The sequence below is a fragment of the Lontra canadensis genome, unplaced genomic scaffold (genome assembly GCF_010015895.1).
Source record: "Lontra canadensis isolate GAN:19392208 unplaced genomic scaffold, GSC_riverotter_1.0 scaffold78, whole genome shotgun sequence".
Classification (NCBI taxonomy): domain Eukaryota; kingdom Metazoa; phylum Chordata; class Mammalia; order Carnivora; family Mustelidae; genus Lontra; species Lontra canadensis.
Window position 1 is genome coordinate 5,863,065 of NW_022631072.1, and position 72,089 is coordinate 5,935,153.

The 72,089-nt window shown below is 42.5% G+C and overlaps 1 long non-coding RNA gene across 1 annotated transcript; it reads left to right on the forward strand.

The window, feature by feature from the left end:
• Positions 1-32,732: 32,732 nt before the first annotated feature.
• On the forward strand, positions 32,733-46,589 carry LOC116881897. Its single transcript, XR_004385517.1, has 3 exons — positions 32,733-32,829; positions 43,317-43,375; positions 46,502-46,589. It is a non-coding gene; the product is annotated as an uncharacterized LOC116881897 (long non-coding RNA).
• Positions 46,590-72,089: the final 25,500 nt, after the last annotated feature.

Below are 72,089 nucleotides of genomic sequence, written 5' to 3' on the forward strand. Positions count from 1 at the left end.
ATCCCAGAAGAGAACACAGGCAGTCACTTCATTGAATTAAGCTATAGCAAGTTCTTTCTAAATATGCCTCTTGAGGCAAGGGAAACAAAAGCAAAAATAAACTATTGGGACTACATCAAAATAAATAGTTCCTGCACAGAGAAGGAAACAATTAACAAAACTAAAGGGCAGCCTATGGAATGGGAGAAGATATTTACAAATGACCTATCTGATAAAAGGTTAGTATCCAAAATCTATAAAGAACTTATAAAATTCAACACCCCCAAAATAAATAATCCAATAAAAAATGCTCAGAAGACATGAGCAGACATTTTCCCAAAGAAGACATTCCAAGATGGGCAACAGGCACATGAAAAGATGTTCAATATCACTCATCATCATTTGAAAATGCAAATCAAAACTACAGCAAGATACAACCTCACACATGCCAGGATCAAAACCAACAACACAGGAAACAAAAGGTATTGATAAGGATGTGGAGAGAGGGGGATCCTCTTACCCTGTTGGTTGGGAAGCAAACTGGTTCAGTCACTCTGGACAACAGCATGGAGGTTCCTCAAAAAGTTAAAAATAGAACTACCCTAAGATCCAGCAATTGCCTACTCGGTATTTACCCAGAGAGTATAAAAATACTAATTCAAAGGGATACATGTACCTCAATCTTTATAGGAGAATTATACGCAAGAGCCAAATTATGGAAACAGCTCAAGTGTCCATGAATGGATGCTTCTGGGAATGATTAAGGTACAGGAATGAGGGTGTTGAATGGATGAATGGGAGTATAGCAATATGGCCCCCTGGAGTATAAGAGGCAGAGGGAGGGGGCAGCTGGGAGTATGGACTCAGGATTGGTTGGTTTGCATGTCAAAGGCATGCTTCCAGGCAAATTATTTACTATCTCTAGGAATTAGATAATCCTGAAGGGGCAGTGTCTCCCTGGTCAGTAAAGCCCTAGATGCAGTGCATGAATACAGAAAATAAAAGAATATCGTTAAATATAGCTAATACACCAGTGTGAGCCTCGGTGGGATGATGTGTGAATTGAGGCCTTTGTGTGCACATCAGGTGGGTTGGAGGTGACGGTGTCCCAGGTCGAAGAAGAAAAAGGTGCAAAGTTCTAAGAGTTGTGGTGTCCCAGTTTGATTCAAGAACAGTAGGGGTATGTGAGAAGGGAGCAGTGATCTGAAATAAAGCTTTATCCCAACTTGGCCTCTGGCCTGAGCCAGAGTGACCAGGAAGGCGGCTTCTGTATGAACTTCCATGGGGTATAGAGAACCCAAGGTGTAAGCTGCTTACACCCAAGGTGTAAGGTGAAGAGAAAACTTCACGCCACACCATCTTGGTGCCCTTGGCTCTGCTACCCACACTCTGGCCCTGAGTTTGGCACTGACATTGCAATGATGACCGACAAGGACACTGAGACCCTTACTGAGCAAAAACAGCTGGGCTGGTGGCCTTAATGGGCATCAAGGGATAGAACGGATGCTTTTCTTCCCCAGCAGTGACCAGAGGTGTTGTCCCAGCAAAGGGCGGTGGGGGGGAATGGCTGACACCACATGGTGGCTGTGAGAACCAGTTTTCAGAGCTCGTGAGAGACATCAAGGAACACCCAGAATTATTTTCAAGGAATTTGAGGGAGGCTAGAATTCTCCCAGAGCAGGTGGTGGCAGGGCCACAGCAGCTCTGTTCCCGAGATGTTCACATTGTCCTGCTCTAACTTCCAAGCTGGAGCAGCCTGGAAAACGTAAGCACCCTGCTGGGCCTGAGACTAGAGTCCGTGGATGTATTCCTGAAGACTTCTGTATTCTGCCCAGGAATTTATCCTGGGGGGTTATCATTTTGATGATAATCTTTAAGAAGAAAAAAAAAAATCAAATCTCTACTTAATCGTCTGTACCACCACTGTCTTAGTCTGCCTAGGCTATCCCACCCAAAAACCATAGACTAGGTGTCCCAAACAATAGGATTTACTTCTCACAGTTCTGGAGTGTGGGAAGTCCAAGGTCAAGGTGTTAGCCAATTCACTTACTGGTGAGGGCTCTCCTACTGGCTTGGAGACGGCCACTTCTCCCTATGTCTTCATTTGGAAAAAAGAACAAGCAAGCAAGCTCTGGCCTGTCCGCTTCTTTGTAAGGACACTAATACCATCATGGAGGCCTCATTCCCATGACCTCATCTAAACCTAATTAGCCCCCAGAGTCCTTACCTGTAAATACCACCGCACTGGAGGTTAGCGGTTAAAGTTATATGAGTCTGGGGGAGGACACAAACCTTTAGTCCATAACCACCACATCATAATGAAATACTAGTACATTCGGCACTCACATTGGGGATTTTGTTTTCTGTTTGTATTTGCATCACACAGAGGACAATGGGTTGTTTGAATGAAGGTTTTACAGTGGGGAAAAGTGGGGGGGGGCGGTTGCAGGAGCACTTGCCCACGGGGATAGAGGCTTGTTGAAACACAGCTGAGCCAAGAGCGGTGCATGCATTCACGTAGGGAGCTAGGGAGCAAGCAGATCTACCACCAGCGGGCCTCTTTGTTCACACCAGCTTGCAGTCAGGGAGGAGGAAAAGCACAATGGAAAATGTTCTGTTTCTGATTCACACCATAGTTGTATTACATTCCCAGGAAATACAGGTTTCAAAAATGCCACAAATGTAGCCTCATCTTTGAGCATATAAGGCAGTTTTATATGGCTATCAAGTAGTAGATCATCAAAATTGGCCTTTGAGGATTCCAAAGCAGCAGAATTTTTTGATTATTATTATTAAATTTGATTCTACTTATCCTGAACTAGAAAATAAAGCTTTGGAATTTTGCTTTTTCTTTTTTTGTAAAAATAGTTTACTTACCCTAATAAGTACTCTCTCTGCATTAGCTTGCTACAGACTAAATGTGGGATAGGAACCAAGGCCCCTTCTTTCTACTCTTAAGCCATTTCGGTCAGTTTCACCCAAACAACATCTTCAGTTACATTAACTTTCTATTGTTAATAAAATTGTGCTTGTGTAACATCATATTAATTTCGAGATTTGTTTTGGTCTTATGGTTGACTAAGAACTATAAGGTTAAGGACTTTTCACCTAGTTTTATATTTTTATATCTTTAAGTAATATTTAACACTGAGAATCCACAAGATTTTACTTCTTTATAAATGGGTTTCTTAAGTTCGCAAACACTTGGTTAGCCAAATGAACCATCGCATCTTCTACTATATATCAAGCTGGTTTCTCTGCTGTTGTTCAGAGGACAAACTGTTTCAATATAACCTGTATTTAATCTCAGACTTCTTTCAGATGTGATTAAATGTCTTATAATATCCAAACTCCCAAAGCCCAAGGCTCTTTCTCTCTCAAATGGGTTATCCTTTCTTTTCCCCAGTACCTCTCCTGCTGTAAGTTCTGGAACTCCAGGCAGCTCGGATGACATGCCCGTGCATTGTCCCCAAGCCTTCCCCACACAGCCACGTGTTTTCCAGAGTACTGGCAGCCAAATCTGGCTCCTATTGTGAGTGTTTTTCAAATGCCCTAAGCACAGTGAAGACCAGGCCCCAGAGTTTAACTGAGAGGCCAGGGATAGTCCAAGAATAACAGATTCATGTTATGAATACTGCAAAGAGTTGCATGGAGGGCTCACAGGCCAGTCCCCAACCTCTGACCTCCCACTTTCCCAAACCCTGCCTTGTCCCCAGCAGCTCAGGCCCCACCAGATATCTCCAGGCCTTTCCCCTGGCCTCTTGCTCCCTTCTTAGCCCTGAATGGCTGATTGTGAAAACACCCATTTCCTTTGGAGGAAACTCTTCCCCCTGCCCAGAGAGTGAGTGCTGCCTTCCAAATTCTGGGTTACTGAGTCTCTAACAACATTGTGTGGGCTAGTCCAACCATGCAGTGCTTGTCCATATTAAGAAACCAGAAAAATTTCTCTAATTCTGTAAGGATACGGTCGTCCTAAAAATACATTCCATTTCTATTACAAAACAGAATTTAATAGGATGGACTGTAGCATCTACATCCGGGTTTATGCTAACTTCACTTTTCTCCAAGAAAAATATGAGCGTGTGTTTTATATCTGTGCAACCAGAGAGCCCTTTCTGGTTATTTCCCTCCAAATATAGAGAGTTTGCTCCAAAGTGGATTGACATCATATCTAAAATAGCTAAAATAATGACAATAATAATAATAATAAAGTCTTAGCTCTACAGGGTATTACATGCAATAGGAATCATTTTTAAAATATTATGCAAAAATAGAATCCGCTTTCAAAATCGATTTGTGTTTTATGAAAGGCAGGAGAATGTAACAGTGGAACTTGAGAACTCCTGAGTCAGATGACCTGGGATTTGGGGTCCTGGCAGCCCTACATTCCAGCAAGGCTAATGACCTAAACTTGGTGTAACCTCTCTTCATCTGTAAAACAGGGATGACAGTATCTCCCATAGCAACTTGTTATGAGGATTTAAATGTACAAGATCTTAAAATATTGCACAGCATATAATAAATACTCAGCAATTGTGAACTATGATGATAATAGTGTTGGCTGTGGTGATGGTGGTGATGATGGGGTGATGATGATGTTGGTTGCGGTGATGGTGGTAGTGATGGTGGTGGTGGTGTTGATGATGGTGGTGATGGTGGTGAAGGTGATGATGTTAATGATGATGATGGTGGTGATGATGGTGGTCATGGTGGTGGTCATGGTGATGGTCAGCATTTGGGTACCCTACAAGAGTTTAAAATCTGAAGGGGTCCTAATTTGTGCTCCTCCCCATCATCATTGACAATGAACATTGAGAAGTAGACACACTCTCCTCCTTTCTCACTGTCCTCCTTCTACTCACTGCCCTCCATCCCATGTAGAACACTACAAGGGACTCAGAAGAAGCTGTTGTTGAGCCCGTTGACATTTCCTGACCCTCATCTTTCCCTGCTGCTACTGTCATGGGTTACCAGGAGCTTGGGTGGACATGATTCTTTGTGTAAGATTAGCGGGATGGCATATTAGGCTCAGGGTGAGAGAGGCATTATAGGGCCCCTGGAAGAGCAACCTTAAATAATTCTATAGTATATCACTATATTAATTTATAATTATGAAAACTAAGTGCTATGGTCAAAAATGCTATGGAGTCTTGAAGCAAAAAATGTTATCTGAAAAACCCTTGCAAATGGACCCTTCATGTAAAAGAAAGAAGAATTAAATATAACTGGTAGGTTTATGACTGTAGAGCAAATGGACATATTTTGAATCTGATGGCTGAAAATTATTATTATTATTGATCCAAATTTTGTGTATTGGCTGTTTTTTGTTTTTGTTTTTGTTTTTTTGAGATTTCTATTTATTTATTTTAGAGAGAGAGAGAGAAAGCATGAGGGGAGTAGAGAGGTAGAGGGGAAGCGAGAGGTAGACTGCTGAGCAGGGAGCTCAATACAGGGCTCAATCCCAGGACCCTGAGGTCATGACCTGAGCTAAAGGCAGATGCTTAGCTGACTGAACTCCCCAGACATCCCTAAGCTGGCTAATTTTTAAACAAATTATTTAGTATAAACCTATTAGACATTATATCTACCATATTTACTGTTTTCTTTATCTGTGAGAGGAGTATCTTGAATTTGTTGATATTACTCTCAAAGCACTTTTTGAGGTCATTGTTGTCAGACAAGAGTGGACATAATTAACTTCTCAGCCACCATCTGCATATGAAGCATCATGAAATAGAACACGTCATTTCCTTCCAGCCCCCTGCAGAGTCCCAGAAGCTGCCCTGATGCTCACAGGCCCCCCTCCCTCTTCTCCCAGGCCACTCATGGGGTGGAGGCATTGCTCTACCCTGGCCAGTCTTTGGTGTTTTCCCCAGGCTCCGCAGATCCCAATTCATGGCATGGATAACCTCACTCATATACTTTATTTTAAAAAAGGCAGATGTGGGATTGGCCTCACCACCGGCTTTCTTTTTCCTCTCCCTGACCCATCTTCTGGGTGGTGGCAACCCTAACTGGAATAAAGCTTTGTGTAATTCTGAAGCTATATTCACAATAAATAAATAAATAAATAATCAGAATCCTGCAGAAATAATCCAAGAAAAACTGGAAGCTGCTCACAGATATTCTTTTCTCTCTCTATTTTCTGGAACCAGGGGCTGATTGTTTTGAGATGTATCCTGTAGTTGGAGCTACTTGATGAAGGAACCAGTTCTGACTTTAGGAAGCTGCCTTCGAGCTCAATTAGGCATCATGAGACACAGTTTGAAACTCCCATTTTTACATAACATAATATAGAAAAATGGTCTGTTTTTTTTTTTTTTAAACTAACCCATGAAAGGTTATTAAATCTATTCAGCTCAGGGTTTTCTTTTTTTTCTCTCTCTCATTTCAAACCAAAGGTGTGTTTAATTCCTGTAGAAAAAAACTAAGACAATGACAACTATGTTCATATGACTGGCCTTTTACATGTAACAAGATGTCTTCCTGCAGCTTTTCCTCGTTTGGTCCCACGCCCATTCTTTGAGGTTGCTCCCATCCTCATTTAATACTGAGGAAACTGACCTTCAGAAGTGAAGTACACTGGCCAACATCATGGGCTTTTAAGCAGTGGATCTGGGCTGGAGCTCCCCTTCTGACCGTGAAGCATTACGCTTAATCTGTGAAGTCGTATTTGCAGTAATGACAGCCTGGCTTCACATACAAAGTCATCAAGTCTCAGAAAGCTAAACAAAGAGGTGGGAAGCCACCTTCTGAAGTGGATGGAAATAGGCTCAGACCTCTGAAAAGAAGGAATTGTTTACAAACGTAGATTGGAAATGCTCCCTTCACTGACTGTGTTTCCTCTCCTGGTCCTGATGGTATGCATTGGGAAATGGCTGACTCAGCCTCATTCCTTTACTTCACTTTTCTTATCTACAGGTGACAATCTCAGGGAGCAAAAGGAGCTTTAGGCCACAGGCTGGGCTGGGCTTTTTGCCAGGCAAACAATAATAACAAATAACTTACACCCTGGCTCTGCTATTATTTGCAGTGCGATCTTGGGCAACTCAGTTTGCTTTGCCAGTCCTCAGTTTCCTCACCTGTAAAATGGGCACATGAATTCCTGCTCTATTGAATTTTAGTGACTACTGAATTAGATTTTATTCTTTTAAAGATTTTATTTATTTTATTTGACAGATAGAGATCACAAGTAGGCAGAGAGGCAGGCAGAGAGAGAAAGAGAGAGGAGTAAGCAGGCTCCCTGCCTAGCAGAGAGCCCGATGCGGGGCTCAATCCCAGGATCCTAGGATCATGACCTGAGCCGAAGGCAGAGGCTTTAACCCCCTGAGCCACCCAGGCGCCCCTTGAATGAGATTTTAATGGTAATTAATATGATATACACAGATGCTTTATCAATGCAAATGCCTCTGCCTGCACTTCGCAGGTCTGCCTCTTGAATTTCTCTGTTTGCCTCAGATTTGATAATAAAATCAGGATGATTTGAGCTGCAAAAGCTGAAAATGTAGTTGTCACCTTCTAGGATGAGGAGGCCCGTTGTGTTTTAACTACCTGAGCTGAGGGACATGCACCCTTTCCTTCCCCTGACCGGCTGCCTCACCAGCAGTGCCTGTCCATGCACAGTGCCATCTCCTCCTTTTCTGGGGTGCACAGAGCTGGCCATTAGCAGGCCTTCAGATATGGGGATTTTGTACCTGAACAGGGTTGCCCTCAGTATTAATTCATGTCCCAGGACCCTCTCAAGAGGGCTCTGTAACATGGCATGGTTTTACTTTATCATCTGGCTAATCACACTAGGGCAAACATGAGGAATATGCATGTTGTAGTCTAATAATCAAGCTAGGAGTGCCCCATTTCCCACGCATTCTCACTTACAGGTTCAGAGGCCCCTTTATGCAGCACACAGGAACAATGTCACCGTGAGGCTTGGGGAAATGCTAAAGAAGGAAGTAGAGTCAGGGAGGTTTCCGTCTTTAAACTCTAAGTACTGCTTCTCAGAGGCAGGAAAGAATGGTCCTGCTAAAACACAAGGATGGCCACAGTTCTTTCAATAGCTTCCTTACTACCTACCCCAGTGTTTCAAGGGTGTTGCAGTGCTTGGTACTGTCAAAGCTGTGCCAGTTTTCATTCAAAAATTCATTGAGTTGGTGGTGGTGATGATGGTGGTTATGATTGTGATGATGATGACCATGGTGGTGGTGGGAAGACAGTGATGGTGATGGTGGTGGTGATCAGCATTTGGGTACCCTGCAAAAATTAAATGTACAGAAGGGGTCCCAATTTGTGCTCCTCACCAACATCATTGATAATGAACACTGAAGAGTGGGCACTGTCTCCTTCTCCTCACTGCCCTCCATGCCGAATATAGCCATGCCACGTAGAACTCTACAAGGGACTCCGAAGAAGCTGTTGTTCTTTCAACAAGTAATTACTGAGCACCTTTTACCTACTAGGCACTGTGCTGTGTTGCATATAGAGTGCCCAAGACCTGAAGAAAAGCACTTCAAGGTCTTTAGATCCAACTAGTGTCTATATTTGAATACCTTTATTAATACATTTTTCAGTCTCCAAAACTTAATGGAGAACCATTACAAACCTCTGATGAAGACCCTTCTCTTATGCTGAAGACAGGGCAGCTCTCTCTTCTCCTGGCTGCTCTGAATGAGAAGGTCTTTATTGTATTGTGCCCACATATGTCTCTGCTCTTAGTTCCACCCCTCTGGGGCCATAGAGAATATGTTTAATCCCTCTCCATATGCAACCGACTCAAAACTGTGAAGTCAGCTATCGCATCTCCTAAAGCTTTGAGAAACGTTTCTCAAATCCTTCTGCAGCATTACACGTGACTCAATCCCCTCTCCATCCTTGTCATCATCTCCTGATCCCTGAGGATGGTGGACAAAGAGAAAAGAATGGGTGCCTGCTCTGAAAAGCAGGCCTGAAGACAATGTTCTGAAATTTCCATCAACCACATGAAGGGGAATGGGCGCAGGGAGAGTCTGAACATATCTAACATGTATCCGATGCAGAACTTGGAGCCAGTAAGTTAGCCGGATGTTAACTGCAAGGAGATGGAATAAAAATAGGACCATGTACACAGATCTTCAGGAAAATTTCCCAACCATGAGACTGGACTGTGCCAAACCCCAAACATTTGGAAAATAGCTTGAGATGTTCAGCACATCCCTGACTTGAGCATTTGGGGATGGTTTGTGCTGCCTTAATTGTCCCTGTTTTCACTAGAATAAGTTGACAAGACACTCACTTGCTGAACTGCCTCCAGAGAAAGAGTGGTTTCTGATTCAACACAATGAGAGCCTCTCCCTTCCCTTTTTTTTTTTTTTTTTTTTTTTTTTTTTTTTTTTTTGGTCACTTCCTTCTCTTTCTCTTCATTGTTGGCCAACGTTTTTCCTCAGGGACTATGATTCCCTTCACTGAAGACTCTTTTCTGTATCAGGTATGATGGGCGTATTGAAAAGGCTGATTTATATTCAGCTTGAAGTTTCTCTTTAACCACTGAGCCACCCAGGCGCCCCTGAAGTTTCTCTTTAAGAGAAAAAAATGACCATCCCTCCTCTTAAGTAGCTGGCACGTGTGCTGCAAATGTATTAAATGCTTCCAGATTAGATTCCAGCAGAATGCAGTCTATCTTTGTGCAGAGCTAATGGGCTACAGCTTCTAGACAGGCCTCTTGCTTTCTGCCAGGGAGTTCTCTTCTCAGTTCAGGTGGAGGGGCCCTACAGTGCACAGAAAATAAAAGCTTCAGTGTCCCAGACACATTCTGGGAACAGCTGGCTCACACACCTGGGTCACCTAGACTGCCCCGGAGTCTCTGATGAGGAGACTGTCCCATAGCTAAATCTGGTATTGTTTACCTTCCAAGAATCACAACGCAGTTTGTAAGATAAAAGAGCCAACATTCAATTTGGCTAAGTCATCTTCTCAGGACATTTGGTGTGAGCATACCGATGGCAGAAAACCAAGCCTTATGGCCATGCTTCTGTGTAACACAGTCACTTGAAAAGAGAAAGGTTCTAGGACTGAGGGATGCTCTTTGGAAGTGGCTGGAAGGTTGGTTTTTCCTTTTCACAAATGAGAGATTCAGAAATAGGACAGCCCCATGTTTGCCAGCACTTGTATGCATTTTGCTCACTCATTAAGAATGGAGAGCCAAGTAAATTAAAAAACATTGTCCTTCAGCCTATTGAGATTTACAGGCTAACTCAAACAGAGGATGGCCTGTCAGATGCTGTTGGTCGTCTACCCAATAGCCATTCTCGCTGTCATCCTCATCAGAGAACCCTGATTTTGTTAGGGGCTCAACCAACTCCACGGTAAAGCTACATTTCCCAGCATTCCTTGCAATGAGAGCTGGCCTTGGGACAGAATTCTGGCCAGGGAGGTCTAAGCAGAAGTCTATGGGGATTTCAAGTTTTCTTTTTTCAGATAAGGATCACCGCTTTCATCCATGTTCTTCCGTTTTTATCTTCATGTTTTAAACATGAATATGGGACTGGAAGTATTGCAACCATCTTGGGACCATAAGAATGCAAGCCAGGCAATAGATGGAAAAGCAGGAAGATGGAAGGAGCCTGAGATGTGACGGCATCCTGGATCTGCAGCTCAAGACCGGACAGCATCCTTCTCTCCCCGCCAACGTGCACACACACACATACTTCCTCATCTCAGGACATGGAACCACCATCCTCCCAAAATCTTTAGGAGTCATCCTTGACACTTCCTGTTCCTAACAGCACCTCCACTCTTCTAGATCCAATTTATGATCATGTCTGTCAATAGTACCAATGCAGCACATCTTAAATTCACCTGCTTTTCATTGATGCTGCCACGTCTGTAGTGAACTCATTACCACCTGGAATATTACAAGAGTCTCTTACTGGGTCTCCATAAGTGCTCTGCTTCTTGTAATCCAGCTCGACACAGCAGAAGTGCTTTCTTAAAGGAGATCAGGTCACCTCATTCGTTACACTCCCACTTAAAGCCCTTCATGGCTCCCCATTGTGTCGAGCATGAAATCAGAACTACTCACACTAACCTCGGAGGCCCCACGTGGGCCGGACCACCCCTCTCCACCTTCACTTCTCACAATTCTTCCTACTTCCTTTAGTTGCTCAAAATCACCTGTTCCCCATCTCAGATGCTCTTATCTTCAACCCAGCTCTATCTCTTTCTTCAGGTCTTAGCTTACGTACCAGGAAGATTTTCCTGTCTACCACATCTAGAGAAAATTCCCCTGTTGTTGCTCTCCATCCCAGTTTAGCACTTCCACAGTTTATAGTGATTGAATAGGTTGGCATATTTGGATTTATTTAAGACTCATAAGCTCTACTAGGACAGGACCCATGTCTTTCTTGTTATCTTTTGTCCCCACCTACATTAGTCTACTGCCTGGAACATAGTTAGAGCTCAGTAAGTATTTGTGGAAGAAATGAGTGAAGGATTTCATTTTATATACTTTTTAGAATTTGTAATACTGAACACTGTATTTTAAGAGAGGAAACCTAATATAGCGATTAAGCCATGGATTCCAGAGTCATGAAGGGTACTTACCAATGGAATGATCTTGGGCGAAGAACTTCATCTTGGTTATTTCACCTGTAAAAAGGGGATAAAAATTTACCTATCTTATTGGGTTGCTGTGAGGAATAATTGAGTTAATTCATATGAAGTCCATAGAACATCCTCTTCTCTTCCTCATTTTCTTCTTCCAGGGAGACAGAGATTATCTTTTATTTTGTGCTGTATTTATATGTTTGCTTCTCCAGTTCCAGCACAATGTACGGTACAGAGTGGACTTACTACAGCATTTATTGAAAGAAGGAAAGGAAGCCCTAATGAACAAATTAACAAACAGGAGTTCAATTCCAGCCCTAAGTTGATACTTAATTGATTTACAATGACATAAGTCTAAAAATATTCAATAACACAGCCCTCCAGTAATATGCAGGTAATTTGTTCTCTAACAACAGAAGATGTACTGTAGCTAAGGGAACTGCAAGGTCACCTGAATGTCTTCTGGGACTCTTGGCTGGCCTTGCAGAAAGAATTGTGAACCCTTGGTTAGCAATCCACCATTTCTGTTCAGCACCAAGCTGCCACATTCCTCTTATGAAAGGAGCAGGTGGAGTTGTTTTATTCATGTTAAAAACAAAATGACTAGAAATGGCATACAGCAATACAAGCACTCCTAAAATGAAATCAGTGACATATATACACCATCTGCAAGCCATTTGACAATCCAGAACCCAGGAAGAATCTAGTTGCAGGAAGGAAAAGAAACAGTAAGATACAGCAAGCAGCACAAGGAAATAACCTTCGGAAATGTTACAGTTTACAGAGGGCAGAAAACCCAACAGGGACAGAACACAGTTATAGGGATTTTCTCAGGAGCTGGCAAATTTACTACATCTCCTAGTAATTGCTTTTTGTCTGAAGTGCAACCCTGTGGATTCATTCAGGATACAGACCGTGCCTTAGTGCTCTCTACCTGTCCTCTTAAACTATGCCCATGGGTCCCCTGAGGACCTTGACATGCAGTAGAATGGCTGGCATTATAGGTGCTCAAGAAGTATCTGTGGAGAAAATGGCTGAGTGATTAATTCCTCAGACAATATAGAGCCTTCACCTTGCTCCACTTCTGTTTACCGGTATCAGCAGGACAACTTGCCAATTTGAGAGACAGTGCTCTAGGCCAATTATATATCTTCTTTGGAGAAATACCAATTCAAATCCTTTGTCTATTTTTATATTGGGTCATGTGTCTTTGCATTATTGAATTGTAAATGTTCTTTATATATTCTAGACATAAGTCCTTTGTCCGATATGTGGGACATTTACACTTGCGGTGTAAATGCATTCTCCCATCCCATGGGTTGTCTTTTCCATTTTCTGAGTGGTATCCTTTGGAGCACCCTGAGATCAAGACCTGAGCTGAGATTAAGAGTCAAATGTTTAACTGACTGAGCCACCCAGGTGCCCCTACAGTCAGTTGATTTTAAGTTGACAAGATAGGACTTTTGATAATGTGAGTGGGGCTCATCAAGTCAATTGAAGACCTTAAGAGGTCTTCAAAAAAAAAAAGCAAAACTCTGGAGAGTTTACTGGAGAATAAAGAATTCTGCCTCAAGACTATAACCCAGAAATTTTGCCTGTGTTTTCAGCCTTCTGGCCTGCGCTAGATTTCAGACTGGCTAGCTCCCATGTTGCTTGAGACAATTCCTCGAAAATAAATCTCTTAATTCACATATGCATGTATCTATTGGTTCTGTTTTTCTGAAGACACCTGACAGATACACTTGTCGAAATCCAACTGACCAAAAATGTGGATGTGTTTCTGGGATCTCTGTTCTAGTCCATTGATCTATAGGTCGACACTACACCAACACTGCACTGTCTTGGTCACTGTAGCTGTGTAAAAGGATTTTGAAAGCAGGAAGCATGATTCCACCAACTTTATTCTTCTTTTGTCAAGATTGTTTTGTTTATTCTGGGTCCTCTACATTTCTCTACATGTATTAGGATCAGTTTGTCAATTTCTGCAGAGAGAAAAAAAGGCAGGTGAGATTTTGATAGCGATTGAGACCCTTTGTAGACCAATTTGGAATTATTTCCATTTTAATAATATTAAGTCTTCCAATTCATAACATGAAATATCTCACCATTCATTTAGGCCTTCTTTAATTTCTTTTAGCACCGTTTTGTAGTTTTCAATGTACAAGTCTTGCACTACTTTTATTAAGTGCATGCCTCAGTATTTTATTCTTTTTACACTATTTTAAATGGAATTGTTTGTTTAATTTAATTTGTGGATTATTCATTGCTAGTGTAGAGAAAAATGCAATTGACTTTTGTTACTTATTTTATATCCTAAAGTTTTGCTAAACTCATTTATTACCTCTACTAGGTTTTTCTGTCTGTATGGATTCCTTAGGACTGCCCAAACACAAGATCATGTCATCTGTGAATAGAGAGAATTTTACTTCATCTTTTCTAATTTGGATGTCATTTATTTATTTAGTTAGTTAGTTATTGCCTAATTGCCCTGGCTAGAACTTCCAACACAAGATTGAACATTAGTGGCAAGAGTAGACATGCGTTCTTGTCTTGTGTTTGATCTTAGGGAAAAGCTTTTGGTCTTTCACCATTACTGTGATGTTAGCTGTGGGTTTGTTTGTTTGTTTGTTTTGTAGATTCCCTTGATTAGTCTGAGGAATTTCCATTCTATTCCTAATTTGTTCAGTCTTTTTTTTTTAATTATGAAAGGATATTAGATTTTGTCAAATACATTTTCTGCATCTGTTGAGATAAACATGTGGTTTTTGTCCTTTATTATACTGATACTGCACATAACATAAATTAATTTTTGTATGCTGACTCACCTTCATATTCCTGGGATAAATTCCACTTGGTCATGGTATATAATCCTTTTTACATACTGCTGCACACACATACGTGCACACACATACTCAACCTAAAAACCACTACATTATAAAGCATTCAATGAGGAAGCAAACTAAAATAAATAGAACCACCAACCAAACCAAAAAGAAAGCAAAAATAAAATTCCTCCAGACAACTTTGTAGGTTGAAGATACTTTTGTAACTTTAAGGGATTTTTATCTCTGGAACATCATCTGGTATAATGCCTTGGAACTGACCAAAACCCAGAAGAGTTTATTTGCGTGAATCAAACCTCATTAGAAAAGCAGAATTCAAGATGTTCCATAGGACATTTCTGGATTCCTGCCACATTTCCCAAATACCACATACTTCCTTGTTATCTGCACTTCCATTTGCTGCTTCCAGAGCTCCATGGAGTGGGGACGAAAGGTGACCGTGCAGGCTTGGAAGGCAAGGCAGACCCTTGAGATTACATTCGCAAATGCAGCATGTCAGGGACGGCACCGGGCCAACAAGTAGAGACAGGAATGACCCAGGCATCGTGTGTGTCTGCTTAATTAGCCGGTGAGCGTGGGCTTGCAGCTAACAGGTTCAGGGACCCTCCAATCGCTCAGGCACTCAGCCCTGAGCTGTGTTACCGCAGCATGGGACAAGGTGGTCATTTTCATTTTGGATCATTTTCACATTGTCTCAGATGTGCATTTGCATTCTTCAAGCTATTTTGTAAGGGGTCCCATTTATTTAGAAAGGGATAGCTAAATGTGCAGGGAAAACGGGGTTATTATGAAATCTCCCTCAAGGGCAAAGGGCATCAGGGTGCATGTAAAATTCATAGAATCTGTGTCCTCTAAACCTGTGTCAGAGGAGATAGCTTCACAGCACTCTTGCCTCTTCTCCTTCTCCCCTTAATGTTATTATAGGTCCCACTGCCAGGAAGAGAGTCTTCCTTACCTCTGACCAGCCTTTCCTCTCATTCTAGCGTCACTGGAGATGGAGAACAGCTGCTCTATTTTATGGTCTCACAGTTAATTTAATTTATATCTGCTGTAAACATGATTTCTTAAACCTTAATAGAACATTTCAGTTTGGCATGTAGAAAGAGCCCTCTGCCTTGCCCCAGTCATTCCCAATAGATGTGTTTTACTGCATTAATTTATGTTTTTGTCCCTGTTGTTGTTGCTTGTTGTTTTTTTCCCCAAAAGTGTGATTTTATTTTTATGACCATATTCTTCCTAGGAATTTTCTGGGCATGTGACAGTCCAAAATCTTACCAGTTTAATGATTCATCCCACTGACAGGTAGATGATGTCAATAAGACAAAGAAATGAGAGTTGAAGGAACATTGCATGGTATCAAAGATGAACGAAGTCCCAAGTGTTGTTATTCTAGCTCCTCAAAGATGCTGTGAGTTGAGATTGTGGCCAAAGGGTGTGTACCTCGCTTCATTTGTGTATCTAGCATCACTGCTGAGATTTTACACAAGTGAGAAATATCTGAGGTAAAACTTGGAATGAAATGAAGCGTCCTTTCTCTTTTGACATCTTTCTCTCTCAGCCAAAGGATGGAAAAGTCTTTTGCAAGGACTGCCTGATACCTTCCACCCATGGGTGGCTGACTTGTAGCCCAGATGGCAAGCCTGAGGATTTAGAAATAGGCATATGATTGCTCCAGAGAAAGCTGCATAAAGTTTAAGCCATGGGGCTAGAGTTTGTCCAGCCCTTTAGACGTATGGCTTTGCATGTGGATGAGACAATGAAACAGCAGAGTCAGCATCTGACTGAAGTCGTGGTGGTTCCTCACCAAGTCTTCTTTAGGTTCTCGTCAAAGTAAGTCAATAGGAAGAGGCAACTATTTGTGAGAAAAGGTAGAATGCATCATTTGGCTCAATTGTGAAGAAAGTAGGTGGTCTGTGTGACCAGTTTAGCAACTAGTGGACAAGGTTGCATTTGATCAGCTGGAAATGAGAAAGACAAGAGAGCATCCATACAGATAGAAGGTACCCTACAAACATTGATCACTGAACGTATTCAAAAATCTTTATTGAACATCATCTAAATGCGAAATTCTATATACTAGGCACTGTGGACACAGTGGTGAAAAAAGGCAGAACCTCTGTCCTCCTGAAGCTTATATCCTATTAGAGAAGTTAGACTAAAAATTACATTTGTAATATTTGTAATATTCTCTCTGGTAGTGCTATCTGTCATTCTTCAGAAAAATCAAGCATGGTAAGGAGCTAGAGACAGAGTGTGGGTGAAGGTACCTGATAGGAAATCATCTCCAAGGAAGTGATTTGTGTAGAATTCTAAAGGATAAGAAAGAGCTGGCAATACACAGATTTGGGAAAAAACATTCCCTGAAATACCCTGAGCAGAAAGAATTGGGCATGTTTGTTAAATAACAAGAAGACCTTCCATATTTCGAGTGTCCTTAAGCTAGTTGTTTGCTTTCTCTGAGCCTTGTTTTTTCTTATGGACATAAAACCCAGATGTCATAAAATCCTGGGGCCTCTCTTTTAAGACAGAGGAAAAACTGGCCTGATGCAACCTCCTACCTCTACCACCACAACCACCACAATCCTGTGGCTAAAAAAACTCCAAACCCTCCTGCTCAAAGAGTTTCCCTTTCCTGAGGGGTTCTGTCTTCATACACCTTCTGCATCCCAGCCCCTCATTCAGTATGTGTAGTTTTGACTCTTGAGGCATTGACCAAGGAGGCCTTTCTGGAAGAGCTATAGAAAAACCATGTGGTCCTAGCAATTGTGCGCATAGCAAAGGGATGGAAGATTTGCAGATGGGGAGAGACCCAAGAGGAGCAGAGCCAACTTGTACAGGGGTGGCATTCTAACACCTCAAAGGAAACAATCCTGCGAGTGTACTGGCTCTTTCTCAGGGCTGGCCTCTAACTTCCCGACTCTCTCCCCTCTCCTTTCATTTCTTTCCCCTCTTCCTTCCAGTAATAAAGCAACAATTTTTCCTTTCTAGCCTCTGCCCACCGATCCTCTTCTGACATCATAAGAGCTCAGCCACCCCAAGAATATCTTTCAAAGTATTTTCTTGAACAAACACAGTGACATCTCTGCATATAATTCTGGAGCCAGTTTTAGGGGAAAAAAATCTTCTTCACATCCTTATGTTTAAATTACATGTTATCATATTAACTTTGTGGGGTTATTGGAAAGATTACCTGGGATTAATCCAAGCACCAGCTTTGGCCGCATTCCTAGCATAAAGTAAATGCAGATAAGCAGAGACCGTAATCAGTGGGAGTGATTGTTGTTATCCATTCACCACTTGTTTGAGGTCAGGCAGCTCTGGGGCTCACATTACAGAAGGTAGGAAGATGAAGGACTGGGGAAGCTCTTGCTACAAATATGACAAAGAAAATCACCATCAAAAGAGGGAAAGAGACTATTGAGCTGTACCAGGAAGAAATAAATAAATAAATAAATAAATAACCAAAAATCTCTAGAGATTTGGAGGTACAGAAAAGCAAAGCAAAAAGAAAGGAGAGGGGCGCCTGGGTGGCTCAGTGGTTAAAGCCTCTGTCTTTGGCTCAGGTCCTGGGATCGAGCCCCACATCGGGCTCTCTGCTCAGCAGGGAGCCTGCCTCCTCCTCTCTCTCTTTCTCTCTGCCTGCCTCTCTGCCTACTTGTGATCTGTCAAATAAACAAATAAAAATCTTAAAAAAAAAAAAAAAAAAGAAAGGAGAATAAGGGTGATGGGAGGAAAGTTGTGCCCTGAAAATTTAGATAAACTTGGTGAGGATTCAGATTTCAGACCTAAGCCTGGTAGGTGAATGGCACTTACAGCCTCTGCTGGACTAGGTCATGTAAATTTATTGAATGCGATTGGAAAAGTACAAAATGAATTTTGGTTAAAGATGGTGGTGTACGATGTTAACCCCCTTCCCTTCCCCCCAAGTCTCATAAAGAACAGAAAATGGAGATATATTTCAGTTGCCAATAAAATGAGGATATGACTACATTCTTGAACCACAAACGATGTAGCAAACCTGCCAAAGACTATGAAATCTGGACCAAAAATGAGGAAGAACACTGAGAACCAACAACATATCCTCAGACCTTAGGCAAGATGGACATCTCCCCCAAGGCAAGTGAGGTTCCCCTGAAATGTTATGCAAGGACTCTCTAAGTGACGTAAGCTTCAAGGACACAGAGGGCCACTGCGGGAGAAGACTCTCCCCTTGGAGACCCTGTTCGACACCACAGCACATGGAGGATGAGAATGAAGGAGACACCAAGACAACACAGGTTTTTATCTGCAGACAACCAGAAGTGAGGTGAGATGAAGAAATTGGAGGAAGACAGCATTTTTCAAATTACTGACCCTTTAAATTAAGCTGAAAATTGAGTGATGATGTATATTCGCAGGTTAAGAAAAAGAATAGATTTGGTGAGAGGCTACAGGAAGTGATATACTGTTCGAGCTTTCCAGCACTGGTTCCCTTCCCTTAGGGACTACCTTCCAGCAAATAGATGAGATGAACAATGATCAGAAAGAATCTCCCACACGAAGCTGCTCTGACAGGAGAGAGAAAATAAAGAAAAGAATGTAAGACAGGGGGCTCCTGGCTGGCTCAGTCTGTGGGGCAGTTGATTCTTGATCTCAGGGTCATAAGTTTGAGCCCAATGTATTGGGTGTAACACATATTTGGGGGAAAAAAAAAAAGAAGAAGATAAAGAAAAATGAACAAGAGAAATTTTCCAAGGAAACAAAAAGAGTTCAGACAAAGAGTTTTCTATATTCGCAAGGAAATTATAGGAGATAAATGTAAAATAAAACTAATACAAAGAAGAAAGTTGAACTATAAGCAACCAAAATTAGAATGCACTAACCTTAAAACAGAAAGGTCTTTCTTTCACTCATTCAACAAGTAATTACTGAATACCCCGTGCATGCCAGGAGGGTTGTCAAATGCTGGGGTTTTAGCAGGATTTAAGATGGGAAGTGTCTCTACCTTCATGGAGCTTATAATCTAGGATGACAGTGGAGGGGGGGTAGAGAAAATAAAATACGTAGAATAAATATATGTAGTCCTATTAAAAGAGTAGAAGAGGGGTGCCTGGGTGGATCAGTCAGTTAAGTGTCTAACTCTTTTTTTGTTTGTTTGTTTGTTTGTTTTGAGATTTATTTATTTATTTGTCAGAGAGAGAGAGCACAAGCCGGAGAAGCTGCAGGCAGAGGGAGAAGCAAGCTCTTGATCTCAGAGTCCTGAGTTCAAGCCCACATTTGGGGTGGAACCTACTTAAAATAAATTTTAAATTAAAAAAAAAAAGGACTATATGACAGAAGATGAAAAGGTAAGGGCTTTTTGTTTGTTTGTTTGTTTCTTTTTTGAGAAGTTAAGGTCTTTAGTCAGGGTGACCAGGAAGGTCTAACCATGTGACATTTTATCTGAAACCTGGATTAATAACATGACTTATTCAGGTCTGCAAATATCTGGAAAGATATTCTGGGTGTATATAATAATAATAAAAAAAGACAATAAGGAACAGGACAGACATGAACAGACAGTTAAGAGTATCCAAAAATACATAATTGGTGTTTGCAAAGAAGAAATGAACAAATAAAATAGAAAATATGTTCAAAAAATATAATAGGAAAAACAATCCCCAAATAAATGTTTAAATCTGCCAAAGGCTTAAATCTGAAAGAATAACGCTGTCATGAATCCTTGATACCTGAATGATCAACATCAGTATGTTAAGAGTAATATAGATAAACAACCCCAAATCTGGGGTGGTCCTGGGACTTGCTTTGACCAATAGCATATTATATCAGTTCTGAGCTGTTCTAAGAGGCCTTGTGTATTTCCAGTCTCTCTCTTGAAACTCTGCTACCATTATGGGAACAGGCTTGGGCTATTGTGCTGGAGGCTGAGAGATCACACAACAAGGCCACGCCCTTGGCCCCTGACAAGAGATGGCCACATCTCACCACACACGATGAAGAGATCCCAGAGCAACCAGGCTCCAGACCTATGTCCTGACCATAGACACTTGGGAAATTCACCCAAGATAAGCCAACCCAGAGCAGCAGAAGTGCCCCCAAAGACCCAGACTTGTAGACCTGTGTGCTATGGTGAATGGTGTCTTTTTTCAGCCATAAAGCTTTAGAGTGGTTCATTAGGCAACAAAGTTTAATTAATAAATATCTAAATGTTTTTCATAATCTTTTTCTTACCTATGTTGAGATAATTTAGGACATGTCTTTTATAATGAAATGTTTACCTAAAATTCAGCACGTCTAATTATATCTTAGTTTCTTCTTCTTCTGTTAAATTTAAGTGGAATTATATTTAATGCTTTTTATTAAAAATAGCTTTAGTGATTGTTATTAATACTTTTATTAAAAATGATTCCATTCCATCAAAATTCGGTCCATTTACCTATCTATCCTTTTAACCATATCTGCACAGAAAGAGAGGCCAAGAATGATGCTTACCAAATGTTCATAGTTGTTCTTTCTGGTCATGTGCTTCCATTGTAAAATTTTCTACAATTTTTACATTGTTCTTGGTAATTTTCTGTATTGCTTGAGTTTGTTGTTATGCATGAATATCAACTTTATTAAAAAACCAGTTGGCCCATTCTTTTAAAAAAAGAGCTTGACAGATAATAAGGAAGTGCTCACAAAAGGACAAGGACATGTTGAAAGGCTGTAAGGGCAATGTGGGGTCCTGGACTGGCTCCTAGACCAGAAAATGGACATTAGTGGGAACACTGCTGAAATACGAGTAAGGTTTATAGAGCAGTTATTTGTGTTGTGTCAATGTTAATCCTTTGGTGGGTTCATTGTGCTGTGGTTGTGTAAGACCCTACAATAGAGAAAATTGGGTGAAGGGTCAAGGGAACTTTCTGTACTATTTCTGCACTGAAGTCTAAAAGTATTTCGAAATGTAACCAGAAAGGAGCACGAAGATGTATTAAATCATATCAAGAGAAAGTTAGATTTCAATCTTAGTTTTGAAATGTAAAACTTTTCCTCTGTGAAATAAATGGGGGAACAGCTAAAAATGACTAATAACGAAAGCATCTAGTAAATAAAACTCACTACTAGGTATAGGGCTCTTTCTAATTCATAGTTTTAGATCTCCAGGATATTTGGAGAAAAAAAAATCTGTTAATTAAATGTTTATTATTTGCAACCTATTCTCTCTGTGGTTATTAATATATTGATAATGTTTTGTTTGTCTGGGATCAGATCCATTCTACATTCTGTACAAGCAGACATTGTATGTTTATTATACTTCTACAGTAATTATTCATACACTTCCAGCTTAATTTTAAAGATGACATTTGCTTTAATCAGAGGAATAAGAAAGGAAATGGAACACTAGGTTACATCACTGAGGTAGCGAAACAGGTCAAATACAGAACAGATATCAGAAGGGAGGCTGCCTGCTATTTTGACACATCAAGGGAACACCATTTGGTCCAGGTTGAAACACCACTTCCTTTAGAGGAGGAGCAATATATAATACACACACTCACATATACATATGTGTTATATATACATACACATAGATGTATGTTTGTATATGTATAGATAGTATATATTTATACTATACTTTATATCCATTTTGATGTCATGACAAAATGATATCCATATCACACACCATGTGTCACAACACTCTTTAAAAATGTATCACTAAGCAACTCCGATAGGCTCTAATTGTTTCTATTTTTAAAAAGAGCTGAATAATTCCATACCAGGCTCATTGCAGAGGAATTCCCAGGCGGATTCCGAAGCAAATAGGAAACAACAGAAACCTTAGAAACTTGCAACGGACAAATTAAACCGTATTTTGGAAAGAGGACTGACTCTGCAATAACTCACACCAAGAAGATTATATGCGTTTACAGAAGTTGTGTGTTCGGCCTCTCTAATTCTACTGTCAAAACAGATGTCAAGAATGTTAATTAGTGGAAGGAAGGGGAGGCAGTCTGTCAACAGAGTGCTCTCTGTGACTTGAGTCCCGTGGCAGCTCCTCCGAGGTGTTCTTTGAACGCAGGAGACAGTATGCGATAAAGTATGTGGTAAAGAAGATATGAAAATTTGCTGTTCAAAAGCCGTTGATCAAACAAAGGTGCTCTTATTGTAAATGACCAAAAGCTGGTTCCAGGATGTTCACTCACCTGTGTGTGGGTATTCACTCTCTGAATTTTATTTCAGCTCTTGGAGCTGTGTTCGTTCCTTATTCGGTTAGTGCATGCCCTCCGTCAGAAGGTCTCTCCAAAGTAGATTACAGAATTCAGAGATATCTCCAAAGTCCACTGATAATTTTCCAATTCTGGATATTCTATTTAGCCCTCGGCCTATTAGCCCAGGTATAAAACAGGGATGGAAGAGATTCCCACATTAAATCCAACAGGTTTCCTTTTCTCGACGCTCCTGTGTTTTACCCTCTTGAAGTATCATGGCGCATGCAAATGGCTGTGGATTGGTGTGACAATTCATTTTTTGTTAAACTTCTTTTTGCCCTAGAATCTATTCAAAGGCATTTCTTTTGTGCAACATCCCTCTGAAGTCAACAGAGTGGGACGTGGCAGGCGAGCGTTAGTAACAGACCCTGCATCTGTCTTGTGTCCATCAATGTCATGGCTAGCTTGGAAGCTGGCAAAGCATTTTGCAGCATCACAAGTTGCTTCTCGATCCATTTCAAATTAAGGCCAGTTCCAATGAAAAATTACGCAGACTGAACAGGTTTTTTTGAATATTAATTTTGTAGGCACATTGTCGGAATTATAAGTGAGCTTTGCCTAAGGAGGAAAATGAAACACACTGAAAGGCTTTATTTTTTGGAAAAATGTCCACAAATGACTGCATATGTTACTATGAATTTTTGTTAACCCTCTAATGGATTCAAAATAATTAAGAGGAGACAAAAACTACCCACCCCCACCACCAGTGCAATTATTCATGTATTCATTAAGCAAATAGTCATGCCTTGAGTCCAGAGTCTGGGATACAACCTCTAGCCAGTTCCCTCTCTGCTCCTTTCTGCCTTCTCCAGACTTTCTCCCACCACCTAAAGACTCACATTGGATACCAAATGGTTTCAATAGCTCGCCTGGGTTAGCAGTTATGCTGGCCAAACTCTCTAATGTATTTTAGGCATCTGCTGATAAAGATGTATTGGGTGTTGTTTGTTTTTTGTTTTTTGCTCTTTATGTGGGAATGTCCAGGCCCAGGGGGCCCCATTGCAGCCAGCAGGGTCGCCATCCACTCTGCAGCTCGTGGTGGAGTCTTCAGGAGCATGAGGACTCGAGACAGGGAAGAGACCCAGTGGTCTCCTTTACCTTCTAATCTGAAGCCAAATGTCTTATTTTCAAGCCCGAGATTTTTAAACACTCTCATGGACGTTGTGTAGCCAGCAGCTGGGTGCAAAGCTCAGGACTTGCCCTAAGGGACAATTCTCTTGCCTCTGAGACTACTGTGCCACCTGTGTATTCAGATGTCACCCCTGCCCTCTGGCGAGCCAGGCCAACTGCCAGACCAGCTGCAGAACCCATTATTTTTATGCAGTGCTTGACACGGACATAAGACATGGTACCTCTGATGACAGGCAGGATGTCCATATAATTTAGCATCTGAACTAGACACCTTGGAAAGAAGGCACTGTTAATAATCTCACAGATATGAATGGAGTCTGTCCCAGGCAAGTGGGGATACATGGCTATGCTAGCCGGAGGAGACCTATTCACGATGCTTGCATTTTCTCTTTAGTAGGTTTGCACTGAGGACATTTATAGCTTCCCCAAGGCCCCACCTCCAGAGTTATACTGCCTAGAAATAATTCTGAGAATGTATTTTGGGGCAAAACAGACTTGTTTTGAAATTGGTTTTGAAGTAGATGTCCTCATATATGTGTAGCAGTAACTCAAGAAGTCCCACTTCACCTTCCCAGTGTGGTTGGAGGACATTCTAGAATTAGAAACAAAACCAAAAAATGAAAGACCTGATTTGAGGGCTTAATTTTGCCCTTCAGAAAACAAACACACAGATTGGTCAGTGGGTTCTGTAAAAATGTTCCCCATCTATCTTCCACCTTGTGCTCATTTGGTCTGAATCTGATTGACTCTCATTTCACTTTTTGAGAAAAGTTATTGTATCTACAGCCTAAAAACTTTGAGACACTGTGTCATTATCAAGGAAGTCGCTTACATGGGGAGGGCACAAGATCCCTGACATACCGTGGTGCGTGGTCCAGTGGACATCATTTTATGAAAGCATAAAAGCTTTCGTCTCTCTCTATTTGAAATATGTTTGGGGTACCACCGCCTACAAAAACGCAGCGGTTCAACAAGGAGAGAGACAGAGGCCCGGGAGCTGGCCAGGAAGAGGGCCAGGTCTGGGGCTGTGGAGTGGGGAGGAGTGTAAATAAAGTAAAGGCCTGAGCGTAGCTGCAAGAAATATTTGGCATTCCTGGCTTCCCACAAAGGGTAGGTCAAGGAGAGGGAACAAGCAGTTGGGATAGAGTGTACACCACAACTATTCTTTCTCAGACCAAATCCAGTCCACTGAATCACAGAAGCGTCCCTGGTGGGAAGACCCTGAGTTTACTCCACAGTGTGGCAAATGTTCTGGGTAATTACACGCGATGCCTGTCTATCTGCAGTGCAGGGTCAACGTCTGTGGCCGAGACAGCTGCCGGCTTGGAGGCTGTGGGTTAAACCCACTTTGGCGAACAACCATGGACGTGTTCAAGGGATGAAGCTGGAAGTTCCCTTTTGCAGGCCCTGGTCAGCACAGACTCCACTTTCTGTGCCTACAGGCAGGATGTGTCAGACCCCTGCTGTCAGCTTCTTGGATGGGGATTTTGGAAGACAAGCCACACTCGCTGTTTCCTTGGTAGTGAATTAAAGAGGTACCTGTCTTTTCTCTGAAACTTGAGGGAAGAAAAAAAACCCCATCATCAATAACAACATAACCACACGGACATCAAGACAAAAAAAGCCGTTGAGTTGAAAAGAGTTTTGGTCATCAACAGGCTTTCTTTCTGTCCCCCTCTCTGGTCAGAGGGCTTTGGTCCTGCATCAGATCTATAGAATGCTGGATTGAGACGACTTCCCTAGGTCCCCCTGCAGCAGGAATTTCCAGCTACTGGAAATACCCAAGGCCAGACTAAGCTCATCAGTTTTTCTTAGTTTGAGTCTCAGGTTATAGATTGCATAGCAGATGCTTAATGTCCTCCAGTGCTTCTGAGACAAATATCACAGGACAGGATAGGGATGGAAGCATGCTTGGGAAATGGGACACCGTGACCAAGGGTCAGCAGGTGGACAGACTGCATGGAACTCTTCTCCTGGGAGTCATAGAAACGAAGTTGCCAGGTGACAAATCTGAGAAGGTCCCTCCCATCATGGGGCCCATGGCCTTCTTGTCCCCTTGGAAGTTCTGTCTCCAAGCCCAAAGTGAAGTGGTGATTTGGAAATCATGTTAAGACTTTGGTATGTGGCATGAGTTGCTTTGGAGCATTTTTCTTTTTTTTTTTTCATTCTCATGAACAATGAGTCCTCATACAGTGGCACACGTCTTGCGTTTCCCAAGACTGTCTTAATTTCTACTGTTTTTGTGTGCTCGTCCTATATAAGTATGCTAGAATCACTTTCCTCCAGTTCAGGTTCAGAAAACATGGTTGCAGAAATCTTGGAGCATCTGTACGTTTTACAGGAAGAGCAGAGAAGGAAAGAAGGGAGGGGCAGACGTAGAGCACCTAGTTTGTGACAGGGGACGGCCAGGAATCTGCACAGTTGATATGTTTAGCTCCCAGAGGGCTGGGACTTACTGCTCTGGTTTCAGAAATGCAGAAACTAGCTCAGAGAAGCACAGCAGCCCACTGGAGGCACTTGGCTATGAAACCAAGCTTCGAATCCAAATCTATTGGACTCTAACACCCATTGTGCAAGTCACTTATTCTGTTCTCAGGCAATTTAGGCATTCTTAAGGAAGTAGATTTATAAACATGAAATTGTCTAGAGTTAGTTTCGAGATAATAGAGATAATAAAGATGAAAAATAATGTGTTACATTATGACAAATGGTCAGTCCTATTAATCAGGTAAGTTACACATCCGTTGCAAAATGTGACCCATGTATACACCCGGGTTTTATTCATAGTGGAATAAATTTCCATTTTTTTCATTATTTCTTGAGGAGGATTCCAAATACAAGGGAGACTGGTGTGTCTTTCTACCTCATGGGGGACCTTGAACTCAAAGGAATACAGACCCTCCAGTCAAGATGCTGGCTCTGCTCAGGAGACAGTGGAGCCCCTTGCCTGATGATGGCACAAGGCTGCAGAGATGGAGGCGGGGTCAAGGGCTGTCCACCAGCAGGTAGCAAAGGCCGTAATGCATTTCAAATACTGTCAACAAGGAAAATACTTTCCATTCCATAAATGTTCTCTGGGTCCATGCTACATAGAAAGCACGATGTTGGAACATGCTGGGGTCTTCCAACAGAGGGAGATAGAAAACACGACTATGTAAGAAAAATGCCAGCTGATGCGTACAAACAATATACTCTGCCAGTTCCAGAAGAGAGTGATATTGCTGCATCTTCTGGAGAGATCAGTGGAGGAGGCATGGGACATAAGGCCTTGAAGTATGTGTAGGAGTCCAACAGACAGGGGTGGGGAAGGAAAAACAGAAGCTCAAGGAGGAGAATAGAATCTGTGTAAACAGCAGTGATTCATCCAGCTTGTCTAGATTGTAGAACATATGTGAGGGAGTAGTAATAAGACTTATTTTCTGAACTTGCACTTCACCTTGAACTTCAGTTTATGAAAGAGTCATCACTTCTGGCTTATCCTCCTGACCAGACTCTCTCAGTCAGCGGGTGGTACTTGCCCCATGGGCAGGAGGCTGAGCTGCTCTCCCATGTGTGCGCTTATGAAGACCAGGGATGTGGGAGTAGCCATGGTTTCCTCACTGAGGAACTGGGCCTGGCCTTGGAAGCTGAACCGTCCCTGTTCCTGACCTCTTGCTTTCTCTCTCTTGAAGTTCTGAGCCCCTGGACAGAAGGCTGGGTTGGCTCTGCTTATAGCCAAGGGACACTGAGAAGACCATGTCTCATGGGGGTCCTTCTCCTCTCAGGTCTCCTAAGCTCCCTGGGGTGGGCAGCCAGCATCCCCCCTTTCCATCTGGCTCCAGGCAATGGCTCCCTACCAATTAAGCCGAAAGATGTTTGCCCTTAGGATAGAGTCTGAGTGTCAGTCTGAGGTTTAAAACAAAACAAAACAAATTTGGCCTCAGTGCATCTGAGATTGTTGACTTCTGGTGAAGTATCTTCTCAAAACCACGCCAGGCGCAATTAGCCTTCCTGGGGACAGAAGTGAGCAATTTGAAAACTTGCTTTAGCTCTTCCCTCATTTCCCTGCCCCTGTGAAAGCGTCTGGCTCTAAATTAGGCCCCCCAATTATCTGTATAATATCTGCTACCCATCACAGCTGATGGGAATTATTGGAAATGCTGACACTGGACACACCCCAGACCTGATGAATCACAATGTCCGGGCTGAGAGGGAGGTCTGTGGGTTTCTTTTTCATGTATTGCCCCCACGTGATCATTTTGCACAACCAGGGTGAAAACCACTGCCTCAGGGCAAATGCCTTATAACTTTTGGTATTCACGTCACCTAGTCATTGCATCCTAGAATTTCCAGCTGGGACGGGTTCTGGGTGTCAGCAAACACAGCACTTTCTAAATTCATGGGAGCAGGATGCCAGTCTCGGAACTGGGGATACCGCGGGCAGCATCTCCTAGTGGCTCTGACTGGAAAGCCACCTCTCTTGGAGCCCAGATTGACATCTCACTTCCTAAAGAACACGGCTGAGAATGCTGGTCTAGTGCAACCTCCTCTTCATGCATTTGAAGAAAGAGAGCTGACGTGCCCCACGGCGCGAAGCTCTTAGACCCACAGGCGTGCATCTCCTGCCCGGGCCGCTGCAGGCTGACCCCTTCCACCCCCTGGCTTGGGGTGAGAAAGGTAGGTACGAACAGATGAGGCACCTGTGGGAAAACCCTGTCCTAGAAGTCTGTGAGCTGATGTATGCTGTTTTGACTTGGGCTTCTTCTGAGCCTTGCTTTGAGACTATGGTAACTACTGAAATCATAGCACATCTTAGCATCACTGAGGAAAGGAGACCTTTTTCTCCCCAACAAGGAATTCCAGATTCAGGGACTCAGTAAGCAAAAACCTCTATGTGCCTAGATTCTGGATTCTGAGTGCCTAGAGCACAGATGGAGCATCTCCATCCTTAGGGGCTGGCTAGGCAGGATCACCAAGGGGTGGAAGGTGAAGAAGAGGGGAGGATGAACAGAAGGGTCTCTGAGGCCACAGTGGGAGGCAAGAGGAAGCTGGGAGGGTGGGAGGACAGGATGAGGCTGGTGTGGTCCCTCAGCAGCTCAGATCTCTGGCCACAGGTGCTCCCCTGGCACCTGACACTCGTCCACTGTCAGTAAAGCAGATCCTTCATCGGGTGACGTAAGGACCATGAAGTTATCTGCTTTACACCATCAGGAAGTCTGAGCATTGTGCCTTGCTCCTACAAATTGTTCAGTGATTATATAAATAATGATGGGGTAATGATGTCCCAAGAGTGACACAACAGGGAACCTTTCCATCTTCAGAGGAAAACTGCTCTTACACACACTCTCACAGGGAAACCTCCCTCTCTTCCAGAAGGCAAGCCTCTCTGGTTATTTGGGGCTGCCTGTTGACCCCCATTCCTCTTCAGCCCATTAGTCAGAGACAGAGCTGTTATACCCTTACACACACGTGCACGCTCGTGCATGCGCGCACACATACACGCACGCATACTTAATCTGTTTACTTTAGGATCTTTGCCCAGAAGCCTCCAGAAGCCCAGACCAGGTCCTGGGTTCCCAGGTCCTAAAGTTTTGTAGTCAAGTCAAGACTTAGAAAAGTCATTCTAATCTGAAACTTTTAATAGCATATAAATAAAGTGATCCAGGCTCCAAATGACCCAGGCAAGGCCACCCCATATAGGGCTGTGACTATCACAATAGGTGATTGTTTTAAAGTGTTTTAAGAGTCTCAAAACATCCTACATAATATCAACCTCCACTTCAGTCCTCCGGACAGGCTCCAGTAAATAACATGAGTTGACAGGAATAAAACAGCTTGCTCAGGAGTAATTGAGTGGAATTAGAATGAACAGACAAGAAAGAAAAATTGGTGCTTGGGTCACAAGGAACTTTTTGTTAGGAACACCCTGGGGGATTTGGTGGGATGTGGTCCTGCTGACTAATCACCAGTATAGAAAGTTTACAGTCTCTCCACCATGCCAACGTCTTTAATAACTTGAAAAGCACAAGAGGTGGCTGTTAATTTCAAAGACAGTTATATGAAGCTTTTATTGAGTGTGGCTCAGAGTATAGCGTTAGCAGCCTGTGAGATAATGAACCCTTTAAATAGGGTTTTCAAAAAAAAAAAAAAAAAGGCAACCCTGTTTTTATTTTTGCTTGAGCCAAAAGAACAGCAATTTTCTCCTCTTATCTGAAAGGAGAAATATATATATAAAGTAGGATCTCTCCACTGCACACGAGAAGGGCAGCTTTCTTCACGGAGGGCATCTGCCACACCACAGAGCCGTGAGCACATCGACAGACAAAGCTGACGTTGCCCCGACCTGCCTCTGCCAAGAAGAGCGCAGATCGGGAAGGGAGAAGTCGCATGTGTTGGATGTCACCTCATTGCCCTGTGAGCATTGGCTCCTGGGCCTTCTCTCCCCACCCTTGACTGACAAGCCTGAGGATATGTGGGGCCCCGTCATGCCCCCAGATGCCATGAAGTGGGCAAACCAGAGGCCAAACCAGTGGCTTCTTAAGTTTAGAGAGAAAAAGAACCAACCCAGGAAAGAAGCGGAATTCACATGCTTCCCTACCGCATGCTGGGGGCCAGAGACCATGGGTGAGGAGTGAGTTGGGCAGACATTGCCTTTCCAGCCTGGAACCATTTACAATGGCCTGCTCTGACCTCTCAGTACTGTGTGTAAGGAATGGATGAAGTGAAGAGAGCAGCTGTTGAAATATAAATAAATAAATAAATAAAAGAGAGCAGCTGATGGGCTTGGTGTCTCTGAGCCATGGCGACGGGGCCCTCCCTTTACCCACTGGCAACATCTATGATTTGTGCTTTTCTCATTGTCTCTCCCTCCGCCTGTCTCCTCCTCTTCTGCCTCTCTCATTTTCCTTCCCACCCCCCTCACTCCATCCCACGGCTCTGTATGTGTAAGTGCGTGAAAAGGCTGAGATAGAGAAATACATCCAGCCCCCTTTGGAAATCATCTGTTGTTCCCTCACTCTATCGTTTTCGTATTCAATATGCATTAACCCCTTGCCAAGGACAGGGTGTCCAAATGTGAGGAAGACAGACATGGCTCCTCCTCCCCTTTCCTTCACCCCCAACACACAGGTCAGTCCCGCCAGGCCTAGCTGGCAATGGTCAGGGACAGTGTTGGTGAAAAGGGCAGGTGCAGGACCAGATCTGTGCTGGCCTCGGCTATCTTCCTCCTTCATTCCATGGTTGGGTTGTGTTGTGCAAACAACTGCTGTCACCATAGGGCTCCCTGGGCTGAGGAGCAACAGGACCAAATCCTCCTGACCAAGGACTAAAAAACAAAGCAAAACAAAACAAAGTAACAGGACTTCTCTGGGCCAGCCCTGTGGAGCAAAAGAAACAATGTAAACAGAAAGATTAGTTAAAGGAAAATGAATTATTTCCTGCCTTAGCACTGGCAACAAGCAGAATCTAAGAACTTAATTCAGTCTTGTTGCTAGCAACATACACTCTGGCTTCCCTCTGATTTTTTTTTTTTTTTTTTTTTTTTAAGTGGAGCGTCTGTCCCTCACATAATCTGGAGAATTTAGTAATTTCCGGCAGTTTATTCTGCAATATGCATCAAGCCTGACCTCTTCCTGAGCCGCAAGTGCTTGCTAGCCCAGGAAAAGCCCTTCTAGAAGCTTCTGGAATCCCGTGAGCCCTGAAGGAAAACTCACTCATTTCCAGCAGTTTGAAAACGTGCTGAGAGCTGCTTCCGTGGGAGTCTGGAATGCTTAGGAAGGCGGTTTGTTGGCCACATTGCGTTGGAGCCACTCACAGATTCCTGCTGGTCCTGGATATATAAAGAAGCCAGGGAACAGCCTTGTTTTAGGAAAAGAGAACTGCTCTTTCTAAAGCTGTCAGGAAGCGAAACAGTCGGGGGGGGAATGTGTGTCTCAGATTGACTTTTCCACGGGTCCTAACAGAGGCAAGGATGTTTGAATGCACTTTTGAAGTTTTTAATAATCCAAATGTTGGTGATTCCCAGCCCCAGTAGTGTCCTCGAAGCACCTGAGATTGAGTCTGAATATGAGTTCCTGTTCCCCACGTCCCACCTCCATCACAGGAAACATCTTGTGTGGGATCTAGGAATCTGGATTTTTTTTTTTTTAATTTACTTTTAGTAAGTCTTTATTTATTTGACAGAGATCACAAGTAGGCAGAGAAGCAGGCAGAGAGAGAGGAGGAAGCAGGCTCCCCGCTGAGCAGAGAGCCCGATGCGGGGCTCGATCCCAGCACCCTGAGATCATGACCTGAGCTGAAGGCAGAGGCTTTAACCCACTGAGCCACCCAGGCGCCCCGGAATCTGGATTTTTAATCAAACTCCCTAGGCGAACTTTATGCAAGCAGTGCGGTGGCCCCACCCATGAAACGGCAGTGAGTGTTGTCACCCAGGGGCTGCCCACAAGGTAGGGACGGTGGAAGGAACTAAGAGATTTTCTGGAGAAGCTCTTCCTCAGGAAAGGTGGATTTTGGGGTTTGGATAATGCATCGGAGAGGGAATGAGGAGTTGGGAGCTCCCACGTCAGAGCCAAACATCTTCTTAAGGACGCCGGCTTGCCGACTCGACATCCGACATCCGACATCCGGGGTAGCTGGGTGGGCTCCCGGCAGCCCCCAAGATGCGTCGGGGGAAGGGGCGTGCCGGAAATGCCAGCGTGTGACAAATACCACCGCTGGAGGACGCTGGTGAGATTCCCTGAAGATGCCCTGTGGGTCATGCCGAGTACTAGGCTGGGGTCAATACTAGCTAGCGCAAGGCTCCACAAAATCATCTCTCCTTTGCCTTCTCTTCAGAACCCCGCACCTGTCATGGCGGCCCCCGCAGGCGCGCAAGGGCTTGCTGCCCACGGCTCCTCCTGCGGCCCTGAGCCAGGGTGCTCCCAAGCCTTCCTGAGCCAACCCCTCGGATTGGACTAAACCCCGGACTGAGGCCAGAGACATTTCTGACCATCGGGAGTATTACAGTCTCCCTAGAAGCATTTGACTGCGAATCTTCTAGGCAAGAAAGGAGCTTGCTTCCTGAGGCAGAGCCCATTTTTTCCACAGGGAAAGAGGTAACCTTCTGAGCTCCTATCCAGAGTTTGCTCTTTTTAACAGAAAAACACGGTTAAGTGACCATTCAGAGCTTCTCTTCTGACCCATATGGGGCATGGCTGTCTGAAGCGGAGAGGCCACCTGTGCCTCACCACCGCGGCGGGTCAGGGCCATGGTTGGGATCCGCCTGGGCCCCTGGGAAGAGGGCTCTGCATCACAGGCCCCCCGGGGAGCTGGGGATGAGGCCGTCCCGGTCTGTCGGCAACTGTTTAGTGAGCTCCTGCCATTGCCAGACTCTCCTCTGGACTGTTGGTCTTAACCAGTTAGCTTTTAGAAAAGTCAGGGACACGGGCTGTATTGCTGATTCTTTTTTAAACATTTATTTATTTGAGAGAGAGAGAGAGAGAGAAGTGGGGGAGGGGAAGAGGGAGAGAGAAGCAGACTCCACTCTGAGGAGCAACCAGACACCGGGCTCCATTCCACAACCCTGAGGTCATGACCTGAGGCGAAATCAAGAGTTGGGTGCTTTGCCAACTGAGCCACCGGGTGCCCCGTGTTTCAGTTTTATAACTGACTGTGATACCACCCAACCATCCCTCCCTTTCCATCTCTGGCACTTAACAGACTCCACATGGTGAGTCTGGCTACAGCATCCCCGGGAGGATTCAGAAGACCCTGGTTTTATACACCCTCGCTCCACACCCAGCTTCCATGAAGTTCTGTCTTTAGGGCAGACGGAGCAGGCTTACTGTCAGGAGCCTGGGGCGCTTGGAACGTTACCTTGTGATGTTTTGAGTGTAACAGGCTAGTGCCCTGGATGGAGTCTGGGTGTGTGGAAACTCTTCTTCTTCGGAACCTAGGTGACAGTTGTAGGGATCATGTAGTCAGGGAGATCATCCCAGCACAGACAATGAGTGAGGGAGCTCTGAGAGCCAGGAAAACACCCATCGCTTGTGTCCTTTGTGTCCTTGACACGATCCAGGCTCTAAAAGGGAAAATGCTGAGGTTGTCTGCCCTTAGCCAGGGCTTCAGAGGAGATGCTTCTTCCTCCCTCATCTTGACAAAAGAACCTAGCCCTGGCCCTACAGCGGCTGCCCTGGGGAAAGCATCCCTGGCAAGGAGCCTCCTGTTGCTCCCTTGGTTCTAAGTCTCTCTTCCCGGTCTTCAGACTGGAGTGGGTGGCGGGCAGCTCAAACCACTCCCCTCCCCCTCCCAGTCTGACTTGGGAGGAAGTGGAGCTGGAATTCTACCACTCACTTATTCATTCATTCATCCATTCACCAAATCTTTATGGAACTGCTACTGGGGGCCTCTGGAACCCCCTGGTGACCCCGGCTGGTCCAAGTGCCGTGTCCACACTATGGGGAAGGTACTTTCCAGAGGAGACCAGGCAGGCCAGGTCAGGCCCTGGGAGAGCATGTAGCTCCGCAAGAGTGAGGCAGGCAGTGCTTGGCACCAGATTGGATGGTATCCAGGAAGCCCTCAGGTGGTGGTGGGGTATGGAGAGAAAGCTGATACCATGGGGCTCCTGGGGGGCTGTGGTCATAGAGACTAGGGAAGCTGGTCTGCAACCCCCCTCCACTGAGCAGCTGCCCTCCATGCTTTGCCCTGCCCTCGTGCCCAGGTTGCCTAAACCTGAAGGGCAGGTATAGGTGCAGAGCAGACATTTCTCCCCCACAGGGGCAGCATAGAAAGATACCCAAATGCTTCAACGGTGGTTGTGGTTCATTCTCTGAGGTTGTCAGCCAAGAGATCACAGGAGCCCTGATATTTGGGTCTTGCCCTGGAGGTTCCTCTGTCTGGGGACATCCCATGGGTATCCTTCCCACAGCTAGGAAGGTGAGGCCAGGGATAGGGACGCATTGCCCCCCAGAGCCCCCTCTCCTGAGAGCTGGTGCCAAAGGATCCCAGTCATTCCCACTGTGCAGGCTGTATTTCACCTGGCCAGGCCCAGTGCTTCCTCCTCACCATGTGCTTGTCTACCTATCCCCAGGACTAGATGGAGGCCTTTTGGATTTCCCAAGTATCCCCTCCTTCCATTTCACAGATTCACATGGAGAAGCTTTTTTTTTTTTTTTTTTTTTTTTTAAAATCACAAGGTTGTTTGCAAGGCATATTAACCCTAGACTCAAACCATGAAATCATTGACTACACCAGAGTCTGGTACCAGAGAGCTAAAGTAAAGAGTCCTTGTGCTGATCATGATATTCAGGTGCTAAGTCACTCTGATCAGCAAAGGATGCCGGAAAAGCTGCTGAAAGCCTGTCTCCGCGGCCTTGCGGCTTTGATCTCTGGCAAAGTGGTGATGAGTGCAGACAGCGAGTCATAGGTCTTGAGTTGTCCATTCAAGCTGGTGACTGCAATATCCCCGGAGACAGAAGCCCAGAAAAGTCAGTAAGTGTTGCACTGAGCTTTAAACAGCTGTCTCCTCAGAGAAAACCCAGCTGTAGGGGAAGATTGCCGGAACAGCCGCAAGACAAATGTCTATACACCCTGTGCTCTTCAGCCCAGGGGGAAAGCTTGTCAAGGTGTCAGTGGGCAACCAATGACTCCAATTGGTCCTAAGTAAGATCTGTTCAGTGAGCACCAGCATCTCAGGACGAGTGAGGGCAACTGTTCCCTAGTCTGAGAAGGGTTTCTTCTTCGGCCCCCAAAATGCTACCAACCAAGCTGCAGACAGCTCTCTCCTAAACTGGGGCCTCCGGCTTCCGTGGTGGTTGAGTCAATGCAGTGGAAATTCAAACCTCTGCAGCAAGCCTCCCTTCACAACCCCGGGGAATTGGCTTATATTTCTAGGCAGACAGTTGAAATTTGGTCATGGTGTTATTTTGCAGCTTTTACCAGCAACTATGAATGGGACACCAAGAAAGCGCTGAGGCCACAGAGTTGGGGACAGGGCTAGCAGGGCCCAGCCCCTGTGTGATGGGGAGCAAGGGTGACCACAGAAAAAAGCAACAGTCCCAGCTCCCCTGACACAGCCCTGGGTCATGCTGACTGTCCCATCCAATTTACATTTGTTTCTCTCCAACCTCCCCTGGCTTGGTGATGCATTATAGTGCCACTGGAGGGAAGGTCACTTCCGCAGTCCCAGGCTTTTTTGGAAGGAACAGATGGGCACGGGGCCCTTTGGCTTTGGGTGAAAGGGAAGCATCTGGGTTCAGGTGGGTGGGGTTGAGTCAAGACAAAGGCAGAGTCCTGGGACTTCTCCCCGCTCAGGCATCACAGTCTGAGCCCGAGACTGGGCAAGTCAGGCTCAGGGGCTCCGCTGGTGAGGCATCTTGTGAAATTTGGGGGAGCAGGGCAGTCTTCACACTTTTGTGCTGAAACAGAGGAAACATCTGACAGCACCTGGGAGATGCTGCAGCCCAGGGTCGGGAAAGCAGGTTGTGTCACAGGGCTCCAACTCCCTCCCTCCCAGGGGATGAGCACGGACTCCTCAGGAATTCCCCAGGGGAGGCTCTGAGAGAAGTGCAAGGGTCTTGTAGGTATGCAGGCAAGAGGTGTTCGTGTTAACATGCCTCACTGGTTACATCAAACTGGGGACACCTGAGAACACTGGCTTACCTGTGAAATAGGTACTTTATTAAGACCGGATGCCCAGGCTGGGGTCTTCGTCCACCCCAGAGTCCCTTTCACTTCTGGACAGCTAGGACTTCGTGTTAGGGCCTCCCTTTCTAGAACCTTCCTTGGGGGTCCTTCTCTTCCCTACCAGATGGCAAGCTCTCTCGGGGCAGGAAATTCATCTTCGCCTCCCTTGCAGAATCTAGCCATATTCTGTTTCAGGGGTGCTCAAGCAATAACGGTTGAACCCGTGAATGAAAGGCCATGAAATGCATGCATCTAATTTTCCAGCTTGGCAGCAACTAGCAAAACTTGAAGCCTGAACTTACCTAGGAAATTCATAAAACAAATTCAGCCCTTTATACTCCCCTTTAGTCCAAGAAACGATGGTGATCTTTATGTGCATTGTTAATTGACTGGTTTCTTAAAAATGAAAATCCCCTCCTAACCATGATTTTTCTGAGGTAGAATCACTTTATGATGTAATGAAGATGTGAGAAGGGAAGGGGCCCAAGAGAGTGTTTACCTTACTGGAAAAGCTTTGGACTCTTGTTGAAAGATTGGTTTAGAGCCCAAGTCAGCATGCTCCTTCTGGGGATCCATTGGACCCCAGAGCAAGGAGCACTGGTCCTCAGCTGCCATGTTGGGTCTGCATGGCTTCCAGGGGAGTTGGATACTTTTTAATGAGACATACTTCCCCTATTTAACCACACGTTCCCTACACAGATGGTATTTCTGCCCAGGAGATGACTCACACTCTTTGTCAGCATACCTTTCTATATTAAATACCCCATCAAGTTTATACTCACTGGGCTTTGGAGTGGGCTGGGGGTATTAAAAGATCCTCTTCTTTCTCTTTAGGAGGTGTGTGACTTTTGGAATTTACCCCCAAGTGCCCATTTCTGTAGACTATGACTTTGTGGGACTTCACTATTTTACATCTGGCTTTAGAGCCTAACTCTACCACTTAACTAGCTATGTGGTCTTGAGATTCTTACTGTCTCTGTGCCTCAATTTAATTACTTATAAAATGAGAACAATACTACTGATCCTCCCCTAATGTTGCTGGGAGAATTAAATGGGGTTGTGGCACAGGAAAAAGATTGAAGCAAATATTTTTTGAATGAATTAACTAAAGCAATAATAGAACTATAAAAAAATGATCAACCAACCCATCATATATGACCATTGTTTATGTATCCAAAACAATACTAAGTTCTTGAACACATACTATCTTAGGGTAAGTGAAGGAATGGGGATGCAAACGTCTATCTTGTGGGCATCCAAGATCATGTTGTTAGCTCCTGCCTACGTTGCCTCATCAATGCTTGTAATAAACCCCTTTAGCACTAGAAGTAACAAAGAGAATGATGAGGTTCTTTAACTGTGGCTCCCTTTGCTTGAATATAACTGAGATTCTCATGCTTTTATAATTCACTGAGTTTAAGAGGAAGATATTCCCATGACATGTATTGACATGAACAAAGATCTTGGTGCCTGCATTAAGTAATCAAAGCCAAATACTGGAATCAAGTACCCAGCATCTGTTCTCTGTTATTCTGAGTAAAGAGTGCGTTAGGCTTATGCCCCAGAAATAATTTCCCTGAGAGTAGGGACAGGAACCAGTTGTCCACTACTTAACTCTCTGGTTGGTGAAAACTGAAGTACATAATGACAAGTCTACACTTTGAACAGATACTGGTCTTCTATTTCCAGCTGCTGGAAAGAGTTTCCTTTTTCCTTGGCACAGTTGTTTTCCTGGGTTCTGGTAACTTTCAATGACTTTGTATCATCCAGGATCACTATAAAAGAGTGTACATTTGTTTGCTCAGAACTATGCTAGATTCTGTGTGGTTGCTCAAACCATAGTGGTCCTGGCCTTTGTCATAGAATCAGCATAGGACCTATCATTTATTATTAGATTAGTGTGTTCTAGGGGCTATGCTAGGCACTTCACGTATATTACTAAAGTCAGGGTAGGCCAGTTTATGTTGCAATAACAAAGACACCAAAGTCTTAGTAGCTGATAATAAGTTTACTTCTTGATCTCATTAAATGTCTGCTGCAGGTTAGCTAGGAGGCTCCACTCTACATTTCTTCACATCTCAACCTGGAATAAAAGAGCTTCCAGCTACTCCATCTGCTGCCTTCCTTGTTGCTGTAGTAGGGGGCTCACGATAGCGTCTTATACTGGCTATTAAATGCTTCTGCACAGAGCAACACAGAGCCCTTCTACTCTCATTTCATTGGCCAAAGCAAGTCACCCTGATAAGTCCAACTTAGAGGGGCTAAGGAAATGCAGTCTCACCAGGTGCCTAAAAGGAGGAAAGTAAGATTTTCTAGCTAGCGGTGTAAATAACCACCATACTAAAACTATCTATCTTAAACCTCGGCTCCATGAGGCAGATCTCTCATCTTCTCCATGTTATGGATGGGAAACTAAGAGAGGTTAAGGAACTTTGCCAAGGTCAGACAGCTAATGAGTAGAGGGACAAGATTTGAACAGAGAGATGTAAAGCACAGGAGGATCATTCTGCAGGGCTCTAGAACATACAAGCCAGTATTCTCACTGACACACTTTTCTCTATTACCACGAGTTTCCCTACTTGTGGGTTCTCCTTCTGTATTATCTTCATCCAAAGACGTAACTAAAATGTACAACTCCCAGATATCTTTATATCATCTTAACTCGTACAACGCATGCAGGCCTCACAATACCTTGTGCTCAATTCAGCTCTAGAGAGACAAGCCCGTGAATGGAGTCCAGGAGAAACGGTTCCTTGTGGCAGAGGTAACCTTTGAAGGTCAAGTCCAGATACCTCACTTTATAGATAAGAAGGGTCTTGCTTTTTATCCAAAGCCCATGACCTGACTTGCAATTCAGAGTGCTTTGATTGGTGGGACTTGGTCCAGCTATTTTCTATGCATGATATCATATTTTAAAAAGAAGAAAAAGGCATAGAGTGTAGCCCTGGTGGGCAGGCTATGATGTGCTTGAACTTGAATGCAGTTGTAACTGGGGATTAGGCCAGAGTGGAGTGTTTAGTATCCTCAGAGTCTAAAATCTCACAGAATCCTACCTTTAGAATTCTTGCATACATTATCAGAAAATCTCCCCAAACTTTCTTAACTTTGCCATCCTGAGATCTTAAAGAAAACACTAATTGTACGTTTGGAGATCCAGAAAAGGAAAGGGGGTGAAGGACATTGAGACCAGTCACTTGAGCCCTGGCTAAGCCTCCCCTGGCATAGGCCCCAGGGATGAGCTTGCCTCTGTGGATTTCCAGCCACGAAGCACCACCCTGGTTTATTTTCAGAGGTGGAAACTCAAGCAACAATTATCTCCTGTCACAGCAAATTAAAAGCCCAGGCTCACCCATCCCCAGAGCAGGGCAAGCACAGCCCACGGCCAGCAAAGGGCTATAATGACAGGCCACGGCTGCTGTATTTCCTTTAAAGGCATGAGCCACTCAAGAAACACACAAAATAAACAGAGACATAAAAGTCCATAGCAAAGTCCCACAAGTGAGAGCAAGAGTCAGTGCCAAGATCAGAGAGTATATTTTGATTCTGTGGGGGATCAAGGATTGTGGCAGCAAGAAGTGCTCAGTGGAGATGAGTTTTTGGTCTGTGTTTGAGATAATGGGGAAGCTATTGTGCATGACACTATGGTGGGGGGCGGGGAGAGGGAATGACACTGCCTTACACACATGCACTCACACATACAGGAATGCGTGTTCTCACGCACATATATGCTCATATGCTCACATACACATGCACACATACTCATCACTATGGCCTCAAGCATGCTGCTAGTCACTTCTATTAGAATCTCCATCTCTGCCTGGACTCCTGCCTACATTCCCCTACACAGGGCAGCCTGGCCCCACTGGCCAAAGTTTCTGCTTGGAATTCTTCTCCTCTCTTATGTTCGGTGCCCTGCTTTATTGCCAGCAACCTAAGCAAAACTCCCCTCTCTGAAGTTACTTCCAGGACTGGGACTTCTGATCTCTATCACCCTCTCCTTGCAACTCCTTTCTAGAACTGTGTCTGCTGCTTTATGTCAGTGAGGACCTGTTATGTCAGGTTGTTGGAAGTGAGTTTGGGCTTTGTTATAGTATAAAGTCCACAGAAGTGGAGATTCTTTAATTTTTCCTTATATTTGTGCCCTATGTGTTTGACTTTCAAAAAGTGTTTTCACATCCATCATCTAATTTTGTCTTCAGTATTGCCTGGTGAGGTAGGTGGGTGGGGAAGATCATTCCAACCACCAACGGGAACATATATGGCAAGGTGGCTTAGAACTTGGGCTTTGGCTGGGCAGGTTGCTGATCTCTGTAAGCCTCAGCTCTCTCATCTCTAAAACAGGGATAAAAATAGTTTCTGCCCATAGGTTATTTTAAGGATTAAATGAGCTAACATGAGGTAACATGCTTACCTCACGCAGAGAAAATGCCCAGTAAAATTGTCATTATTTCAATGATGCTGGAGCTTGGGCTCAGAGAAGTTAATACCCAAGGGGTGGTGAAGCATGGTGGGAGAAGCAGAGGGGTTGGAGGCAGTGGATTCTAGTTCTATTTGCCGTGTGTCTTTGGGCAAATGGCTTTGCTTCTCTGATTCTCAGCTTCTTCATCTCTTAAATAGGAATAATACATTGTCTATCACACATATCACATAATTAATCAAAAGTACTTTTGAAAGCATACTATAAAGTATGCCAAAAAATGTTCATTTATTAATCCATGTAAACTTAGGCAGTAGGTCAGTCCTAGAGCTGGGTTTCCTTACCCCTGGTGTCCTTTCGAATGGTCTGTGCTTTCCTCCAGAGATCCCTCAGAGCCTCCATACATGCTACTGACTTCCCGTGGGCTGAATGAGCAGGCTGCATACCACAGCTCTGGGCACCCAGCATTGAGCAACAGGGGTCCCCCAGCCTGCCACCCTCCCCCACACCCTGTCTCCTGCCCGCTTTCCATGGACAGAGGGAGTGCACAGAGAAAGCAGAGCTCAGAAATTAGTCATTTCAGCTGTCCCTGACTCCTTTGCCTCATTGCTGCTGTTGGCAATAAGAACAAGGAGTATGAGAGAGATTGAGGGCAACAGATCCTAGTACACTGGGGACAAGGCCACCAGGACTCAGCCTAGGAAGGGGAGGGAGGAATGTTAGCATCTACACAGCCACCTGCACCCCAGATTGCAAAGTAAGCTTCACAGGTGGCTTGTGACTCACATTATCCTTCTCACTTTACTTAAAGATGAGCTGATGAGCAAGTGAATGTTTTACAAGCATTGTTCCCATTGACCTGCAGATTAATTTCTCGGAAGCCAGCCTCTTTTCTGGCTTGCAAGTACCATGTGGTTGGCTCTCCACTGCATGAAGTCACTTCAGTCTTCCCCCTTGTTCTGGGGCAAATTCAGGCCAGGAACTGCCAAGTGACCTAAAAAGAACACCACAGCTCTTCTTGTTCAGACAACAGCTTGCTCTGGATGTTTCATTTTGGCTGTGAAGTTGTTCCGGAATCATCTCAAACTCCTCAGCACAAAGTTCCTTTGAAACATTCAAGTTGATCTAGGCAGGGTCAGGGCTGGAGTCATCAGTTAAGCCTATCCTGAAATACCCTGTTTTCACCCTCCCTGTGTCTGTACCTCTTTTCTAAGCATTATCTGCTCCAGAACAATTGAGAAGTCTCTGAGATGCTGATTGGAGGAAGAGGCAAGCATGCTCTCACCATGTGTTCAAACAGACTGGAAGAGGTCAAGGATGCAGAGATTTGGCCTCAAGGTTTACCGCAGACTCCCAACGTGGCATTAGGAATATTCCCAAGACCCTCTATCAAGTATATATGCTCCAGTCCTTTATTGGTTAGAAAGATGAGGTAGGAACCAATGAGAGTCTGAGCCTGAGCCCCGAATATAAGATCACACTATGTCCATTTCTCCAAAGAATTACATGTATCAGAAGAACAGGTCTTCATGAATTCATCAGGCTCATAGTTCTAACTTTAGTCAAAAGGACCACAAGATGGTGGAGGATCAAACATAATTTAAAGGAGAAAGATGATCTCAAGAGTACCTTTTGTACCTGCCTTTTTTTTTTTTTTTTTTTTGAGAGAGAGAGAGAGAGAGAGAATGAGAGCATGAACAAGTCAGGAGAGTCAGAGAGAGAAGGAGAAGAAGCAGACCCTCTGCTAATCAAGGAGTCTGTTGTGGGGCTTGATCTTGATCCCAGGACTATGAGATCATGACTTGAGCTGAAGGCAGATACTTAACCAACTGAGCCACACAGGTGCCCCCTGATTTCAGTATCTATGCAATTTTACTGACATTTTCCCAGTGTCTTATCTAAGGAATCAGTCATCAATTTCTGCAGAACAGTCTACCTCCAAATTTAGTGGCTTCAAACAAAGATCATATATTTGTTCAGGAGTCTGTAATTGGGCCAGCTTCAATTAGGCAGCCCCTCTGCTGGTCTCACTGGGGACACTGCAGTTGCAGTGAGCTACAAGTGAGGGGATGGGGAGCAAAGAAATGACAATAAAGGGGCTGCCTTGCCTAGCTGGTCCAGTTCCACATCTGGTGCCTCTGTGATGATGGCTTGAACTGCTGGGATGACTGATTTTCTCTGTGTGGTTGCTCTGTGTGGTTGCTCATTCTCAAGGAGACCAGCCTGGACCTTTCTTACATGGGAATCACAGAGCACCAAGAAGGGGAGAGCTGGCATTCAAGGTCTAAGGTCATTTCTTCCACATGCGGTTGATCAAAACAAGTCACACAGTCAGCCCAGACTCAAGGGGCAGTGGAAATAGGATCAACCTTTTATTGGAAGGGAGAAGCTCACATTGCAAAGAAGCATGTACCTAGGGATGGAAGAAATTGCTGAGGTCATCCTTAGAATCTGTCACAGTCACTGAAGCTATATTTATAAATTATTCCTCTCTCCCTCAAGGAATGGCCTGCCCCTCAGTGGCAAGGACAGGTGGGAACCCTAACTTTGCATTTCTCTGGGTGAGTGAACTGGGGTAAATCATTTACTGGGAATATAGAATGATTATTTATGGGATCCCGGCTCTGTGCAAGCCCTGTACATAAGTCATCCTATCTAACACTGAAAACACCTTCTGCAGAAGTCTTATTTGCATTTGATTACTAAGAATGTTGGGGTTTAGAGAGAGTTAATGACTTACTCAATGTCACTTGGTTATAAGGGCTGGAGCTGGACGTTCCTTCATCTGTACAATGGGAATCATGAAACTTACCACCAGCACAGCTGGGAGGATAAAATGAGTCCATACGTGGAAGTGCCTGTGAAATCCCAAAGCACTGCATACATGTCAGTTGTAGTTTTCATCGAGCTGGGCAGACTTCTTCGGAGGAAAGGGGGTGGTCTAAGAAGGCGCCAGAACCACTGGAGCCAGACGCCAACTGTTGTGTGTCTCTCAGCTGCTATTTGCTTTGGCTTCAGACCAAATCCTCTAGCCAGAGCCTTTAGCGGTGATGGACAAAAAAGAACCCTGTGGGCCAGGTGGCAAGCCTAGGCATGCCACAGGTGAGGACACAGGCTTCCCCCACAGTCTATGCTTCCATCGGAAGAAGGAGGAGGCTGTAGCAAGGCTCCAGTGGCCTTGGTGTTTTCCTCAATTGCCTGGGGTCAGGGGTGGAGGAATTGCACGTTTTTTCATTGACTCAAGGTCACACATACACCCTTGAATTGTTCTGAGATTGGTCACACATACACCCTTGAATTGTTCTGAGATTGCTTTTCCCCAACTCTGCCTTTCACCAACTCTCTTCTCAATTCTTTTCACTTTACCTTTTGAACCTTATTCCCTTATAATGAGCTCTTCCCCATCTTTAACCTTTATAACCACTCTTTCCACCACCTCTGTGTCTTATCTGACGCATGATTTTTTTTATGACCTAATGTTATGGCCGGGAGGCAGAGGCAGCTTCTCCATACTTCTCATGGCTCCTGTGCCATCCACCCATAGGCAAGATCTCCTCTTTTGAGCTTCCTGACACTCAGATGCACCATATCCTCTCTGCCCTCCTCGCTGCTGGGGTCCACCCACCATCCTTCTTGGAGGATTCTGGGAGCTCACTCACATCTCCCTGCCATGACCAAGGACAGCTTCAGCACTCTTCTTCTCTTCAGAATTCCTTAACTTTTACAACATCACTGCCCTTCATCTATACCCCATAACAGCTGAGTACAAATAGTGAAAGGCCTCGCACGGGGAAGATAAACCAAAGGCACTATGTAGCCAAAGGTGGCAGACCCAGGATCCATGGGAAGACCTTAAAGAGACAGCTTTCAGCTGTTAATCAGGAGGAACTTCCTGCCATAGCCATCCCCTGCTGAGAGAGGGTGCTTTGCCTGTTGTCTACAGAAAGTGTTTGCCAAAAAAGCCTGATGTAGGTGATAATAAAAGAAAAGTCAGATTTGTACCAGGAAATCTGGTTTTGAGTCTTGTCTCAGCTCCTTACCAACTAATGGAAACTGGATAAGACTCAAACTTTCTTCGCCTCGGTTTTCTTGTACTTAAAAATGAGGACTAATAGCTACCTTACTAGGTCATGGTGAAAACCAAGTAAGTTCAAGAGTGAGAAAAATAACTGTTAACTAGAGGGTACTCAACAAATATCACTATAATCCCTGGGGAGGCAGAACATATGAGCCTATATTTAAATAAATCCAATTTTTTTGTTGTTGTGACTAAGCCAAAAATGAAGAGATAAGACAATAGTGGATTCCAACTGATTAAGATGATCAGTTGAATCCATACATCTATTTTCACTACCTCTCAAAATCTTTAAAAATTTTTAAAGTCATAAGCCAATGAGAGTGAGAAAATGTGGAAATAGACCATGATACCATGGTAGCAACATGGTGGAAGAAATGACGGTAAGCCTGAGAAAGCTGAATCCTTGGGTAGCTGTGGGAAAGTGGAAAGGAAGCCCAATTTATCCCACCAAATTTCTGAAGCAATCAGCTGACAGGACACTGGCAGCCAGATCTTCACTCTCTAGGCAAAAGAATAGACGTGTCTAATCTGAGAAACCTGACCAATTCAAGAGGAAACACCCCAAGATATTGGGGTTCCAGCCAGATCACCCTACAAGGAAGCTAACATTCAACCAAGGCTACTCATGTTTTAAAGCTTCCAACCAGTTTTATAAAGATAACCAAGGACCATCACACAGATGAGGAAGGCTCATATGAAAAGAGAAAGCAAAGCAAGTAGTGTATGGTGACTAACATAACATAATTAAAAATTTATTTAAAAAAAACAAGTTTAAAAAAAAAAAAGCAATTTCAAGGAAGTGGCAACTTTGTCAAGAAGAGAATGGGTGTGTGGGTGTGTGTGTATTTCCTAACTCTATGTCTTTATATCTTTAGGGAGATAAGACATTGCAATCATGAAATAGATGAAAAAGAAACATTATTAAAATGAAACATTCACAGAGAAAAAAAGGAGCTCTTAGAAATTATGAGAGCAAAAATGAAAAACTCAGCAAAGGTGTTAAAAGAAAAAGTTGAAGGACCTCACACCAAATAGAGCAAAAAGAAATAACAGAGAAGATTTTTTAAAAAAGATTTTATTTATTTATTTGACACAGATCACAAGTAGGTAGAGAGACAGGCAGAGAGAGAGGGAGAAGCAGGCTCCCTGCTGAGCAGAGAGCCCAGGGGCTCGATCCCAGGACCCTAAGACCATGACCTGAGCTGAAGGCAGAGGCTTAACCCACTGAGCCACCCAAGTGCCCCAAGAAGATTTAAGAAAAGAAGAAAATGACTCAAAGACGTCCAATATGCAAACTCTAAGAGTCCTGGAAAAAGAGAAGAGACAAAATGAGGAGAGGAAATCAAGAAAAAAATATCTTTTTCCAGAATTGAAAGACAGACAAATATGTAAACACACATATACAAATTTTCCAGAACTGAAAGATACGAGTGTCCATATTGAAAGGACACAAGTGCCCAGCCCAATGAATAAAAATAGACCCATAACAATGCAAATCATTATGAAATTTCAGAGCACATGGGACAAAGTAAGATCCTACAGGCTTTCAGGGAGAAAACACATTTACAAAGAAATAGTTATCAGAATGACATCATCTTCTTTCCAGAAGCCATGTTGGAAGTTAGAACTGTGGAGCCATGCTTTCATATTTCTGAAAGCAGAGGATTTGCAGCCAAAAATTCTACAGGCAGACAAATCATCAATGGTGAGGCTAGAAGGGGGACACTTTCAAACATCCAGGATTTAAAAAAATTAATTTCCTCCTCATACTTTCTCAGAGAGTTTTTGTAGTATATATTCTACCCCAATGGCATACTAAGCCAAAGAAGAGGAAGGCATGGGGTACAGGAAAAAGGAGATCCAACTCAAGAAAAAGGTCATGATATTCCTGGGATGATGTGGAGGCATGACCCAGGACAACTGCTTTGATTCAGCTTTGAAGGTTAGCCAGACCCCATAAACGAGTTAGAGGGCTCCAGGATATTTCTCCAAGCTAACACTGACCATGTGATGTGTTAGAGCAGACTGGCAGGAGATTTGGACAACTGGTAGAGAGTTCAAGGTTGCATTAGCATATGTGCATAGAAAACCAAGGAAACAAAATGCAATATATATATATATATATATATATATATATATACTTAATATTTATAAATATATATTTATATATATATTTATAGATCTATCTATCTACAAATATACACATATGATGATTATTAGCTCCATGGAAAATAAAAAGTTGTTCATGAAAGGAAACTAAAAAGTTTACCAAGTAGCTCAGCTGTGAATATTATTTACATAGTCATAAAAATGTAAACACTGAATATTGATCTCACCAAAACTATAGTAGAACTGCAGTGGGCGAATGCAGGAACTGGAAGGGTATGTGTTAGCGGGGAAGGGGATGAAAGAGAACTAAATTCTCCATCTTCTGTGGCAGGAAGTCAACCAGTAAGCCTTAAAAAATGAAAAACGAAGAAGTAGCAATACAAGTGTGCTATTCAGAGTTGTATGGAGAGCCAGTCATTGCCTCCAGGGAAGAGAAAGTGAAGGTGGGGTACTGATAATTTTTGTAACCAATCTTGTAGAAAAGTTTGATTCAATACAATACTTGATAAAAATAAAACTTAAAAATGATGATGTAGTTTAGATGATTCTCCCTGCCATTCCATTTGTAAGGTTGTTTGTGCCTTGGGATAAGAGTGAGATCAGAGACAGGGTTCTACCTATTGCCTTACTTCCCAAATGCCTGTCATATTACAGTTTTCAAAGATGATATTAACAGTACTTCATTTCACCCTCCATGCTGACTTTGGAACCTTATGCCTGCTTAGGATACGTCTACTCTTTATGAGAAGGGCTTCCTGGCTTCAGTTAGAGGTTGATCTATAGGACTTCTCCAGTTCTTCTCACTCCCAGACAGGGCATAAAAATATATAAAGCCATCTAAAGTTACATAGGGCCTAACAGTGGGTGAACAACTGAAGTGGCTGAAGGCAAGGAGAGATAAGGGAAGGCTCCCTGGAGGAGGCATTCTGCTCCTTGAAATGGTACACCAGCCCACCTTATTGATGCATTAAATTAAAGCATGTCTGAATGGATGCTTTTAAATGTTTTTCTTTTTTCCATGTAATTAAGCGCCCAAAGTCACAGCTGAAGGAATTGGTATTTTCAGTGCGCAGCATTAAGGCATTATATAATGTGAGAAGTATGTGTCTACTGTCTAGAGGGTATACCTTATGATAAGGCGGGGGGTGGGGTGGGGGGGAGGTGTTCCAGTAGAGTCAGCAAAAATTCCAGATTGCAAGCAGCAAGTGCATAGATAATAGGACACAGGTCTTTTGATTTTCTTGGCTTTATACTTCACTCAACTTCCACCTGTCTCTGTTGGCTACCAGTGGGGCTACCAGAAGCCACATGAGAGCAATCTCCCTGGCAAGGCAGAAAAACAGGAGATGAGGGAACATAGGACTTGAAGCAATAGTTGGTTCTTTGGCAAAACAAATAGCTTGTGAGATCCCAAGATTTAACATATCTTGTGCCAAAAATGCAAAATGCCAAGGGGGAGAAAAGCACTAGACTTCTCCAGGGCCCCACTGGAAGCCCTCATAAACCTCACTCAAACATGATTGCTCTCATTATCACCTCTCCACATGTTCGGAACCCTTCCCTGCCCTCGGGGGAGCACTCAGGTTTCCTCCGGGCTATGGTCCAAGCTTGAGGAAGCTTGCAGAACAGCTAGTGTTTGGGGCACTGACTTAGAATGCCTCAGTCTCTAGTTGAGCTACCCCGACAAGAGGGCATTTTTGCATGAACATGAGGCCCCAAAACACAATTTGCAATAGGCTTTGTTGTCATGATAAACGGTTTTCTTTGGGACGCATTTCCACAAGGCTGCAGTTATAGTGGGGAGACACTAAACATTCAAGTTAATAAAATCTCCCCATCATATGTAAGGAAGAAAACAAATCTGATGAGATATTGTGTGTGGTGGCAGGGCAGGGGCGGGGGGGGGGTTCAGTTTAGATCCTCCGGGAAGCAGACTCTGGGCTAAGAGACAGCAGGTAAGGGATTTACAAGAAGATAAGACTGTGAAAGGTAAAGGGGGTATTGGGCGGGGAAGGTCTTCAGCCGGTGATTCAGATCTGCTATCTGAAATGAAAGGGGGGAGGGAGGAAGTACAATTGGGTGAGGAAAACCTCAGGCAAACCCAATGGATAGTCCAGAACAGAGATTGTCCCGTTAGAGGAGTCCTACATTGTACAGAAACGGCCAGGACTTGCAGCAGAGCATGAAATCAACTCTAACCCTGTGGTTTGAATCCAAAGGCACTGACAAAGAGGCTGCCTGCTAACTGCACTTTGCACAGCTGAATGTCAAATTCTTTCTTGAAGGAAGTTGTGAGCAGCTTGGCTGTCACAGTAGGGGTGACCATAAAATAATAAAATACCAAGCCATTTGGAATTTATGCATTTATGCTAAGATTTAACGAATGTGGAAGAAGTATTGCAAAACTCTGCCTATCTAGAAGAAAGTGTACTGAGCTGATTGAAATCGGAATGATCTAGATTTCTATCCAGGGTATATGATAATTTCATTGATTTATTATTTTTTGCTTCATCATCAGCAACTGTTTATGGGTACCCTATTATGTGCCAAGCACTATACTTTGTCTATATCCACCAAGAGTTCATGTGAATAGAATCAAATAATTAAAACAATACATGATAAGGACTGATGGAAATGCATGTAAATTATTAAAGGAGCTTGGGGAAAAGAAGGTCAGAATTACACAATAATTTTGGTGTTTTGTTTTGTTTTGTTTACTCTCAGATAGGGATCCTACCATCCTTACACATGTGCTGCTTAGACGTGCTTACAAAATGGATTGGAATAGATTAGGTAAGTGTTAACTATCTCCAGAGCAGAAAGTTCTATGTTGAAAAAGAGGTCAAGGTTTCAGTTACTAAATTTAGACCATACCATACCATGCTAGTTTTAGAAACTGAAGCACCTACCCCATCCCAACCAAACTTGACCTTAACCCAGGTGGAGAAAGCCATGCTGATTTCAGCCATGGAAAGAGAAAGGTCATGGGCTTGGGGACAATTTTGCCACCTGAAAAGGCCAAGAGACTACTTTTTCTCATTAGGATTTCTTTTCCTTTTGGTTACATGTGGGTATCAATATTGACCGAAGAGTTCACATGTTCAACTAACCCTTGACGTGCATTGTTCCAGAGTGGGGATCTATAGTAGATATTGGGGGAATGGAATTGGATATAACACATGATTTCTGCTCTTAAGGGACACATAGTTCCAGGTCCTAAAATACCCACCAATTCCTATGGAGCTTTTCTTATTTCCTGTAGGACCCCTTCCAAGATTCTCTGCTAACTCTGATAACATGACCTCAGACTATCTGAGTCTATCTCTTTCATGGGCTGAGGCTACTATCCTGAGCTTCATAGCCTCCAAACTGACTAAACTCTCAGTCCGTAGTCTTGCTATTGCTCTTTTGCACTGATGTCACACTGTGGGGGCCTTAACACCGCCTGAAGTTATTACACCTACCTGGCCAGTGGACTGGAATTCCCTTTATCCTGATGGGTGTGCAGATTGTGATCAAAGCGAGTCCTTGTGCAATCTGTATTAGTGTGCAGTTATCTTCGGTGTTTTGGTGGTCAGTGACATTCTCTGAAGACCTGTCATGCATTTCTTTTTTTTTTTTACATTTTTTTTAAGATTTTATTTATTTATTTGACAGACAGAGACCACAAGTAGGCAGAGAAGCAGGCAGAGAGAGAGGAGGAAGCAGGCTCCCCACTGAGCAGAGAGCCTGATGCGGGGCTCGATCCCAGGACCCTGAGATCATGACCTGAGCCGAAGGCCGAGGCTTTAACCCACTGAGCCACCCAGGTGCCCCCTGTCATGCATTTCTTGAGACATTGTTATAACAGCAGGGAAAAAGAGATCCACCCTATGAGCACTGATACAAAACCAACTTGCATCTTAATGCAGAAAAAAATATACAAAACTGTATCATATTCTGTTCGTAAAGCTACCCTTTGTTTCCTTATTCTGGAGGGGGATAACAGGAATTCTGTTGCGTTCTCTCTGTTCTTTTCCTTTTTAGCCCATGGCCTTCATATTTTAGCCACAAATCAGCCAGTCGGTAATGGAGGCTCTATTATGAGCCACATGCCTTGTCAAAAGTAAACCTCACATTCTTCTTCTAATTGTTGCCCCCTGACAGGTCAAGGCAAATAGTGTTGTTTTCATAGTGAAGTCACAGTCATAAATCTCCCAGGATTAAGACTCTTGAAGCCATCTAGCATGCTCCTATCATGAGGACTCCTTCAGGGCCACTGACTGGGAAAGAGAGAGAGAAATTGAGGGAGAAATTCTTTTTAGAAATTTTTCCAGAAAATTCTGGAGGAGAATGGCACATTCACCAGCCTCTGCTCCATGTGGTCTAGTCTCATGGCGTGACAAATGGCAGGTCCAAATCTAGTTTTGCATCTAAACAACAAGACAAACCTCTGAGATTTCTTTTTTTATTCCCCTGAGAATCCCCATCCTGGTGTTTCCTCCCCCTCCTCCCTCGCTCCTCTGCTCGATTTGTTCATTTTTAACCTCCAGTCCACATTAATGGGGGAGACAGAGCACTGGGCTTGAAGGAGAGAGAAGCAGGCTCACATCCTTCTGCTTTCTGACTTCGTGACCTGCAGTGCTCTTAGCATGTAGCCACAGCCGTAACTGAGAAATGATAACTTCACAGGGTTATTGGGGGGGCCAAACGGCATAACATATATAAAATCATCTGGCACAGAGGCCCTTAATACAAACCATCAGTCTTCACTGCCCTGGAGAAATGTTCTTCTGAAACAGGTTCACTCAAGGTGTTCACCTTCCCTAGGTGGGATTGCTAATTTGTGAACCAAAGCCAGCTGCGATGAGCAGCTAGTGAGCTCCAAGCTTAGGAGGGAAACCACTCAGCTCAACTGCATAACGGCTGCCATCTACCTCCCCGTGGAACCCATGCTAAAGGTTTCCACTAAAGGTTTCCACAGAAGTAAGAGAACTCGTTTGCTCTCCCCTTTTCACTTTTCCTGCATTTAGAGGGCCTGATGTTGTCCCAGGGGAATCAAAATAGATAAACGCTCTTATGTGAGTAAATTTGTAAATTTGTCAAGATATTTTTCTTTAGCCTTAGAAATATTGTCTACTGAACCACCACACCCTCTCAACTACCTCTTTCCTCTTCTCTCTCCCTCCACACTCATGCCTCCTTACTTCCTGCCAACATCATTGTTGCCAAAGACAGTCACTTGAGAAATGACCAAAAGGATTCTTAAATGAGATGAACAAGTTGTGTCACTTAAACTAAGACTAGAACACTCAAGAACTCCCTCTCGTGATGACTCATGGGGAAAGTCCTCAGTCTAAATTTCAACGGCTTCCCTATTTGGCCCTGTCTGGCTATCCTCAGCTCTCGCTAGGTTCCAATATGGGCCTTTCGGTCTTCCCCACTCTCCACCTGTGTTCTCACTCCTCTGTCTCCACCCCCAGTTGGTAAGAGAGAGGGGCAGAACTTCTGATCCCCTCTATGGATGGGGGGTTCCTATCTGAGCTGAGACTACTCCTCCCAATTTTCTGAAATTAAACACATCTCACTGCATTCATTTCTCTGCAGAGACTCTCAACTGGGCTCCCCTGCAGGCATTTTAGTGACTTATTGGGACTCTTGTGCATGAGAACCTAGATCCCTGACCTCATATGCCATTATAAGGTTTTCTTATATTAGGTAAATATGGAGGTGCCATTTTAAAATTGCTTCTCCCTAAGCATTAGGTTGTTTTATTTTTTGGTTTTTGTTGTTGTTGTTGTTGTTGTTGTTTTTACCCATAACTGCAGAGCCAGGGAAAGGGGGCAAGGGGGAAAAAAGCTCCAGTTTACCCTGCTATGGTTACAACCTTCACAAACATAAGTACTGCATCATACATCATCAATTGGAAGTTAAGCTTTAGAACTGCCAGAAAAGAACGTGAAAGTAAATTCATATAAATTAGAATTTCTCATTAGTGGAGAGGAAAGAATATTGCTAATATAATATTCTCTGATTTTATTTATTTAACAAAGAAGACTTTATTACATTGGGCTTTTGAATGTAATGCTTTCCTGTCACTAATGGTTCTATATAGAGAGAGATAGAGATATATAGATAGATGGTTCTATATATAATATAGAATATCTATATATAGAAGTATACATATATAGAAATATACATGAATATATATGAACTCATATATATATATATATGTGTGTGTATATATATATATATATATATATACACACACACACACACACACACATTCATACACACACACACACACATACACTTTTTTTTTTCCTTTCACTCCTAGGTGACAAAGTCTTCATGGGCAGGGACTGTGTTTTCCTTTTTTGGTTGTTATTTCTTGCAAAAGTTTTTAATGATACTCCTCTAATCCTTGTGAATCCTCTCCTTCTAGTTTCTGAAATTAGAGGTTCCAGTCATGACAAGTTATCCACACTCCCACCCATTCACCCACCCATCCAGGCTTTGAATCCTGATGTATTAAGTAATATACCCTCTGCTTCTGATCTTTGGTTGGGAACACACACACACATATACACACACACACACACACACACACACACACACACACAAGCTTAATTTTGCAATGAATAAGTAAAAGTCTAATAATGAAAATCAACCTTCTCTGTTAGTGTCAATATTTTTATACCAGAGGAGCATTTAATGATAAGAACATCACCACCTCCACTAAACAACCTACTTATAAATATCTTTACTTCTTAATTAACCTTCCCATCCTCCAGTAAATAAAGCCTCCCTTCCTAACAGAACTGCTGACAGCAAATTTTTGTTTGTTTGTTTCTTTGGAGTAATTTGTAATCTCTATCTAGCTATTCTCTCCAAAATCTCTCCCCTAAATCTAGGAGATAAATGCCATATAGTCTTCCATTACTACTCAGATCATAGTCCTTCATACTCCTTCACTCAAGGTCACAAATCCCACATCAGGGTGTTTCTTTGCTGCTGTTCCTTCCTTCCCAGCCATCTTTAGCTATCAATCCCTGCTTCCCCAGGTTGTTTATTTACATTTACTCTTTAGTCACATTTTTTATTATTAATTATTTTTATTAACATAAAATGTATTATTTGCCCAGGTACAGGTTTGTGAATAGTCAGGCTTACACACTCCATAGCACTCACCATATCACATACCCTCCCCAATGTCCATAACCCAACCACCCTCTCCATACCACCTACCCCCCAGCAACCCTCAGTTTGTTTCATGAGATTAGGAGTCTCTAATGGTTTGTCTCCCTCCCAATCCCATATTATTTCATTTTTGCCTTCCCTACCCTCCAAACCCCCAACTCTGCCTCTCAAATTCCTCATATCAGGGAGATCATATGATAATTTCTCTGATTGACTTATTTCACTCAGTATAATACTTTCTAGTTCCATCCACGTTGTTGCAAATGGCAAGATTTCATTTCTTTTGATGGCTGCATAGTATTCCATTGTATATATATGATCACATCTTCTTTATCCATTCATCTGGGTTTTTTTTTTAATTTCTTTTCAGTGTTCCAGAATTCATTGTTTATGCATCATATGCAGTGCTCCACGCAATACATGCCCTCCATAATACCCACCACCAGGCTCACCCAACCTCCCACCCCTCTCCCCTCCAAAACCCTCAATTTGTTTCTCAGAGTCCACAGTCTCTCATGGTTCATCTCCCCCTCCAGTTTCCCCCAACTCACTTCTCCTCTCCATCTCTCCATGTTCTCTGTGTTATTCCTTATGCTCCACAAATAAGCAAAACTATATGATAATTGACTCTCTCTGCTTGACTTATTTCACTCAGCATAATTTCTTCCAGTACCATCCATGTTGATACAAAAGTTGGGTATTCATCCTTTCTGACGGAGGCATAATACTCCATAGTGTATATGGACCATATCTTCCTTATCCATTCGTCCATTGAAGGGCACCTTGGTTTCTTCCACAGTTTGACGACTGTCGCCATTGCTGCTATAAACATTGGGGTACAGATGGCCCTTCTTTCACTACATCTGTATCTTTGTGGTAAATACCCAACAGTGCAATTGTAGGGTCATAGGGAAGCTCTATTTTTAATTTCTTAAGGAATCTCCACACTGTTTTCCAAAGTGGCTGCACCAACTTGCATTCTCACCAACACAGCAAGAGGGTTCCCCTTTCTCCACATCTTCTCCAACACATGTTGTTTACTGTCTTACTAATTTTGGCCATTCTAACTGGTGTAAGGTGGTATCTCAATGTGGTTTTAATTTGAATCTCCCTGATGGCTAGTGATGATGAACATTTTTTCATGTCTGATAGCCATTTGTATATCTTCTTTGGAGAAGTGTCTGTTCATATCTTCTGCCCATTTTTTGATGTGATTATCTATTTTGTGTGTGTTGAGTTTTAGGAGTCCTTTGTAGATCTTGGATATCAGCCTTTTTTCTGTAGTGTTATTTGTGAATATCTTCTCCCATTCTATGGGTTGCCTCTTTGTTTAGTGACTGTTTCCTTTGCTGTGCAGAAGCTTTTGATCTTGATGAAGTCCCAAAAGTTCATTTTCACTTTTGTTTCCTTTGCCTTTGGAGACATACCTTGAAAGAAGTTGCTGTGGCTGATATCGAAGAGGTTACTGCCTATGTTCTCCTCTAGGATTCTGATAGATTCCTGCCTCATGCTGAGGTCTTTTATCTATTTCGAGTTTATCTTTGTGTATGGTGTAAGAGAATAGTCAAGTTTCATTCTTCTACACATAGCTGTCCAATTTTCCCAGCATGATTTATTGAAGAGACTGTCTTTTTCCACTGCGTATTTTTTTCCTGCTTTGTCGAAGATTATTTGACCATAAAGTTGAAGGTCTATATCTGGGCTCTCTACTCTGTTCCACTGGTCTATGTGTCTGTTTTTATGCCAGTACCATGCTATCTTGGTGATCACAGCTTTGTAGTAAAGCTTGAAATCAGGTAATGTGATGCCGCCAGTTTTATTTTTGTTTTTCAAAATTTCCTTAGCAAGTCGGGGTCTCTTCTGGTTTCATACAAATTTTTGATGGACATCTAGGTTCTTTCCATAGTTTGGCTACTGTGGACATTGCTGCTATAAACATTTGAGTGCACATGCCCCTTCGGATCACTACATTTGTATCTGTAGGGTAAATACCCAGTAGTGCAATTGCTAGGTCATAGGATAGCTTTATTTTCAACTTTTTGAGGAACCTCCATGCTGTTTTCCAGAGTGGCTGCACCAGCTTGCATTCCCACCAACAGTGTAGGAGGGTTCCCCTTTCTCCATATCCTCTCTAACGTCTATCATTTCCTGACTTGTTAATTTTAACCATTCTGACTGGTGTGAGGTGGTATCTCATTGTGGTTTGGATTTGTATTTCCCTGATGCCAAGGGATGTTGAACCCTTTTTCATATGTCTGTTGGCCATCTGGATGTCTTCTTTGCAGAAATGTCTGTTCATGTCCTCTGCCCATTTCTTTACTGGATTATTTGTTTTTTGGGTTTTGAGTTTGATAAGTTCTTTATAGATTTTGGATACTAACCCTTTATCTGATATGTCATTTGCGAATATCTTCTCCTATTCTGTCATTTGTCTTTTGGTTTTGTTGACTGTTTCCTTTGCTGTGCAGAAGTTTTTTATCTTTTTTTTTTAATATTTTATTTGTTTATTTGAGAGAGAGACAGTGAGAGAGAGCATGAGCGAGGAGAAGGTCAGAGGGAAAAGCAGACTCCCCGTGGTGCTGGGAGCCCGTTGTGGGACTCGATCCCGGGACTCCAGGATCATGACCTGAGCTGAAGGCAGTCGCTTAACCAACTGAGCCAGCTAGGTGCCCCAGAAGCTTTTGATCTTGATAAAGACCCAATAGTTCATTTTTGTCTTTGCTTCCCTTGCCTTTGGTGATGTTTCTAGGAAAAAGTTGCTGCAGCTGAGATCAAAGAGGTTTCTGCCTGTGTTCTCCTCAAGGATTTTGATGAATTCCTGTCTCACACTGAGGTCTTTCATCCATTTGGAGTCTATTTTTGTGTGTGGTGTAAGGAAATGGTCCAGTTTCATTCTTCTGCATGTGGCTGTCCAATTTTCCCAACACCATTTGTTGAAGAGACTGTCTTTTTTCCATTGGACATTCTTTCCTGCTTTGTTGAAGATTAGTTGACCATTGAGTTGAGGGTCTATTTCTGGGCTCTCTATTCTGTTCTATTGATCTATGTGTCTGTTTTTGTGCCACTACCATACTGTCTTGATGATGACAGCTTTGTCATAGAGCTTGAAGTCTGGAATTGTGATGCCATCAAGTTTGGCTGTCTTTTTCAACATTCCTCTGGCTATTCAGGGTCTTTTCTGGTTCCGTATAAATTTTAGGACTATTTCTTCCATTTCTTTGAAAAAAAATTGATGGTATTTTGATATGGATTGCATTAAATGTGTAGATTGCTTTAGGTAGCATAGACATTTTTACAATATTTGTTCTTCCAATCCATGAACATGGAACGTTTTTCCATTTCTTTGTGTCTTCCTCAAATTCTTTCATGAGTACTTTATAGTTTTCTGAGTACAGATACTTTGCCTTTTTGCTTAGGTTAATTCCTAGGTATCTTGTGTTTTTGGGTGCAGTCATAAATGGGATTGACTCCTCAATTTCTCTTTCTTCTGTCTTGCTGTTAGTGTATAGAAATGCAACTGATTGCATTGATTTTATATCTTGACACTTGACTGAATTCCTGTTCTAGCAGTTTTGGAGTGGAGTCTTTTGGGTTTTCCACATACAGTATCATATCTGCAAGGAGTGATAGTTTGACTTCTTCTTTGCCTATTTGGATGACTTTTATTTCTTTTTGTTGTCTGATTGCTGAGGCTAGGACTTCTAGTACTTTGTTGAATAGCAGTGGTGTTAGTGGACATTCCTGCTGAGTTCCTGACTTTAGGGGAAAAGCTCTCAGTTTTTCCCCATTGAGAATGATATTCGTTGTGGGTTTTTTATAAATGGCTTTGATGATGCTGAGGTATGTACCCTCTATCCCTACACTTTGTAGAGTTTTGATCAAGAAAGGATGCTATACTTTGTAAATGATTTTTCAGCATCTATTGAGAGTATCATATGGTTCTTGTTTTTTCTTTTATTAATGCATTGTATCACATTGATTGATTTGTGGATGTTGAACCAACCTTGCAGCCCAGGAATAAATCCCACTTGGTTGTGGTGAATAATCCTTTTAATGTACTGTTGGTGTTGTATTTTGGTGAGAATTTTTGCCTCTATATTCATTAAGGATATTGGTCTGTAATTCTCCTTTTTGATGGGGTCTTTGTCTAGTTTTGGGATCAAGGTAATGCTGGCCTCATAAAATGAGTTTGGAAGTTTTCCTTCCATTTTTATTTTTTGGAACAGTTTCAGGAGAATAGGTATTAATTCTTCTTTAAATGTTTGGTAGAATTCCCCTGGGAAGCCATTTGGCCCTGGGCTCTTGTTTGTTGGGAGATTTTTGATGACTGCTTCAATCTCCTTACTGGTTATTGGTCTGTTCAGGTTTTCTATTTCTTTCTTGTTCAGTTTTGGTAGTTTATACCTCTCTAGAAATGCATCCATTTCTTCCAGATTGTCAAATTTGCTGACGTATAGTTGCTCACTATATGTTCTTATAATTGTTTGTATTTCTTTGGTGTTGGTTGTGATCTCTCCTCTTTGCTTTATGATTTTATTTATTTGGGTCCTTTCTCTTTTCTTTTGGATAAGTCTGGCCAGGGGTTTATCAATCTTATTAATTCTTTCAAAGAACAAGCTCCTAGTTTCGTTGATTTGTTCTACTGTTCTTTTGGTTTCTATTTCATTGATTCCTGTTCTGATCTTTATTATTTCTCTTCTCCTGCTGGGTTTAGGCTTTCTTTGCTGTTCTTTCTCCAGCTCCTTTAGGTGTAAGTTTAGGTTGTGTTCTTGAGACCTTTCTTGTTTCTTGAGAAAGGCTTGTATCACTATATACTTTCCTCTCAGGACCACCTTTGCTTTGTCCCACAGATTTTGAACAGTTGTGTTTTCCTTTTCATTTGTTTCCATGAATTTATTCAGTTTTTCTTTAATTTCCTGGTTGACCCATTCATTCTTTAGTAGGATGCTCTTTAGCCTCCATGTATTTGAGCTCTTTCCAATTTTCCTCTTGTGTTTGAGTTCTAGCTTTAGAGTATTGTGGTCTGAAAATATGCAGGAAATGATCCCAATCTTTTGGTACCAGTTGAGACCTGATTTGTGACCCAGGATGTGATCTGTTCTGGAAAATGTTCCATGTGCACTAGAGAAGAATGTGTATTCTGTTGCTTTGGGATGGAATGTTCTGAATATATCTGTGATGTCCATCTGGTGCAGTGTCACTTAAGGCCTTTATTTCCTTGTTGATCTTTTCTTGGATGATCCGTCCATTTCAGTGAGGGGTGTGCTAAAGTCCCCTACTATTACTGTATTATTGTCGATGTGTTTCTTTGATTTTGTTATTAGTTGGTTTATATAGTTAGCTGCTCCCATGTTAGGGGCATAGATATTTAAAATGGTTAGATCTTCTTGTTGGACAGACCCTTTGAGTATGATATAGTGTCCTTCTTCTTCTCTTATTATAGTCTTTGGCTTAACATCTAGTTTATCTGATATGAGCGTTGCCACCCCATCTTTCTTTTGATGTCCGTTAGCATGGTAAATTGTTTTCCACCCCCTCACTTTAAGTCTGGAGGTGTCTTTGGGTCTAAAATGAGTTTCTTGTGGGCAGAATTTTGATGGTTTTTTTTTTTTTATCCATTCTGATAACCTGTGTCTTTTGATTGGGGCATTTAACCCATTTACATTCAGAGTAACTATTGAAAGATATGAATTTAGTGCCATTGTACTGCCTGTAAGGTGACTGTTACTGTGTATTGCCTCTGTTCCTTTCTAGTCTACTACTTTTAGGCTCTCTCTTTGCTTGTGGGACCACTTTCAATATTTCCTGTGGGGCTGGTTTGGTGTTTGCAAATTCGTTTAATTTTTGTTTGTCCTAGAAGCTTTTTATCTCTCCTTCTATTTTCAATGATAGCCTAGCTGGATATAGTATTCTTGGCTGCATATTTTTCTCATTTAGTGCTCTGAATATATCATGCCAGTTCTTTCTGTCTTGCCAGGCCTCTGTGGATAAGTCTGCTGCCAATCTAATATTTCTACCATTGTATGTTACAGACTTCTTGTCCCGAGCTGCTTTCAGGATATTCTCTTTGTCACTAAGATTTGTAAGTCTTACTATTAGATGATGGGGTGTGGACCTATTCTTATTGATTTTGAGGGGGGTTCTCTGCGCCTCCTGGATTTTGATGCTTCTTCCCTTTGCCATATAAGGGAAATTCTCTACTCTAACGTGCTCCAATATACCTTCTGCCCCCCTCTCTCTTGGAATCCCAATTATTCTAATATTGTTTTGTCTTATGGTATCACTTATCTCTCGAATTCTCCCCTCGTGGTCCAGTAGTTGTCTCTCTTTTGCTCAACTTCTTTATTCTCCATCATTTGGTCTTCTATATTACTAATTCTCTCTTCTACCTCATTTATTCTGGGAATAAGAGCCTCCATTTTTTATTGTACCTCATTAATAGCTTTTTTAAAATTTCAATTTGGTTAGATTTTAGTTCTTTTATTTCTCCAGAAAGGAATTTTATTTCTCCAGAAAGTGTTTCTCTAATATCTTCCATGCCTTTTTCAAGCACAGCTAGCACCTTGAGAATTGTCATTCTGAACTCTAGTTCTGACATATTACCAATGTCCATGTTGATTAGGTTCCTAGCCATTGGGACTGCCTCTTGTTCCTTTTTCTGTGGTAAGTTTTTCTGCCTTGTCATTTTATTCAGATAAGAATATGTGAATGACAGAATAAAATACTAAAAGGGTGGCAAAGACCCCAGAAAAATGTATGCTGATAAGACAATAGTTAAAAAACGTTAAAATAAGATAGAGGAAAAGTTTAAAAAAATACAATAAGAAGAAAATAAATTTTTAAAAATTTAACTTTGAAAGACTAAAGGATCATGGGGAGAAAGCCATGAATTCTATGTGTTGCTCTCCCCTAGCTCTGGAGTTCCGCCATTCTCATTGGTTGATAAACTTGGTCTTGGCTGGATGTTCTTACTGATCTTCTGGATTAGGGGCCTGTTGCAGTGATTCTCAAATGTCTTTGCCCTAGGCGGAATTGCACTGCCCTTGCCACGGTCCAGGCTAAGCAATATGTGCTCCCAGGAACTTTTGTTCCCTGAATGCTTTCTGTACAGCTTTGGAGGATAGGAATGAAGATGGCAGCCTCTGGCTGTAGAAGCTGAGAGCTCAGGGTCCCACTCCTCAGTGTGCTCTCAGTGAAAAGCAGTCAATCCCTCCCATCTCCTTGGTCTCTGTCTGCACTCAGTGATCACCTGGCTTGTGACCGAGGTTTCTGTCTCTGGCGCATGGCCCTGTTTGGAGTCTCCAAACCTGGCAGATTCCTGCAGCAGGCTCCCATGCTGCTCCTCCTGAAGGAGGCAGGAGGGGGTCTCTTCAGATCTGCCACTTGTGGGGTCCCTGCTTGAAAAGCAGTGGCCCAACTGTGCCTCGGATCATGGTTTAAGAGCTGAGAGCACACTACTTGACTCCGGTCTCTGTAGTCGGCTTTCCTGCTCCAATACCTGGGAGCTCTGCCACACTTAGACACCCCCAGGCTTTCTGTAATCCTGCAGGACCTGAGACCACACTTACCCTGTGAGGACTTCACCCCCCACTTTGCCTCTGGAGCAATATCCCTCCGTGGAGCAGACTTATAAAAGTTCCAATTTTGTGCTCTGCTGCTCTCTCACTTGCTGGTAGCTGGCCACTCCCCCTGCCATCCATCTTTCCATCACTTTGTATTCACTTCTCTGCAATCCTACCTTCCAGAAAGTGGTCGACTTTCTGTTCCTAGAATTGCTGCTCTTCTTCCCTTCTATCTCCTCTTGAGTTTGTAGGTATTCAGAATAGTTTGATACCTATCTAGCTGAACTCCTGGGATCTGATGTTGTTTCAGTCTGCTATTCCTCTGCCATCTTGCCTCGAGTCCCATTCACATATTCTTTTTTTTTTTTTTTTCAGTGTAACAGTATTCATTGTTTTTGCACCACACCCAGTGCTCCATGCAATACGTGCCCTCCTTAATACCCACCACCTGGCTCCCCCAACCTCCCACCCCCCCACCCCTTCAAAACCCTCAGGTTGTTTTTCAGAGTCCATAGTCTCTCATGGTTCACCTCCCCTTCCAATTTCCCTCAACTCCCTTCTCCTCTCCATCTCCCCATGTCCTCCATGTTATTTGTTATGCTCCACAAATAAGTGAAACCATATGATAATTGACTCTCTCTGCTTGACTTATTTCACTCAGATTAATCTCTTCCAGTCCCATCCATGTTGATACAAAAGTTGGGTATTCATCCTTTCTGACGGAGGCATAATACTCCATAGTGTATATGGACCATATCTTCCTTATCCATTCGTCCATTGAAGGGCACCTTGGTTTCTTCCACAGTTTGACGACGTTGCCATTGCTGCTATAAACATTGGGGTACAGATGGCCCTTCTTTCACTACATCTGTATCTTTGGGGTAAATACCCAACAGTGCAATTGCAGGGTCATAGGGAAGCTCTATTTTTAATTTCTTAAGGAATCTCCACACTGTTTTCCAAAGTGGCTGCACCAACTTGCATTCTCACCAACACAGCAAGAGGGTTCCCCTTTCTCCACATCTTCTCCAACACATGTTGTTTACTGTCTTACTAATTTTGGCCATTCTAACTGGTGTAAGGTGGTATCTCAATGTGGTTTTAATTTGAATCTCCCTGATGGCTAGTGATGATGAACACTTTTTCATGTCTGATAGCCATTTGTATATCTTCTTTGGAGAAGTGTCTGTTCATATCTTCTGCCCATTTTTTGTTATGATTATCTCTTTTGTGTGTGTTGAGTTTGAAAAGTTCTTTATAGATCCTGGATATCAACCTTTTGTCTATACTGTCATTTGCAAATATCTTCTCTCATTCCGTGGGTTGCCTCTTTGTTTTGTGACTGTTTCCTTTGCTGTGCAGAAGCTTTTGATCTTGATGAAGTCCCAAAAGTTCATTTTCACTTTTGTTTCCTTTGCCTTTGGAGACATATCTTGAAAAAAGTTGCTGTGGCTGATATCGAAGAGGTTACTGCCTATGTTCTCCTCTAGGATTCTGATGGATTCCTGTCTCACGTTGAGGTCTTTTATCCATTTCGAGTTTATCTTTGTGTATGGTGTAATAGAATGGTCGAGTTTCATTCTTCTACATATAGCTGTCCAATTTTCCCAGCACCATTTATGGAAGAGATTGTCTTTTTCCACTGTATATTTTTTCCTGCTTTGTCGAAGATTATTTGATCATAGAGTTGAGGATCCATATCTGGGCTCTCTACTCTGTTCCACTGGTCTATGTGTCTGTTTTTATGCCAGTACCATGCTGCCTTAGTGATCACAGCTTTGTAGTAAAGCTTGAAATCAGGTAACGTGATGCTGCCAGTTTTATTTTTGTTTTTCAACATTTTCTTAGCAATTCGGGGTCTCTTCTGATTCCATACAAATTTTAGGATTATTTGCTCCAGCTCTTTGAAAAATACTAGTGGAATTTTGATCAGAATGGCATTAGAAGTATAGATTGCTCTAGGCAGTATAGACATTTTAACAATATTTATTCTTCTGATCCAAGAGCATGGAATGGTCTTCCACCTTTTTGTGTCTTCTTTGATTTCTTTCATGAGTGTTCTGTAGTTCCTCGAGTACAGATCCTTTACCTCTTTGGTTAGGTTTATTCCCAGGTATCTTATGGCTCTTGGTGCTATAGTAAATGGAATCGATTCTCTAATTTCCCTTTCTGTATTTTCATTGTTAGTGTATAAGAAAGCCACTGATTTCTGTACATTGACTTTGTACCCTGCCACGTTACTGAATTGCTGTATGAGTTCTAGTAGTTTGGGGGTGGAGTCTTTTGGGTTTTCCATATAAAGAATCATGTCATCTGCAAAGAGAGAGAGTTTGACTTCTTCATTGCCAATTTGGATACCTTTTATTTCTCTTTGTTGTCTGATTGCTGTTGCTAGGACTTCTAATACTATGTTGAACAAGAGTGGTGAGAGTGGACATCCTTGTTGTGTTCCTGATCTCAATGGGAAGGCTGTGAGCTTTTTCCCATTGAGAATATTTGCTGTGGGTCTTTCATATTTAGATTTTATAAAGTTCAGGAATGTTCCCTCTATCCCTATACTTTGAAGCATTTTAATCAGGAATGGATGCTGGATTTTGTCAAATGCTTTTTCTGCATCAATTGAGAGGACCATGTAGTTCTTCTCTCTTCTCTTATTGATTTGTTCTGTCACATTGATTGATTTGCGAATGTTGAACAACCTTTGTAACCCATGGATGAATCCCACCTGGTCATGTAGATAATCTTTTTAATGAGCTGTTAGATCCTGTTTGCTAAGATCTTGTTGAGAATCTTAGCATCTATATTCATTAGTGATATTGGTCTGAAATTCTCCTTTTTGGTGGGGTCTTTGCCTGGTTTGGGGATCAGGGTAATGCTGGCTTCACAAAAAGAGTCTGGAAGTTTCCTTCTGCTTCAATATTTTCAAAGAGCTTCAGGAGAATAGGTATTATTTCTTCTTTGAAAGTTTGGTAGAATTCCCCAGGGAATCTGTCAGGTCCTGGGCTCTTGTTTTTTGGGAGGTTTTTGATCACTGCTTCAATCTTGTTCCTAGATATCGGTCTATTCAGGTTGTCAGTTTCTTCCTGGTTCAAATTTGGGAGTTTATAGTTTTCCAGGAATGCATCCATTTCATCTAGGTAGCTTAACTTATTGACATATAACTGTTGATAATAACTTCTGATGATTGTTTCTACTTCCTTGGTGTTAGTTGTGATCTCTCCCTTTTCATTCATAATTTTATTAATTTGAGCTTTCTCTCTTTTCTTTTGGATTAGTGTGGCCAGTGGTTTATCAATCTTATTGATTCTTTCAAAAAGCCAGCTTCTAGTTTCACTGATATGTTCTACTGTATCTCTAGTTTCTACCTCATTGATCTCTGCTCTAATCTTGATTATTTCCCTTCTTATGTGCGCCATTCACATATTCTTGATACACCTACAGTTCTTTATTCACAGAGAGCACCTCCCTCTATCAGGCATGTATAGGGAAATGTTTAGATTAAAAAATGGACTGAGAAATTCCTCTGCAATTTTGAGCTGAATTGAGAGGATTCAGTCACCCAGTCACTCCTTCTTATTCCTTCTCCTTAATTCAGCTGAACAAATCAAGTTAGAATGGCCATTAATGGCAAGCTGACAAGAAGGCCCATCAACTCATCTTTCATAGTTTGGATGAAGGAAGTTCAATGAATAGAACATAGTCTGTTTTTAAGCAGCTTTATTTTTCTTTTTAAAGATGGAGAGGTTCTTTATCAGGCTTAAGTTCATGGAAGATACAGAATAATTAACCCCAAGTCATTAATCCATTACTGATACTTCAAATAAATTCATAGGGAGAAAAAGTAAATGCCACAGCCACAATTAGGAGGTGACTAGAGTCTGAGTAAGGTTGCAGTGATGGAGAGCAAAAAGTTCTGTAAAGCAAGAGGGTCAAATAAGATTAAGGGTTAACATTATAAAAAGTAAAAATAGGTAACCAGAGCAGGTTCTGTTGAATCTTACATTGTACAGAGACAATTTTCTAAGTTCAACACTATTTATTTATTTATTCATTTATTTATTTTCATCATGATAAGTGTGCTCTTTTATCCCCATCCCCTAGTTCCACCATCCCCCCTCTCTCCTCTGGTGACCATCAGCTTGTTCTCTATAGTTAAGAGTCTTATTTCTTCATTTCTCCCTCTCTTTTTTTTTCCTTTGATCATTTGCTTTGTTTCTTAAACTCCACATATGAGTGAGATCATATGGTATTTGCCTTTCTCTGACTGATTATTTCACTTAGCATAATACTCTCTAGCTCTGTCCATGTTGTTGCAAATGGCAAGATTTCATTCTTTTTATGCCTGAATATTATTCCACTGTATACATATACCACCTCTTCTGTATCCATTCACCTATGGATAGACACTTGGACTTCTTCTATAGTTTGGTTATTGTAAATAATGGTGCTATAAACATAGGGGTGCTTGTATCCCTCTGAATGAGTGTTCTTATACTTTGGGGTAAATATCCAGTATTGTGATTTTTGGATCATAGAGTAGTTCTATTTTTAACTTTTTGAGGAGCCTCCATACTGTTTTCTAGAGTGGCTGCACAAGTTTGCATTCCCATCAGCAGTACTAGAGGTTTCCCCTTTCTCTGCATCCTCACCAACACCTGTTGTTTCTTGACTTTAGCCATCCTGATAGGTGTGAGGAGATATCTCACTGTAGTTTTGATTTGCCTTTCCCTGATGATGAGTGGTGATGACCATCTTTTCATGTGTTGTTTGGAAATCTATATGTCTTCTTTGAAGAAATGTCTGTTCATATCTTCTGCCCATTTTTTAATTGGAACATTTTGGGGGAAGTATTAAGTTATATCAGTTCTTTGTATATTTTGGATACTAACCCATTATCAGAAATATCATTTGCAAATATCTCCTCCCATTCTGTAGGTTCCTTTCAGTTTTGTTGATCATTTCCTTTGCTGTGTAGAAACTTTTTGTTTTAATGTAGTCCCAATAGCATGTTATTGCATTTATTTCCTTTTCCTTAGGAGACATATCTGGGAAAATGTTGCTACAGCTAATGCCTGAGACATTACTGCCTGTGCTCTCTTTAAGGGTTTCTATATATCAGGTCTCACATTAGGTTTTTGATCCATTTTGAGTGTACTTTTGTGTATGGTGAAAGAAAGTGGTCCAGTTTCATTCTTTTGCAAGTGGCTCTCTAGTTTTCCCAACACCATTTGTCGAAGAGATTGTCTTTTTCCCATTGGATATTTGTTCCTCCTTTGTCAAAGATTAATTGACCATATACTTGTGGGGCTAAGTGAAACACTTTTGAAAAACTCTCATCTGGGAAATAAAAATATTCCAGGTTGGAAAACACTGTATCCCTGAGATGGTTTTCCTCCTTTACCATATATAGATTCTCAGGGAAGTGCTCAGTGGTTGGGCCAAAGAGAAGGGCACTCACCATGGCAGTCACACTTACCCAAGATGCCAGGGTGATAACAGCAGTCACAGACTGGTAACTCTTGTTCCCAAAGACTCCAGAAGGACATTGGCTTAATGGAAAAAGAGCAGCAGTGCCAGCACTCCTATTGGGCATGTCAAGTCAATTGAGACTGAGGCTGAGGAGAGAGAACACTTCAGCCTAATCCTTGGAGACCATGAATTGTTATCATTGGCGTATTCTTAATTTCACAGCTGAGGGTAGCATTAAGATCCTATAATAGATGTTCTTCATTTGTGGCCACCTAATATCTCCTTATCTTTCTTTTTCTTTCTTTTCATAACAGGGTTGAGATCTAATTCACAAATAATAAAATTCACTCATTCAAAGTGGACAATTCTATGGTTTTTAGTATCTTCATAGAGTTTTGGAACCATTACCACAATCAATTTGAGAACATTTTCATCATCCCCAAAAGAAACCTTTCACCACTCTGAGCCTTCACTCCCCAAATCTCCCACTACCCTCAAGCCTCAAGAAGCCATTAGTCTAGTCATTTCCTTTCTCGTTAATAGAGTTGTCTATTATGGACTGTCATGGGTCCCCAAACTGGTTTGTTGAAGTCTGAACTCCCAGTACCTCAGAATGTAAAAGTAGTTAGAGATAGTCTTTTAAGAGGTAATTCAGTTAGCATGAGGTCACTAGGATGGACTCTATTCCAATATGACTGGTGTCCTCAAAAGATTAGGACACAGGCACAAAGGGAAGATCATGTGAATTCAGGAAGAAGATGCCCATCTTCTCCAAAGAGGGAGGCCTCAGGTTGAAACCAACCCTGCTGACACCTTGATCTTGGACTTCTAGCTTCTAGAACTGGTGAAATTAAATTTCTCCTGGTGAAGCCACCAGTCTGTGGCACTTGGTTGTGGCAGCCCTTGCCAAACTAGCTCAGAGACATTTCATATTAATGGAATCAGACAATAAATGGCCCCTTGTGCCCAAATCCCTTCACCTAGCCCAATGCTATCAAGGTTCATCTATGTTGTAGCATGTATCAGTGCTTCTTTCCTTCTTATGACCAAAAAATAAACACTAAAATACCACACATTGAATCCATTCATTAGCTGGTGGGCATTTGTATTATTTCTACTTTTTGACTATTTTGAAAGATGCTTCCATGAACATCTATGTAAAGGGTTTTTTGTGGACTTATGTTTTCAGTTCTCTTGAGTGTACACCTATGAGCAAAATTCCTGAGCCATATGGTAACTCTATGCTTGGCTTTTTGCAGAACTGCCAGATTGTTTTCCAAGGCGGGTGCAATGTGTTGCGTTTCCAACAGCAGTGTGTGAAGGTTCCTTTTTCTCCACATCCTCACCAACACTTGTTATCATCTGAATTTTTTATCATAGTTATTCTAGTGGGTTCATGGTAGTATCTCTTTGTGGTTTTGATTTTCATTTCCTTGATGGCTAATGATGCTGAGGATATAGCTTTTGCATATGGGCCACTCATTTACCTTCTTTGGAGAAATGTCTATTCTGATCCTTTTCCCACTTTTATCCAATATATGATTTGCAAAACTTTTATTCCATTCTGCAGGTTGTTTTTTCATTTTCTCCATGGTGTTTTTGGCAGACAAAGGTTTTCATTTTGATGATGTCCTCTTTGCCTTTGGTAATATCTGACATTATAAGTTGCATCTTCCCAAAATTAGAAGCTAGAAATCTTGAGTATCCAGCTTCCCTTGTAGCTAGGGTAACCTGGATTTTATAGATCAACTTCACCCATGAGAGCCTTGTATTTGGAGGGATTGGCTGAATGGAGAGAAATTGGCATGATGATGGAGGCACCTGGATTCAGGATCAGCAATGGCAGTGCTACTGGTATCCATCCCAATTTTGTCACTGGGCAAAGCAGTGATGGCCAAGGCAACTTTGCTCCACAGGTCCCATGCTGTGGCCAGACATGGTTTTCAAAGGTCTCAGAACCTACTCTCTGACTCCCCTGGGCTTCCTGTGATATTCTGAAATAAACCCTTTTCCTGCTGAAGCTAACCAGAGTGGATTCTGTTGTTGGGAACTCAGAGCCCTAACCAATAAACACCAGCTTTTTCAGAATAAGGGGACTTGGGGGTTTCAGGAACTGAAGGCCTTGCAACTTTAGCAAAAGTAAACCACTTTTTATCTTTTAAAAAATGACCTAACTCAGAGAGGTTATCAGATAGGTCCTGGTTTTTCATAATTCTTAACACAAACTCAAAATAGTCTGGTAAAGGCTTTCAAACAGCCTGATTTCCCCTGATGGTAGGCTTACAGAAGTGGAATGAATTTGCTCAATTTACCTACACACTTAGCTCAGGTCTCAGGATCAGGGTCTGAGCTGGTGGGGTGTTGCCAGGACGAGGCCAGGTGCTGGGACAGGACACAGGTGTTGGCCACATGGAGATCAGCCATGAGCACTGATCTTCCTGGTTTTATGCTTCACATGCTATAAAATAATCAGGAAATTAGACCTCCCTTTTCTCTAAAGAAAGATAAAAACTTGATTGGGAAAAAAAGAAAGAAAGAAAGATTACAGTGGTTCTTTAAGAAGTTGCTGGACTTTAAAAAAAAAAAAAAGAAGAAGTTGCTGGACTGATATCAATGAGAATTAAGAATGAGAGTCTCTCTCTGCTTCAGGGCCCCATCTGCATTGCCAAGCCAGGGCTCCAGGAATAAAGCTAAATAGAGGTCTGAGAGTCATATATGGGGAATTCATGACTTCTCAAAAAGCTTATTTCAGTCTAGTGATACTTTTTAAAAAATTCATCAGATAGTTGCCCAACACTGTTTTGAATTGATTAATTGGCTCTTACATAAGGGAAGCCACATTACTGAGCAATGACAAGTTCAAAAGGGGAAGACATTAAGGAAATTAAGAAGAGTTTCTTTTTTTTTTTCTTTTTCTTTTTTTTTTCCCAAACTCAAGGCCACCAAAGTTTATTCCAAACTTTCAATCTATAAAGATCAAAAGTCCTGCTAGAGGATAAAGCATACCAAAGCCATAGAGAAACGTTAGTCTTGGCAAGATGAGCAAAGAGAAGTGGGAAGAAAGGAAGCAAACAAAATACAGAGAGGAAATTCTACCTTGACTCTCCTTACAGAAGTTTCACTAAAAAACAACAAACAATCAACCAGCAGTCTTTTTATATCATTGAAAAAATAATTAAAAGAAAAAGATTTAAAATGAGCGACCTCTGCAGGTTCTTCTCTTTTCAACATGTAAGATTCTGAGGTTAACAAGTTTTATGGAATTTAGTCTCTTTGGAAATTCATTGGAAGGTCCAAGTGCTCAAAGCCTTGACGGTTGGCCTGGCTGGTTCCCTCCTTCTAGGAGAGAAATGCACTCACCTTGCATAAATACGGAGGTGCCATCACGTGAAACCCCACCCCTGAAACAGACTGATGTGCCATCGTGAGCGCTGATCAGCGTCCCAAGTCCAATACTCCAACAAAAGAGATAAGTCATTCAGTTGAGTTGGCCTAACAGAAACAGCAGAAATGCAGCTCAAATCCCTCCCAAAAGTTGCTGATGTCCGTTGATTTTGGAATATGAAACCATATCAAATACACAATAATGCCATCTTCAAAGCTGAATAAGGACTTTTCTCTTTTCCTTTACACAAATATGCCCAGTGATGTTAAGCACACAGAGGAAGAGTAGAAAACCACTCCCTTCCCATATTTCCTCCCACCTCCAAGTTACCTGGTCTCAAGGAAATATCCCAGGTAGGCTGATTTATACGCATTCTGTAGCAGTAGCTCCTTTTGTAAATAGAACTCACAGGAGTAGGGTGAATTATGGAAATTATGTTTCCTAGCACAAGCTCCAGGAATCTGTGCTGGGCAGCCAGTTTAAACCCAATTGCAACACTTGGCCTACACTCAAAGCAAGAACTAAATCTAACTGTATCCTCTACTTGGGTACACCTGAATTTATGTTCTTATGGCTGAATTTATGGCTCATTTCTCTGTTTGCTCCATGTTCCATGGGATAAATCTGAGTATGTTTCATTTCACTGAGAGCAGCCCAACTCCAGGCCACAGAGATCAATAGGAGCCCTGTACTCAGTTTGGCTGCAAAGCTAGAAAACAAGGTAAGAAATGGTCCCTAAGTCTAATAAAAGGGAACAGAATACACGTACACATGCTCACCCACAGACAGGAGACTGAATTCACTTCCAGATGGGCTGCTGGAGGAAGCTTATTGTAAACCAAGCTGGCAGAGTGCAGACAGTGACTAGCTGTCATGAACATAATAAGGATGAACCCTCTCCCCCAGAATATAATAAAGATGAAGACCAAGAAAATTAATATGAATGAGATCTGAGTATATCACTGAAGGCAGCAATTTCCATTTATAGCTGAGATTTGAGTGACTGGTAAGTCATTAAAAAATGTGTCTTAGCAATATCTTATAGCACTTTAGGGAAAGGGCTCAATTATTTTATAGCAAGTTGAGGTAGTGTGTGTGTGCATGTGTATATGTGCATGTGCATGTGGAATGGGGTGTATGGAGGTCTAGTATTAATATCTCAGGGAGTTAGTGATGCAATGGAGAAATATTTTACTTTCAGAAACAAAGTACAGAGAGTACAGATGTAAACTCCTTTATATACAATTGGCCTTTCAGATTCTCCACATTAACAGAGTAATCTCTATTTACACGGGCCAAGAAAGACCTTGCTCTGGATACAGTATGAACATCTTTATAAAGAAAATTTCTAGGAACCAGACTGATGATAATTCCTTTCTGCCCCCGTAGATTAAGGCAAACAATGTTCATCCACACACACAAATATCTCTCTGGTGCTGTCCTGACTTCCAGTTGCTCTCCTCCTCTGGGATAACTCTAGAGACACAGAGGAG